The 72089-nt window shown below is 40.8% G+C and overlaps 2 long non-coding RNA genes across 2 annotated transcripts; both read right to left on the bottom strand.

Annotated features, from left to right (window-relative positions):
• Positions 1–30313: 30313 nt before the first annotated feature.
• Positions 30314–31509, bottom strand: LOC134620920 (uncharacterized). Its single transcript, XR_010092159.1, has 2 exons — positions 31208–31509; positions 30314–30678 (listed from the first exon to the last, which is right to left on the bottom strand). It is a non-coding gene; the product is annotated as an uncharacterized LOC134620920 (long non-coding RNA).
• Positions 31510–37900: 6391 nt separating this feature from the next.
• LOC134620921 (uncharacterized) lies at positions 37901–38629 on the bottom strand. The gene is made up of 5 exons (XR_010092160.1): positions 38466–38629; positions 38318–38368; positions 38185–38229; positions 38036–38100; positions 37901–37959 (listed from the first exon to the last, which is right to left on the bottom strand). It is a non-coding gene; the product is annotated as an uncharacterized LOC134620921 (long non-coding RNA).
• Between the last annotated feature and the right edge of the window lie 33460 nt (positions 38630–72089).

The following is a 72089-nucleotide window of genomic DNA, read 5'->3' as shown; positions in this document are numbered from 1 at the left end:
TATTGTTTTGAAAGTGTGCTAGAGAATTGTGTGGTGTGTGTGTGAGAATATCTGCTAAAGGAGCTGAGTGAATTGTGCTAAAATTGTGCTGAAATTATTGCATGAGGTGTGCTGCAGAGCTGAGTTAAACGTGTGCTGATGAACTGTGTCAAACTGTGCTGAAGTTGCTAGCTTTTGAAGAATTGTGTTAATTGTGCCAAAGAATTATGACAAAGGAATTCTGCTAAGCACGCTGAGGACTTTGATGTGAAGGATTTCTTTGTAAGTGTACACGTTGCAAGTGTAAAGAGCTTAATATATACTTGTATGAAGCTGTTCAGTTTGTCTGTGTGACTGAGGGTGCATTCTTTTTATATTAAAAGTGAGTAGAATTACAGAGGGTATAGTGTATATAGTGTGTGAACATTGTAACAAGAGTTCGATTAGGATGTAGAGACTGATGAAATGCAGTGAAGTGAAGAGTGTGTGTGTGAAAACCGCTGTGTGTGTGCCTGTGACAGAAAGTGAAAGTGTCTGCATGCAGTTTGGAGCAAATCGCATGATGTGTGTGCAACGAGTGAGAGAAAGACGTCTTAAAAGCTAGATACAAGAATTAGAGAATGAATGTGTTAAGAACTAGTGATGAAGATGATATTAAATAAATGTCTTAGTGTGTTAATACAGGTGCCCATGGACTTGGCTCAACCTCCTCCATGAGTACAGCAGCAAAATGATAGATTAACATAATTAGGGCGACAAACAGGCCGGGTTTTGGCTGAAAATTTCACAGCTTCATCTCTCATCCTGTCCTTATCCTGAGAAGAAGCTTAAAGGATGGCCAATCTCTTCCTGAAGACAAAAGACAGACAGAGCAACACCGTGGACTTGAAGAATTAACAGCAGGCAAAAAGACAGCAGGACTGACCTAAAACTCTGAAGGGTCCAGAAGCATGTACAGATACCATTGTGGGAAGCATGTGTTCTTAATCCCAAGCTGGGAGTTTACCAGTGACATCATTGTGTGGATGGACTTGGTGGGACCGTCTGAGTTTCACATTTGCCATGCTGGGAGTTAAGCGGCAAAAAGAGACTGAAAAGAGGAAAAGAGAACGAACAGAAAAGAAGAAACAGCTGATTTGGGTCTGTGTTTGCTGGAGATTCGGGAGGGCACACAGGCAACTGTGAGAAGAGGAAAGAGGACAGTTAAAGTGAGAGCATAGGAAAATTGGGTTGAAAATTGAGGCTGATGGACTTGTGAAGGTTGAGAAATGTCCAGAGCATCGCAACAGAAAGGTAAATAAAATAAATGAAGAAATAAAGAAATTAATAAACTAATAATTATATAAATGAAAAGCATACATACACAAACAGAAACATGTGAAATTGTTTTTGGAGAGAATCAGGAGCTGGGGGAGACCATTTGAATCCACAGCTCAGCGCAAATATGCATGCATTAATCTGAATACAAACCTATACATGCAATGAAGACCAGCTTACACTCATGAATGTTCATACATTACATAAATGCTAAATGGTGTAGATTTAACAGATACTTGCTATCAGATGCTGAGGTTATCCATTGCTGAGGAATAGCTCTAGAAGTTGCAGGGCAACAGGTGGGCTTTTGTGAAAAGGAAAATATAGGGGTGTTAACAAACGGTGATCAGATAATAAATTTTATTTTAAAATAGTAAATTGGAAGAGGTCTTGTGCTGATTGAGCAAAAGAAGTGATTACTGTAGGAAAAAAATAATAATTTTGTGGTAATGTTTTGAATATGAATTTCTGTTGTCATGGCAACTTGTTGAGTTATGACTCAATGTGCAAATTAGTTGAGTGTTCTTAGATTAGCGAAAGATGATTTGGTTTCACAAGTGAATAGATTAAAAGAGAGGGTTGAATGCATGGAGACAAAAAAAGAGAAAAAAACTTGAGTTTCCTGTTTGAATGTATGAGTGAAGCTTGCACTGAGAGAAACATACCTATGACTGGGTGAGAAGAATTGCTTGGTAAAAAATATGATAGCATGCCACAGGAAAATTAAATAAAGTGGTTGGGTCTGTGACTAAAATGTGTGCAGTAGTGCAGACCGGCAGAAGAAATTTATAATCTAGTGATGATAGATTGTCATTAAGTATTGAGGAAGTGGTTAATGGAGAATGTTAGTGTTGTGCGAACTGTGCGGCTGCTAACAAAATTCTCTGTGTATTTAGCAGGTGGAACTATGTCAGTGGACCCCAGACACTTCAGGATGCTGGAGCACTTGAGGGCAACCACTAAATATGATGTGAGGAAAATGAACAGAGGTAGTGATTTTTGAGTCTGATTTCAGATCATGTAGGTATCAGTTAAGCCAGGAGTAGTGCAGCACCTTTTATGGCGCCTGAAGTTCTAATCCCGATAACATATTGTATACTAGGAATCAAAACTTTTCTGTGATTAATCTGGCAGATTTTGGGGTTTTTGTTTTAGTGATAGGTTGATTCTGCCAGTTAGGTTTGGGTTGTTTTCCTCTTTTTAACAGAGAGAGTTTTTCTATGCATGGACATGTCCAGAACTGGGCCTAATATTTTTATAACAGTGCACTTAGAGAAAACCTGTCAGGTGTCACCCTTATGGTGATGATGTTTTGTGTTTTGATGATTTAATAATCAGCTCTCTCTCTTTCATTTTTGTTCTAAGCAGGCCTGCAAGATTGAACTAACAGCACTGTAAAACATTTCCTTGAGAGCAAATACAAGGTTACAAGATTACAATGGGCTGAGGAGAAGGCTACCTATGAGGACCCGATCAGAGTGTGAGTCCCTGTCTAAAAGGATTGCAGTGAGTCAATCCAGTCCAAAATCATAAAGAACTCTTTCTCTTTTATAAAAGAAAAAACAAAAAACAAATGAATGAGCTCATATTGCTGAAGGTAGAGAATCTGATAATTTGCGCGTGAGACTCCACTATCAGCAATATCTAGTGCGAATGCGGGTGAATAAGTATGTGTGACTGGACTGTGATGGACTGACGATCTGGATTAAAGTTTTGACTGACTTGATACTGAGACAAAGACTGGACCAACTTTAGAATTAGTAAATGTTGACAAACAATTACCCAAGCTGGTAAGAAAAGGGTGTTTCAAATGTGAAATTCAAGTTAACACACAGGTTCTGTTTCTAGGCAGTTCTGAGGATGAAGGCTCTGGGCGGAGCCAGGAGTTCAACAGACTTAACATGATAATTAAACTGATTTCCTTTCTTAACACAGGTTTGCATGCCCGGAGCAAATATACTCGAGAGGAGAATTGCTGAGGTTTTCTGAGAAATAATATGACTGACATGTTTCTTTTAATTTTGTAAATGTGGTGGAGCCTTTTCATTCTGTTTGACACATGAAAATGTGTCAAAAGGGGGAATTTTAGGTTTAATTTGAAAAAATAGATTCCATGATCAGTGTATGACTTTTTGTGTGTTTGATAACTTAGGTACGGTAAAACTTACGCATAAATCATTATTTTCATGTTTAAGCTTAACCGATCAAAATAAACTGAATCACATTTGGAAGATAAAATGCCTGTGTTCATGAGAAGCTGAGTACCACTGAAGTGGAAACTGTGGGACGGCAGGCTGAATGAAATATATGCTTTTATGAAAGAAGGGAAGATGTTAGGATTGAAAAGGTTTGATTTCTTTTTGATTTCTTATACTAAAATAAGCGGTTATAATCATTTTCATACACACATTGCAATTGTGAAGGTCATAGGCTTTGTTCAGCGCGACTGTCCGGACTGGTATATTGTGGGAAAATGATTTAGAGTGCAGAGGGGTAAATGCAAACATGCTTACACACATAAATAATAATTAGACTAATCCTGGAGATCAGAGAGTCCCAAACATGATATTCTGAACCAACTTTGAATAACTAAAAGAACAAGGGATGAACACATTAGATTATTGAGGCTTCGCAGAGAGGTGTTTTCCTTTTCTGCCCTTTACAGAAGAAGGAGCAGATTCCAGAACCACAGCAAAACTACGAAGGGGTTGGCGAGAATCCAGGAAGCACCAGACCGAACGAATCTGGCCAAGACACGGATCACGGGTCACATCCGTGTCCCAAAAAGAAGCATAGATCCCAGAGAATTGCCCGTCCCAGAAGATTAGTTGTTTAGATTGTAAAGCAGGTCAAAAGCTCCTTAGGCAGAGGTTCTAGTGTGAGCACAAAAGTAATGAAAAGTAATGGGAGGATCAGCTTTAATAATAGTCTGTAGGATTTTTATGTTATGTAAATTGCCCGAACACAGTGGTCATGCCTGATATGATCTACCCGTTAAAGGGAACTGAAAGTTGTGTGCTTAGAAACCAGAAGAGATTTTTAAAGAGGAAACGGGTTAACTCTGTCGAGACTGTTTCCACAGATTGGAAAAAATAAAAATAATCTAGGACCTTTTACTAGGAAAAAGTTAATTATACCTGTTTGGATTTTACAGTGAGCAGTGAGGGAAGTCAGAAGCGGTTTTGAACTATGATGTGGGGTGAAAAGGGGATGTTAGGAAGTAAGGTAGGATAGCTCACAGCCCGGCGTAGACGCGAGGTGCTGTCTAAGAGCTTCACTTATTTGTTTGATTTAGTTGTTGATAGAATTAATGATGCCACAGTAATTCCCCCTTTTGTCTCTCTAAAGAGAGACGAAAAGGGGGAATGTTAAAGAATAAATATATATTCTTAGGGCTTATTTTCTGTTTATATTGTTTTATGTAGGCCAGTGTATTAAAGACGCCACTTTTTAGACATAAAGTGTGTTAAAGGTCACAAGTGGTGAGCAAGACTGAAATACTGTGCAAAGACAGGAAACTGCAGAATAAGATGCTTTGTGCAGAGCTACAGAGTACAGGATGTAGACAGGAAGTGAAACTAGGCAGAGTGCAGCACAGGAGTTGTTTTTATCGAAACTGTGTGACGTATAACAGAACTGCAAATGGCTTAGGGCTGTGCACATCTCTCTCTTCCGGAAGATGATTGAATAAAATAATTATAAATACTTTGACCAACTGAGTCGTGTTCTCTCTGTCCAGTAGAAGAATAAAAGAATCGGGTTTAATATCAACCAGCAGTGCAAAGCTTACAGTGGCTTGCAAAAGTATTCGGCCCCCTTGAACTTTCCCACATTTTGTCACATTACAGCCACAAACATGAATCAATGTTATTGGAATTCTGTGTGAAAGACCAATACAAAGTGGTGTACACGTGAGAAGTGGAACGAAAATCATACATGATTCCAAATATTTTTTACAAATAAATAACTGAAAAGTGGGGTGTGTGTAATTATTCAGCCCCCTTTGGTCTGAGTGCAGTCAGTTGCCCATAGACATTGCCTGATGAGTGCTAATGACTAAATAGAGTGCACCTGTGTGTAATCTAATGTCAGTACAAATACAGCTGCTCTGTGATGGCCTCAGAGGTTGTCTAAGAGAATATTGGGAACAACAACACCATGAAGTCCAAAGAACACACCAGACAGGTCAGGGATAAAGTTATTGAGAAATTTAAAGCAGGCTTAGGCTACAAAAAGATTTCCCAAGCCTTGAACATCCCACGGAGCACTGTTCAAGCGATCGTTCAGAAATGGAAGGAGTATGGCACAACTGTAAACCTACCAAGACAAGGCCGTCCACCTAAACTCACAGGCCGAACAGGGAGAGCGCTGATCAGAAATGCAGCCAAGAGGCCCATGGTGACTCTGGACGAGCTGCAGAGATCTACAGCTCAGGTGGGGGAATCTGTCCACAGGACAACTATTAGTCGTGCACTGCACAAAGTTGGCCTTTATGGAAGAGTGGCAAGAAGAAAGCCATTGTTAACAGAAAACCATAAGAAGTCCCGTTTGCAGTTTGCCACGAGCAACAAGGGGGACATAGCAAACATGTGGAAGAAGGTGCTCTGGTCAGATGAGACCAAAATGGAACTTTTTGGCCAAAATACAAAACGCTATGTGTGGCGGAAAACTAACACTGCACATCACTCTGAACACACCATCCCCACTGTCAAATATTGTGGTGGCAGCATCATGCTCTGGGGGTGCTTCTCTTCAGCAGGGACAGGGAAGCTGGTCAGAGTTGATGGGAAGATGGATGGAGCCAAATACAGGGCAATCTTGGAAGAAAACCTCTCGGAGTCTGCAAAAGACTTGAGATTGGGGCGGAGGTTCACCTTCCAGCAGGACAGCGACCCTAAACATAAAGCCAGGGCAGCAATGGAATGGTTTAAAACAAAACATATCCATGTGTTAGAATGGCCCAGTCAAAGTCCAGATCTAAATCCAATCGAGAATCTGTGTCAAGATCTGAAAACTGCTGTTCACAAACGCTGTCCATCTAATCTGACTGAGCTGGAGCTGTTTTGCAAAGAAGAATGGGCAAGAATTTCAGTCTCTAGATGTGCAAAGCTGGTAGAGACATACCCTAAAAGACTGGCAGCTGTAATTGCAGCAAAAGGTGGTTCTACAAAGTATTGACTCAGGGGGCTGAATAATTACACACACCCCACTTTTCAGTTATTTATTTGTAAAAAAATGTTTGGAATCATGTATGATTTTCGTTCCACTTCTCACGTGTACACCACTTTGTATTGGTCTTTCACACGGAATTCCAATAAAATTGATTCATGTTTGTGGCTGTAATGTGACAAAATGTGGGAAAGTTCAAGGGGGCCGAATACTTTTGCAAGCCACTGTAGATGGACCCTGAGGGGACTCACCTAGTTTTAAGTCCAGGTGTCTTCCCTGCTACCTCTGTTACACTAGCTCCCCTCACGAGCTGCATTCAGAATACCTAGTTTAATTTAGGGGCCTGGACAGTAGGCCTCAAGGGTCAATTTGGACCTCCTTGGCTTTACTGCTGCTAAATTCCTTTAATAAAATTTCCTGCAATGAAAGTCTAAATTGTGGACATTCCCTTTTTAACCCTTTGTGAAATGGTAAAGGTAAAAATCTGAGTATTAACTCATTTTTTTGTAAATCACTCTTACGGGTTACTCCAGCCCTTTATCGTAACCGACCATTGCCAAAAAGATACAGAACCAATTTGTAAGTTTACAGTTTGGGCAACGGTTCAGCCTCTGGAATCTCTGCTGGAATATCCAACGGTGAACTTCTGAGATCCAATCTTCTGAACTGCTCATCTCACAGAAGACAAAGGGAAGAACAAAGGATGTACTCTGCACCTTGGGCACTCTGCCAAGTGCCCATTTTCCATCTCTCCTCGTATCTAAACATTCAGTCGTGTTGTTTACATAATATCATCCGAAGTATAGCCACACCCTTATCATCCTCCCATCTGACGTCTCCACATAAATTCAGAGATCAGTGACTTCTGTGTGTCACTCTCACTCATTTCCCCCCTTCCACAAACATAAATATAAGGCAAAACACAGCCTGTTTCTTTGACATGGGAAAATCAAGAGATATCAACGTCAAAGGAGTTTGCAAAGAAAAGCGCCTGGACTTCTTTAAGTTGCTTGAAGACGTTTCACCTCTCATCCGAGAAGCTTCTTCAGTTCTAAGGTCAAATAAGAGAACCTTCACAGACAAGAGTGTGTCCATTGTTCATCATATAAATGATATATAAGGAAAATGTAAGGAAAAAATACATATTTGGTTATATTAGCTCAATAATGTAATCCACATTAAAGACACTGGAAAACCAGTGTTTTTAACCAAACCTTACTATCATTTTAAAATATATCTTCTGTCATTTTTATAAGAATATTGGAATTCTTATGTCGACAGGTATCCTGGTAATTAATTAGCTGAGGTATTAAATTTAAAGAAAACATAAGAAAAATAAGCAATAGCATTGTAATATTTGACATTCATTTGCTCCACTTACTTGGTCAGCATAAACTTCATAAATCAATGGCTTACAAGAGTCATTAAAGATAGTCAGTGGATGGTATCGTCCAGTATAGTCAAGCTTTGAAAATCTGGACGTACTAGCCCCTGTAGCCAGCAGATGTCACTGTTGAGACATGGCAATATCAAATTCAATAATCTATTATTTCCAACAAGAGGGGGCATTTGGTTTATAAAATAAAGACCTTTAGACGCTGGATGTATAAAATCAGTGTCAATAATTAATAGATTTGCCTACTTTCCATCTCATTCACAATGACCACGTAATTTCACTGGATGAATTATTATTATTATTATTATTATTATTATTAGTAGTAGTAGTAGTAGTAGTAGTAGTAGTAGTAGTAGTAGTAGTAGTAGTAGTAGTAGTAGTAGTAGTAGTAGTAGTAGTAGTATAGAATTGAATAAACAAATCTGACAAATTTGACCACTTCACTTGGCAAAAAGTCCATTTGTGGCTCAAAACATGCAACTGTACTCTGTGATCATATTGAAAGTAAAGTCGAAATATGGAGATTACAGCTGTTGTTTCAAGACAAACTGCCATGGTTGCTTCAGCCTCAGAGTTAGTGAGGGTTAGGGTTAAAACAATCTTTGGTTACCAGAGCAAACCAAAGATGTCCACTGATGTCCATGCAAGAGAGAGAGGACGGGACATGATGGAAGGGAGTACGTAGTCAACAACATAAAAAGTTAACTAGGAATTGAACCATATTTAGAAAAACTAATTATGAAAGATGAATGTTTGATGCAATTATTTGCCACACACACACACACACACACACACACACACACACACACACACACACACACACACACACACACACACACACACACACACACACACACAATAAATTCCCCTCTCAACCCTCTGGGCAGTCTTTATCCTTCAATCTCAGGTCCTCTACCAGAGGCCTGGGAGCTTGAGGGTGGCTTGCTCAGTAGCTTAGCTGTTCCTAGGACTGCGCTCTTCTGGGCATAAATCTTTGATGTTGTTCCTGGGATCTGCTGGAGCCAATCGCCTTGCTTGGGGATCACTGCATCGAATACTCCGATTACCACTGGGACCACTGTTACCTTCACCTGCCACATCTTCTCAAGTTCTTCTCTCAGCCCTTGGTACTTCTCCAGGTTCTTGTGTTCCTTCTTCATGATATTGCTGTCACTCGGTATACAGGGGCGGATCTAGAAGGGTGGCATCGGGTGGCAAGTACCACCCTAAAATGATCTCTTGCCACCCCAAGTGCCACTCTAGTTTTGCATATGACAGTGTTGTTTATTAAAATAAGATAGCATTAACACTTTGAGGGTAGTTACAGTTAACAGTGAATATAAATACTAAAACAGAATATATTGCATAGTGTTACCACCCTCCGCCATTAACAAATGGTTCAGACTGGCTTTTTTCTTGTTTTCAGTAGCAACCGATACTTCTGATTGTGCAAGAGCACATTTTGAACAACACAACGGGAATTTCAGATTTCATACAGATGGTGGGTTGTTACACTCTGGAAATGGAATGAAGGTGAGTGTTATTAACCCTCTGGGGTCCACGTATGCTGCACCTCCAAATGATATGACTAATTTAAGCTGACACAGCAACAAGCTGCAGCCACACTGAGTTTTTTTTCTATTTCAGCCCATATTGAAAGTTCAGACTTCAAAGTATACACCGGAAGAATATATACAGACATGGACAAAATTGTTGGTACCCTTCTTACATATCCATCCAAGTCTTACATATCTACCTGCTCACTGTAATTAATGAACCTCTCTTGGCTCTTGACGGAGGCAGTCGCAATTTCTCCTTCTCCCTCTCCCCTCACCCTTATCTTTCTTGCTTGACTTCTCATGTCTTTTGTATAGTCTCGCTTATTCTCTAACCCTAAGAGGGTCTCTGCGCACAGAAAATCTGTGTTGCGCACAAAAAAAATTAACCTGAATTGAAATTAAAATTAATACTTTAACAATTCTGTTTTGCAGTGTTAGTCAGTAAGTGACTGGCTGCTCCCATATTGTATTAGAACGATGCCACCTTATCCCATAGTCCAGCCAATAATGCGATTTACATTCGTATATACGCAGCTAATCAACGTCGTTGACAGGCTATGACAGCGTCCTTATGTGCCGACACCGGAGTTTTAGCTAGCAAAGCGGCGTGGCTGATGTGGAGTGAAGCCACGTTAATGACAACGTGTACAACCATTGGAGATGTGAGCAGGACAGACGGAAGAATTGACGGAAAAAGTGTGGACTTTATACCAGTTTTTAAATTGTGTTGATAGGCCACGTAAAACCAGAGTTGTGATAAAAAAAAATATGCAATGTTTGGTTTTCTTCCTGAATACTGTCGTTGTTTATATTTACTGCGGGAAGAAACGGTAAAAACGGCGTTTTATAAGAAAAAAGGCTCGAAAGCGCTCTCCACCTGTCAGCAAAAACAAACTCCACCCCCTCTCCCTTTCCTATTCGTCCAAAAAAGTACCATGTCGACCAATCAAAAAATGATATGGCAACGTGGCATCTAGTTGTTAAGAAACGGGGGGAAGTTTTAGGAGTGACGGCGGTGCTTTGATATGTGAGAGATTTGCGACGTTTAGCGCAAATCTTGTGTAGTTAGTGTGTAGTGTAGTTTTGCTGTGTGTGTCAGAACAATGAGGCGAGTACTGAATGTTACAGGTGTTACAGGAGTGATACATCTCCTGTTGTCAGACCTGCAGGTATCAGGCTGTTGTTCTCCTATATCTCATAGGGGACAGAAATTATTTTTTGGAGTGGCACAAATAATTTGTGTGGCATCAGATTTGATGCAGAACAGCTGATTGTTCTGGGTAGTAGTTTGAAATGTAGTAATAGTTTGAAATGTTTATTTAAAAATTTAAAAAAAATAGCTGCAAAAATCTTTGTTGTTTGCCAAACTGAGTTACTTTTTTGAAGAAGTAACTATATAATTAATTGCCCAGCATTGGTCATTATATACTATATTTTGCAGACAGAGAGTTACAATACTCTCTCCCAGACCACAGACTCATCATACAAGTCAGAGCTTTTTTTTAAAAAAAAAAAGAAAGAAAGTTGTGTTTTCAAAATTGGAGTTCAAGTTCTTTTTACTTCCAACAGTGTTAACATACTGCACAGGTCAATGACTAGATTTTTTTTACATTTTCATTGTAAGTGGGCTAAAGCAGTTAATTAAAAGTAGTCTAACATAAATGTAAATGCTGTAATTTGATTATTTTAATAAACCATGTAACTTGGATGGATTAGATGCCGGCGCGACCACAGTGCACACGTCTGATGTCGCTCACAGTGGTCCAAGGGATCGCTCAGGGAGTTTGTGTGTTCGCTCAGACACGTGAAAAATTAGAGGGAACATTGTCTCCCAGACTTGTTCTCTAAAAACTTAAAGAAGAATTATGGATTTGATCAACTGGTCCCTTAACAAAATTGACAACTCCTGGGCTTGGGAGAGCCTGACTGTCCTGCAGAGACGTTTGCTACCGGATACGTGATGGTCGGTTGCGTCGTGTGTCTGGCGACACCCTCAATGGAGGACATTCAATGAGATCTACCAATTCGGAACCAATGATAACAGAGTTCTGGCTGATTGGAGCTGGCTCGGACCTGGCTTATCGAAGAACAAGAAGCGGCTACAGCTGTTCAAAATCCCACAAGGCTGGCCGACATGATAGATGGATGGGCAGGGCTGTGAGTACTCAAGACTGAGTTTTTTTGGAATACAATAGGGATAAGATCTTGGAAAAGCTCATTGCTCTGCAATATGGATAACGTCTTGAAGAAGAAGATTGGGAATTGAGAGACCTGGTGACCAGTGACGGACATTAGACTACTGTAAAATTGGATGCAGTTTGTTCGCACTAACCAAAACAACTACCATCTTCATCTCATGCAGCCCCCCTGGCGCCAGCTGGATGCACAAGGCAAAAGCTGATGGGAATAACAATTCTCTCCCTTAGATAACAAGACTGTGTTGTGACTCTCTTCCCCCTCCTTCAAGTCCACCCGAGTCGACCGAAGATTGTTGACTTTTGCTTAACCGGGTGAAGGGACACTTTCTTTCGGCTAAACACGGAACACACACACACACACACACACACACACACACACACACACACACACACTGACACAGACCTACACTCACCCCACCACCCCCTCCAAACGCCTTCGAAGCTTATGTCTTCCATGTTGTGAGATGTGATGATTCATGTGCTATGTGCTGAGGTGTTTTTTTTTTTCCTGTTCTCAAACTGATCTCCCTGTTGGAGCTCAGTCTGGGGGGAGTTCTTTTTTTCTCCTCATCTTTCCTCATGTTGTGCATTTTCCATTGTAATACCTCTCTGAACTGTCTTCCCCATGTGATGTTTGTGTAATGTATGTATGGTCGGAAGGGCGCTGGCAAAGGTCGGCAGCCTTAACCCAATTTCCTTCGGGGTCAACCTTCAGGATCAATAAAGTTTTATTGAATTGAATTGAATTGAGAACAATTCTGCATTTTTTAGGTTATTTATTTTGTTTAGCATCACCATTGTATGACCTGATGGTTTTTGCACCTTGTAAAGGGAAGCCTTAATAATGAGACTTAATAATGACTTAATTAAAGTGCCATTAGTTTCTATGCAGTCTGAATGTGACTCATTCCTTTCTTTCTTTTAATTTTTTTTTAATCCAACACATTTTGAGTGTTGCCTAAGGGGAATATTTTGGTTTGAAAAAGGACATTTACAGCTCACCGCCACGCTCACCACTACACCATTGCACCTAAATTAAGTTGCCTGCATTCTGCCTGAGAATAAACCGACCTGCCTTTGAAAACTTTTTTTTTGGGGGGGGGGGGTAAGCCAGTTTGATAAAGATAGATATGTTTATTTTTGAAAGATAAAATCTCTCTACTTTCTGAGCAGCTGCAGTGTCTTCACGCCCTGCTGGTGTTTTGCACTCCTTCTCTTATGTGGCCTTTTCGGAGGAGCTTCTGATGCTTCTTATAGCACGGGCTATAGCACAAAACTTCATGTTTTGGATGCCAGAGGAAATTTAAAAAAAAATGTTTATCCTCTGTTCAAGTGTGGTGATCATCATTTGATGATCACTGACTCAGACGGGTTATCGGGAACAGTTCTGTCTGAAGTCCACACTATCCTCAAATAACTTCAATTGCAGCTTCTTTACTCAGCACAGCATTTGCACAATCAATTATTCATGTGTGAAATACTACTTAAAGCTCTTGTATGAAGTTGAATCTGTATTTCAGTTTATAAGATGTCTTATAAAAATGAAAGCTGAGTGCTTTTTTTTCACCCTTTTTTCTGATTTTAAAAAATTGGATAGCAACGTAGATTTCATAAATTTTGTTCCTCAGACCACCTCAGAGAGACAGTTAAGGATAAAGTTCAGACTTGAAGCTTTCATTTAATATGTTGAACAAAAATGTAGGGATTTATGTAGCCCCAATTTTCAGTGGCTCATGTTTCATTAGACAAATTATCACATGAATTTCATCGAACCTTTCAGGTCTCGATGCTCTCTTAAGTGGACCTCAGGACTTTCATTGTTGCTAACCTCACCAGTGTGTTCTGTCTTTTGGATGTAAATTCACCAGACATTTTATTAGGTACACCAGTTCAACTGCTTGTTAATCGATATATGAAATTAGCCAATCACACCAAAGCAACTCATTGCATTTAGGCATGTAGATGTGAGACGACCTGCTGAAGTTCAAACCAAGCACTAGAAGAAAAGTGATTTAAGTGACTTTGAACATGGCATAGATGCTGGTGTATGTAACTGGGGTTTACTGAGAATGGCCTGAAAGACAGAAAATATCCAGTGAGTGGCATTTCTCTGGTTGCAAATGCCTCGTTGCTTTCAGAGGATAGAGAATGGTTGGACTGCTTCAACCTCACAGGAAGGCAACAGGAGCTCAAACAACCATTTACTGCAACCAAGGTATGCAGACGAGCAAGTCTGAATACATAACATGTCAAACCTTGAAGCAGATTGACTACGACTGCAGAAAACCACACCAGGAGTCACTTCTGTCAGCCTAGAACAGGAAGCCAAGGCTACAATTCACACATTCCCAGCAAAACTGGACAACAGTAGACCAGAAAAACATTGTCTGGTCTGATGAGCCTGACTCTTTTCTGGTATATATTTCAGACCATTCTCTGTAAACCCTAGACATGGTTATGTGTGGTCATGATATTATCTAATACTTAGAACAGCCCAACCTGGAACCAACAAGACTCTTAAATTAATTTTTTTAAACTCTTTGTGATGCTCAATTTGGACTTTGATAGGTCATGTCTGAATGGATTGCGTTAATGCCACATTATTGGCTGATTATCTGCATTGCTGAGCGGTTGTGTAAAGTACAGTGTACACAGAGCAGCCAAACATAGAATAGAATAGAATAGAATTCAACTTTATTGTCATTGCACATGTCACAGGTACAGGGCAACGAAATGCAGTTTGCATCCATCCAGAAGTGCTTTAGCCATGATATAGATATATTACAATATATATTAGCAATAATATAGATATGTAAGTATATTACAGGAATGGGTCTATTATGGTATGTTATAATGTACACAGTATGAAGTATGTTATGAATATTCTATAACTATAAGTATGTACAGGCTGTAGTGAGTACAAGCTATGTACAGGCTATGAACATGATATAAATATGAAAAACTATACAGAATATGAAATAAAAAACTATACAGAAATATGAGATATACAGCTATACAGAAATGTGAACTATGCAAGTTATGAACAGTTGTAGGATTAAAAATTATCGTATGTACAGAATGATTATTTACACAGAATTATACAGTAGTGCAGTTAAGATAAGTGAGATATGTGGATAATTTCTACAGAGGCTATATAAAGTGCTAGTGGTTGTGAGTGGTGGTTCAGTCCATGTTATTATTGTGTGTTTGAGGGTACAGTTGTCCATTGTGTGTGTAGGTGGTTGTGGGTGTGTGTATGTTCAGTCCATGAGTTTAACGTGGGTCAGATGTCAGGAGGCAGAGTTCAGGAGTCTGACAGCTGTGGGGAAGAAGCTGTTCCGGTACCTGGTGGTCTTAGTCCGGAGGCTCCTGTAGCGCCTCCCAGAGGGCAGGAGGGTGAAGAGTCCATGTGATGGGTGACTGGGGTCTTTGATGATTTTCCCAGCCCTTTTCAGACACCGCTTCCTGTAGATGTCCTTTATGGCAGGAAGTGGTGCTCCGGTGATGCGCTGGGCAGTTTTCACGACCCTCTGCAACGCCTTCCGGTCCGAGGCAGAGCAGTTCCCGTACCAGACTGTTATACAGTTGGTCAGGATGCTCTCGATGGTGCAGCGATAGAAGTTCACCAGGATGTCTGAGGACAGGTGGTTCTTCCTCAGAGTCCTCAAGAAGAAGAGGCGCTGGTGAGCCTTCTTGACCAGCTTGGAGCAGTTGGTCGTCCAGATGAGATCCTCGGAGATGTGGACTCCCAGGAACTTGAAGCTGCTCACACGCTCCACAGCCGTCCCCTTAATGTGGATGGGTGGATGTGGGTCAGCATTCCTCCTGTAGTCCACGATGAGCTCCTTAGTCTTCTCGGTGTTAAGCAGCAGGTTGTTTGTGTCGCACCACTCAGCCAGACGATCCACCTCCTCCCTGTAGGCGGTCTCATCGTTGTCACTGATGATGCCAATCACCGTGGTGTCATCTGCAAACTTAATGATGGTGTTGGAACCATCAGCAGGTCTGCAGTCGTGGGTGAAGAGGGAGTAGAGGAAAGGGCTCATCACACAGCCTTGTGGTACACCGGTGTTCATTTTGATTGTAGATGAGCAGCGGTTATCCAACTCAAACATCCGCTCAAATCCGGTTCTCGCCCTCACTCAGGTTATGTAGAGGTAAGAAAGTGAGTGAAGAGGCCAAGTCCAGTCACCATTATAGTCTTTTATTCTTCTTCCAAGGCATAGCAGATGTGTTGGCAGGGCTAGAAGCTATCAGAATACATTCGGGGTATGAATGAACACATCAAGTGCACACGCAGATCTACATTGTGTCGCTCTCAGTGAATAGCCAGTGCTGCTACATACTCAGTAGGCCCAAGTAAAAGTGAAAATGCAGTTAACATTCTGTGCTGCAATCCAGAGCTTTGTCCATTAGTGTCATTTGGACTGCTCACTACTACTGCTTAAATGAAAAGACTTCACATACAGGTAGAGATTCTCCACTGTTAATTTAAAGGAAATAAAAATATGCATTTGCTGACTGACTGCACGTAGTAATGTAAAAATATAATGTTTAATCCTTTATTCCCAGATGACAACAAACTCCTTTTAAATATATTTTAGTGTTAACCTAAAAAGAAAATCTAGGTTGCTAGGCTGACAATATTGCCCAATAAAAAGAGTTGTCTTGTTTTCAAACCACCGGGGTCATCTAAAAAAGAAAGAAAAATGGATTTTTTCTTTCTTTTTTAAGAGCATTTAGTGTTGGACTACTGAGCTCAAACAGTGGGATATCTAAAACACACACACAAAAACCCAAAACAATAAAATCATCAGCTTTGCTAAAATTTTCAAACAGTTCAACTGCTGCAAAGAGTGCAGTACAGTGCAGCACTACAAATAGATTACTAAAATGCAAAGCAGAGCAAAACATTCAAATAAACAGACCTTTAAAAAAAGCAAGTAGTAATGTAGCTGCAGCATTTCTAGTTTAGTTTGTCTAGTTAATTTCTAGGTTGCTGTTTAGTCCTTTGTTTCTTAGTTCTTTCTGTCATCTCCCCTGTACTCAGTCTCCCTGGTTTGTGTGTTTTCCTGTCATGCTTCATGTCTGTGTGGTTATGTTAAGTTCATGTCGTGTCTAATCTCCATGTTTCGTTTTACTTTGAAAGAGTCCGGTGTTCCTTGTTCATCGTATGTAGTTTCACTTTCCCTGTCCTTGCATTAGGTTCATGTGTATCAGCTGTTCCCCCTCATGTATTTCCACTTCCCCTAAGCATCCTTGTGGGTATTTAGTCTCTGTGTTTCATGCAGTCTGTGTCGCGTCGTCTGTGTTCCCACCCTCCATGTTTTCACGGCCAGTCTTTGTATTCATAGTCATGGTTTTCTGTGTCTTCATAGTTTATCATAGTATCAGTTTCCCAGTTTAGTTATAGTTTAGTTTCGTCACTGTGCTTCTGCCTTGTTTGAACTCCATGTCATCAGCCATAATAAAGGCTTGCTTTTCGTTCGAACTCAGTTTCGTGTCCTCGCCTGTGTCTACACCTGAGTCCTCCACACACTCTCCACATGGTCTGCCACTGCGGATCGTGACAGACAGAGTCTAGTAGTTTTTTTAAACAGAGTACCGCAAATAACATTCATTCCTTTAGAAATAAAACTGTCTTGTGATACTTCTAAAAAACACATATTTTCACCTAGTCACACTTGCCCTATATTGACCCCCCAATGTTACTTTAGTGGAACTACCCCTATAATTATCTACTAGTCACACAAGCGTTCTGCAACAGTAAGACTCAATGATTAGACACAGGGGTTACAGGTGGGGCCCCAACAGTGAGCAAAACAAGTCATAAAAAGAATACATGTTGTTTCTTTAACAAGAGCATCTGAGGACACAGGCCCTAATGTTCACATAGAAAGATACACTCCCCAACTGCACCTCTATAGTTTCTCCCTTTTTCTTTACAACCTGCTCTTTATCTCTGCAGGTCAAAGGCCAACTGAAACCAAGCCCACCTATATAAAAACACCCCATCAGACACACAGTATTTTCCTCAGTGCTTCACAACTGCCCACAACAAGACCCCCTGGTACCCAGTAGCGGTTTTAGATACGGGCGACACGGGCGGTTGCCCGGGGCGGCATCACGGGCATCGGCAAAAAAAAAAAAAAATGCTCGTACTCATGCTGCCCCGACATCATGCCAGCGCATATTGGGAATGGCATAGGCACCGATCGGTTTTCTATCGCCCATTTGCTGGGAGTAAGGGCGCCCTCCGTTTGCGAGGTGCGCCTGCTGCTTGCGGCACAGGGAGGAGAGGGCGGGGCGGCGGGGGATTCTCTGGGTGGCTGGAGCAGCGTCTAATAACCAACTTGCAAAATAAAACAAAATAAAAACAAACCAACAACACGAAAACAGCAGACATTGTGATACAGACTTATAATTTGCACCGATGTTTTTTCGAAATTCTATATGCGAAAAGTGAGCGCGAGAGCCCTCGGTGCGCCTGCTCGCTGCTGAAGTAAAGTAAACTTTATTGTCATCTCTGCTACATACAGTCCAGTATATAGAGAGACGAGACGACGAGGCTCCAGTTACAGCAGTGCAAGTAAACAAACAATAAATATAAGAAGAGTAAGAAAATAAATATACACTTTAGGACCAGGGGTAAAGGGATCAATAACAATTTAAAATGTATATTTTATATTTTGTTGATTTAAAGTCTCACACAACGTTTAAAGTTTAAAGTTTAAAAAAAAGAGAAAAGAAGAGGAGTGTAGCGACTTCCACAGTCGCTAGAGGCCGGGGATGGAGCCTGCCTATTTGCCTGACGCCCTGTCAACTGTACGCAATAATGGGAGAGGTGGAATTGCTTGCTTGTTTATTAAAATGCTTGAAAAGTTTACAGAGCAATGTGATCGGCTCGCGATTCAAACTCTTAAAACATCACAGCTCTAATGCAACAAGGGGAAACTCGTTGTGCTGCGGTCAACAAAAACTACGGCTACCCAGCCCTCCTCTCTGTCAAAATCAAACCAGTGAAAGACAGACTGACAACGCCCTCTTAATGTCACCGCTAGCACCCACGTGACTCCCGTTACACATCACCATAGCAACCAAACAAATGAAAACCCAGTGATCATTAAAATTCAATACATTTAATTATGGCTCGTAGAAGGAGAAACCAGCAAAAGATACAGGTAAGCAGATGTGTCATTGGATAATGGCAGGTCATGTATCCTAAAACATTAAGAATCAGAACACTTTCTTAATCCCTAAGGAAATTATGTGGGTTACAGTTCCTCCAAGAAGAAATGGTAAAAATAGTAACAGTAAGAGACTAAACTCCCAACAATATATACAGTAATATAATATTAATTAGTCAGTGTCAGTTGTTGATTTGTCCTGTTCTCATTGTATGACAGCTTTTTCCACCAGGCCATCAGACTGCTGAACACGTCATAGACACCTCACCCTCACTACTGGAACTTCAACATTATGCACTCCATACTGTACATTAATGCCACTGTTTTGCACATGTCAACTACCGACCTCTGTATATTTTATATATCTTATTTTATTGTTTACTCTATTTCATTTGTAAAATATGTATATACACACTCACATACACACACACACACACACACACACACACACACGAAGAGAAACATATTTAGTATACACATCCAGTAATGCATATACTCTTATATATTGTACATATATTTATTACTTTCAGATTTAGCCATTCTTATATTTTGCTTTTTTTACGTTATTGTATTTTTGCACAACTCTGTTGCTTGTGAAGCTCGCACACAAGAATTTCACTCTCATGTACTGTACCAGTGTACCTGCACATGTGACGTGACAATAAAAAGTGATTTGAATTATGATGTCTGTTTGGTAGCCGTTTGCATACTATGCATACTCTCTCTCTCTTCATATATAGGGTCATATATGTGTGTGTGTGTGTGTGGGGGGGGGGGGGGGGGGGGGGGGTTAGAGGGCGTGTTCGCCCGGGGCGCCAAACAGGCTAGGACCGCCACTGCTGGTACCAATAATCATACCTGGTCGCTGGCATGAATGATGCTCTTTCTTTAAAACTTTGCTTTGATAGCACAAACCTCGAGTAAAGTAGCAATGTGCACATGCACTAAACGTAAGCATGTGCACTTCAAGAGGAAGCTGCAGGATTTTAAGTCCATTCTCCACTGTAGTTTGGGTGTTTGCACCAGGAAGCAGTAGATCTGGTCCCATGCAGGTTTCTTTTATTGGCGTGAGCGGAATCACGCAGGTTTATCAGAGACAGCTTTTTAAAGTATATTTTTGGTATGTGGTGTTACAAGACTTTATTCAAAGTTCAGGTATATATTTTTTGCATGAAAATGTTTTCTATTTTCTAAAGGTGAACTATGACACTATACAGTGAGTTTCTTATTGTCTATTATATATACAATAATTGTTTGTTTTATGAAAGATTTTTAGCTTAATTCACTCAGTGTGACACTAAAGTCTGGAGTATTGGAGCGAGCTAATGAGCTCACCTTTCTTCCTGTGTACTTTTTAACAATAAAGGTTCTTTACTAAAGATCTAGACATTCAGAAGTTCTAGCATCATCACTTCAATGATTTTATACTTCAAGAACTTAAATGTGTTATGAATACAAATGAGACAGTTTTAAAGCAATTATTTGATTAGAATAAAATAAAATATATGGATGTCAGTAACTATGTTGTTTCTTGGAAGGTTGACGCTACAGCTCACTTGACAGCAGCAGTATGTGTGACACTGAAGTCATAGTCGAGCTTAACTGATATATTTTTAACGTGTGTTTTGAGTTCTGTGTTTTCATTTTTGTTTAACTTCCACAGTTATCAATGCCAAAGGATTTGTTTTACATTATTGCGAGCTTCTATAGACATTAGCTATATCTGGTTTGTTATAGTATCATGGAAAGAAACTATACCGACAGCTAACCCTTCAGACACCAGAAGGCCACTAGCTTCACCCTGTAAGGCTGAAGACATTTACATTTTCTATTAGCTTAAGATTTTTATCTTTGTTTACAGAAAATTGATTCACTCCACTGACAAAATGTACAGAAATGAACTGCCCGGGGTTTCCCCCATAAACTCTTTAAAAAACATCATAGTAAATGTCACATTTGAAGTCTTAAAGTAATATATTCTGACATAATAAATTTTCCTTTGACTTACTAATTGATCTTAGCTGTTGTTAATCCAACAGCTAATCCAGCAGCTAATCCAGAAGTTAATCCCTGAGCAAACAGGAAAGGGAAATGGATTTTGAAATGCAGTTTATTAAAGTGCAATTGGAAAAAGGATTTTGAAATGCAGTTTATTAAAGTGCAATTGGAAAAAGGATTTTGAAATGCAGTTTATTAAATTGGAATTCAAAAATGAATTTACAAATGCAGAATTTATTCTACAATTCATTATTTAAGCACAGAAATCTTTATTTCGATGCGCATGGCTCTTGTGGTCCTCCATATTTCAAAGCGTTTTTTTTGTGTGTGTGTGTGTTTTCACCCGTGAGATCGCTCACTTGTGTGCACATGCATGTACGTGAAGGCTCACAGCATGACGTCACACAAGCCAGTGCCTTGTTGCTTTGATCTTGGAGTACGTGCCTTCGATCCGAGGTCATAAATCGGAGTCAAACAACTATAGTCTGAATCTTGTATTCTGCATTTTTAGTTGTCGTATGTTAGATGTACAGACCGCGATCTTCGCATTCTGAAAGCTCAGAGAAAATGGATTTTCAAAGTAATCGTAGTGAAACTAAATCATTTGCAATGTCAGTATCCAATGTTAGAACCCATATCCACATTACTTCAGAGGATATTTTACCTGCTATCAGCAGCTGTTTCAATAGTCTCTCTGGATTACAGTGGCGCATGATAGAAAATGGGGTCTGTGACTCCAATGTCCAAGCAGCACTGGCCGATATGATTACTGATGTTATACAGTCAGTTAGTGCAAGCATCATAAAAACTTCACTTCTAGCAGTTCAGGACCAATTGACAGATGTATCATCCCAGACACACATTAGCATTGCCGTGGAAAAAATAAGCCCCATATTGGGAGACTCTCTCTCAATCAGCATTGCTGCTGCTCTTAATGTCACCCACGAGGAATGTGAGGAATCTGTGAAACTGACAGAAAGAGTTGAGGAGGAGATCTCAAGTAAAGTCAACTCGGGTCGGGTTCTAGTCCCAGAAAACCCTGATTCTGTTTATGTCAGCGGAAAAATAACAAACATAAAAAAACTGAGATGCATGGTTTCTCATGCTTTCTCGTGTATAAAGAGATATGCAGTAAAGCTCAACAAGAGGAACATGCAGAAGGGGACTTTACCCAGCTCCTTTAGTTCAAGTGATAAGAGCCTTGAATCCAAACTCTCTGAGATGGGAACAATTAAAGAAGTAAGTATGGCTCTCATGAGATGGAGTACAGACACAGAGAGAAGTAAAGATGACAAGGACTGTCACATAGAACTGCAACCCACGAAGGAAAAAGAAAGTGATAAATCTGCAGAAGCTGAGGAGAAAGCTCAAAGTGTCCATGCTCCCAGTACTCCAGTTGAAATCAGTGCAGCTAATGTTGACGACACAATGCTCAGCAATCTGCATTATTTACATCAAATCAAATCAAAATCAAATCACTTTTATTGTCACATCACATGTGCAGGTACACTGGTACAGTACATGTGATTGAAATTCTTGTGTGCGAGCTTCACAAGCAACAGAGTTGTGCAAAATACAATAATGTAAAACAAGCAAAATATAAAAATGGCTAATCTAAAAAGTAATAAATATATGTACAATATGTAAAGGTATATACATTACTGAATGATAATATACATTACTGAATGCATTACATGTTAAAGATGATGCGGAAAAAGTGGCAGCTGACATTGTAAATGCGATAATTTCTAACATTCAGTATCCTGATGCGGAAGATATTACATTAAGTGATAAGTGTAGCTCACCCAAGCCTGCTTTTAAAGTGAACATAATTATTGAAAGGGTGAAAGACGTTTTTGTATCATGTGCCCCAATTACAAAACCAGATGAAGCAAAACAACACTTCTCCAGGTTTGCCAAAAAAGAATTTGAAAAAATGAACAGTGAGCTGAAATATCAGGTGAAGAAAAGCAAAAGGTTTTTCACCTTTCAGAGAGAACAGGCAAACTCCCCTGAGAGTGAGAGAGCTGACTCCAGCGAAAGGTTACACTTAAATCGCTCAGGTTCAATCCCAGAAGTTCCCAGAAAATCATCAACCTTAGAAACCACAGTTAAAAGGTCTTCTCCACTCAAATTTAGGACAGTCATGCCAGTTATGAATAAACTGTTTAGTAAATTAACCCAGGCAGAACACCTTGATCTGACAAGTAAGGAAATCAAAATGTTTTCAACGGAGCTGACAGATAAAGTGTACAACCATGTCCAGTCAACATATCTAGCCCCCACAATGCAAATGGATAAAGATCTCTCAGAGTCTGAGATCTCTAATACTTGACAGCACGACTGTAAGGTACCCTCATCTTCTGAGGCGCTCTACATGCTCATAGAAGATTCAGTAGAAAGGTTCTTACACATATTCTTTTCTGGTTGGAGAATGAAACTTTAGCCCAAACGATTACAAATGACAACATTTCTGGTGCCGTGGAAGATGTAGTAAGAGTGCTGACCCCATCGGAGGAAGAAGATATGATTGGCTCAGATGCCAGTGAAACAAGCGATAGACTGTCTACATCACAGTCAAGTGCGGTTACTGATCTCACAAATCAAGCAGTCTTCTCTTTGAGTGCAGCAGAACTGGACCTAGTTTCAAAAACAGGCAATGAGCAGGCATCAGTCTCTCACATTCAACCCACAGAGGGTCAAAGTCAGCCGCCAACCTCTGAAAACTTAGAGGAAGAACTGTCAGAAACGTTAGTGTCCCCAGATGCTAGGGAAATTGCCAAAGATTTTAGTCGTATGCTATTAATGATAATCTATGGAAAAACCCACAGGAATACCAAAAAGCTTCTGGATCTAAAAAAAACAGATACCGCTATCAACTATCTGACAGAGTTGGTCCATTCTGAAGTGAGATGCCCTAAATCCCTGGAAATTCTTAAAAATAAGATGTTTAAAATAACCAAGGCCACAGCTAAAGACCTTATCAAGGAGTTTGGATCTCCGGACCATTTCTTCTCTGTACTGATATCAGAAGATTCCTCTTTTGACGACACTTTTCTGAAGTGCCTAACTATTAATCTTGGCGTCTCCAAGAAAGCCAAACTTGCCAGTTTATTTTTCAGCAGTGTTAAAAGCTTAAAAGAAGCCATGCAACTGCCATTTAAAGGCAGTAGTGATGACTAAATTGTCATCTTGATTTTTTTTCAAATCCTAAAGCAATCTAGTCTGGCCTCAGCATTAACATCTGATGTATATTCTTTTAAAAAACCATTTATTTGGACTTTAATTAGACTTAGAAATATTCTTCATCTTGTCTCTTCATATTATCTTTACCCTCACCCACCACCGGCCGCGGCAGATGGCCATCATTTCCTGAGCCTGGTTCTGCCGGAGGTTTCTTCCTGTTAAAGGTAGTTTTTCCTCTCCACTGTCGCCCAGTGCTTGCTCATAAGGGATTAATAATTTATCAGGGTTCTTTTTGCTGCTACTGTAGGGTCTTTATCTTACAGTATAAAGCAACTTGAGGAGACTGTTTGATGCTATATTAAAATTCAACTGAATCTTAAAAATAAGGATTATAGCATCACATCACCATAAAATCAACTACTGAAAAATAGAACAAAAGAAAAAGAAAGACCTAAATTAAAACAGTTTGTGATTTGTCTTGTGCTTTCAAAATATATTGTCAAATATAAAAAGTGCTGCATTTATATGCTCTGCTCATCAGTACTGGTATTTTAATGTAAGCAAACACAGGGAACATATGCCGATGGGTAAGTACTACAGATGAAATAAACTTGGGATGCAAAGAAACCATGAAATAATTAATGAAATAGTGAAGTTTAGAAATAAAATAAACAGCTATTTTAATTAATCCAGTGTCCAGTGGGACATGCAGCCTCCAACTACTCCCATGCTCACCGCCCTGCATTGTTACAAAGGCACTAGTGTATTTAAGAATAACCTTTTGATTAAGGTTTAACACATTTTTACACAGACACACACACAGACACACAGCTTTGCTTCCTCACAAAACCAAACATAAAATCCACCAAACGTCTTTGCTGGCAGAGCTAATGATTCTCCCAGCAGGGATCTGTAGAGTGTATTAATCTGTGATATAAGCAGCAGTCACTGAAATATTACTGTTTCAGATAAGAAATCAACCACGTAAAAGCCACGGTGGCAGGGTTTTTAAATCAATGTGGGCTGTCTGCATTTTGAGGCTTAAACTGGTTTTTAGAAGCTATGACTCACTGTCTTCTTACATGCCTTATAGATTTCTTAATTTACACACTCATTTTCACAATGGCAGCTACTTTTGAGGAATCATTGCAGTCCTTTGACTGTGTGCGGTTTAGTGTTGTCTCACAAACTGTAGCTAAAGGCCTGATTTTCTCTAAAAATACTTCTTGAAAGATCATATGCTACAAACTTAGTTTAGAGAGTCCACGATGTATATAGTGAAGTCTGCAAGTTTTTGAACATTGAAATTTGTTTTGTGCCTAAATTATTCTGCAGATCATAAGAATGAAAGGTTACTGGTCATTATTAAATAGCCCCTTTTAAAAAAAATAAGCTTTCCCGACATTATTGTTGGGTGGTGGTCAGGGCTATCCACACTGACAGGTGGGACATTGAATGTCACCTCTCCGGTGGGGAGGAAGCCTGGGATTGTCGAAATCGGGGCTTGTTTTATAGCAAATGCAGAAAACAATGTCTTAAGAAAGCAAATAAGATGGTGATCTAAAATATCTGATTGCTTGCTTGCAGGACACTAGGAGAGATGCGTCCTCTGTCACAGATGGTGTGGTCAGTGAAAATGGTCACTGCAGGTTCAAGCTCATTGCATCTCCAACCCACATCCACTGCCACTGTACTTAAGGGAAGTTAAAGACTTTCTTCTGCACTTGGATCACCTAAATCCATGATAGTCATTCAGGCAATAATGCCTGGACTGGAAACAAGTCATCCTTAAAATATTACAATATACAAAGCTTCTGTGTTTGAATGCAAAACAAAGGTGTTGTTTAATCTAAAGACTGCACTTGTGGCTACACAATAAATATATTTTCTTTTGATTATATAATTAATGTATCTCCAACCTACATCCACTGTCACTGTACTTAAGGGAAGTTAAAGACTTTCTTCTGCACTTGGATCACCTAAATCCATGACAGTCAATGTAACTTGCAAAACAAAGTTGTTGAAAGCCTAAACTTAGTTTCAGAATAACTAAATCTGAGACTTTGTTTCATTGTAAGATTATAACAATGATGGCAATATAATTGTCTATTGTTCAGCAGAACGGTGTCCAGTATGTTGGCTGATATACCTTTTTGCATTTGAAAATAAAAGTTGGGCTGATTTTAACACCATTACAAGAAGTGTTGTTAATTATTCTTAAATCATGCTTGCACACAGTGTTATATTAATATAAGTGTTGTACTAGAAATTTCTAGGATGATAAAGTCAGAAACATCAAGTTATTCTTAGTACTGTATACTTGCAATGAATAAGTTGTCTTAACATAGTTATCTTAAGTAAGCTTTACTTAGTTTGTTTGAGGCAACAAGTTTGCATAATTTAGGTTCTGGGAACTTCTGGGAAGTATTTGTGGCTCCCAGTGTTTTCTTTTCCTTAGAAACCAGGTCCAAATGGCTCTTTGGGTGTTAAAGGTTGCTGATCCCTTTAACACTGCGTTTCACCAGCATGCATCAGAAGAGGACTCTGAGGGAGGGATCCGTTTGTAGCAGGAGTGTGGAGAGCAGCGCTGCACAAGAAGCTGACTTTTAAATTTAATTTGTGTTCATTTTTAGGATTTGACAGGTGCATACTCATCTTGGATACAAAAAAAGCCACACATGTTCATGAATGCACATCTTTAAAGCAGTCTTCTAGTCAAACTGTGGTTGTTAATCCACACAGGGAGTTTTATTTTTGTTTGTTTTTTCTAAGCCCGTAGTCACAAACAAATATGTTATGGACAAACCATTTCTTCCACTCCCTATAAATTAGAAGTGTTTAGTTACTCTTTGTTACCAAGAAAGTAAATCTACACACAAATGATTGCTGCAAGGTCGAGTGACACATTTCCAGACAGTCACCAAGTTAGAGTACAACATCAGAGGAAAGTGTGTGTAGGCAAGTCATTGAGAAAGTAAGAATATAAAAATGATCCTTTTATGGAAAGGTTTCTGGTGTGTTATATGGACATGATGACTTATAGCAACAGAGGCCATACTATTTTTGTTGTTGTTGTTCGTTTCATTTCTCTTGCTCTTTATTGTGTCTTTTGTATCATGTTAACAAAGAAATCTTTCAGCTAGGCAGACTAACTGCTTTAGTCGGTGCTAAATTTATGTGACATGACAAATGACAAATGCCATTAGTAAGCATCACCTAGTTTACCAGTAAGCTGATGTTCCTGTCTTATCCAGGTCTCAAACCAGGGAGCAGACACAAATGTGTCAACTCTACACTATGAAGCCACGAGAAACGCCCCAGAAAACAATCTTCCTAAAAATAAAAATGTATATAAGTCATGATCGTAGGGGTGATCGTGACTGTGTCCTTGGGCAAGACACTTCACCCGTTGCCTACTGGTGGTGGTCAGAGGGCCCGGTGGCGCCAGTGTCCGGCAGCCTCACCTCTTTCAGTGCGCCCAGGGCATCTGTGGCTACAATGTAGCTTGCCATCACCAGTGTGTGAATGGGTGAATGACTGAATGTGGTATAAAGCGCTTTGGGGTCCTCAGGGACTAAGTAAAGCGCTATAAAAATACAGGCCATTTACCATTCACATAATTTAAAAATACATTATATTTCTATTACAATAAAGTAATTTAAGTAACAGGATTGATTCCTGTATGCAAGTATTGAGTAAGAACAGATGTACCTGCTCTAAAAATTATGAAATTCTTGTGTAACTTAAAAAAATACTTAAGACCAGTGTTGGGTAAGTTACTTTAAAAAAGTAATTAATTACTAATTACTTAATCAATATTGTATTTAAAATACTTATCTAATTACTGTGTCTGAAAAGTAACTTAATTACTCAATAAGTAATTTAACTAAATACTTCTTAAAATCCCTATAAACCTTGAGTGTACAAACAATAGAAATTAAACTCTTTAAATAATTATTTTTTTAATTTTTTAAAGACGGAGACTCTACAGTACGCAGCGGTAGCATCTCTTCCACAATGTTGCCTGCAATCATTTTTTTAAGCTCTCCTTTTTAAGCACCGTCTGTGCTGCTGAAGTAAAATCAAGTTTTGCCTGCTTAGCAGGAGTTGCCGCGGCGTTATCCATGGATGATGAACAAGGATCACTCAGAAGTGTTCGTCTATGCTCTCGTGTCAGGCGCTTCAGTAGATTACTCACGCTATTAACAGCGGCCGATAGTTTTTTCTCCCCAGGACATAGCTTACATATTACTGTAATGTTCTTGTCTGCTTGTTTCAGAAAAGTGAAGAGAATATGTCCATGTCATAAAACAGTCACTCGCTTCAGCCGAGTCCGACATCTTCCACTTTCGAATACGACTATGCAGCAAACTGGCGCGAAATGACGTGCACCTGCACTACAGCCATGTTAAAGCGGCAGAGTTTACTTTTACCTTTAGAAGATAAATTAATGAAATTAAATAATGATATTCAGCGAGTTTAATTATTTTACAATGTAACGCAAGTACATTGTAAGTAACTGTAATTAAAATACCTAAAAATGAACAGTAATCAGTTACTCTACATTTTCAGTGGAAAAGTAATTTAATTACAGTAACGCATTACACCCATTGACTGTAGAAAAGATGGACGACGCGACACCGCCTCCTCCAGTAGTGACTTGAGGTGGAGCGACTGTGTCACGCTCCCGCCCACACACCCGCTGGACATGACCGCAAACACGCCCCCCTACACTTTTTCCGTAGCCCGGCTGCTCAGTTTTTTTGCTGGTTTACGGCGACTGACGACTCGTTTAATTAAGGTAAATACAAACATGTCGCTGTTATAAAAAAAAGACAGCTTATCATCTTATAGTTCTAAAATCACTCTGTTGTTAATTCGTTTGCTAGATTAGCCGCTAGCATACGCACTGTGTTGGAGGCTTGTTGCTAGCTAGTTAGCGATGCTACACACCTGTTACTCTAATAGTCTGTATTATTGAAGGATTCAGCACTTCTTATGTTTTTTTTATCCATTTTCAGACAGCGATGAGATCATCTGCACACCCCACAGAGGCCCAGAGTTACTGTTAATATCAAAAATGTAATGCTGTCCTTTGAGATTTTAACATAAGACTGTGACTGTAATGGATCTAAAACTGTTTAAATCTTCAGAGCCCTCTACAGCCTGGTAACATGGAAACTTTAAAAACAGCAGCAGAAGGTTTCAGTAGTGTAGTCTAATTTGTTCTTTTCATTTAATAATAGAGTCCATATTATAGCAACTGCTACATTCACCCTGGAGAGAAACTAGTGAGGGAGACCATGAGGACTAAGCTGGGTTTCCTGGAGAAACTTCTTCCCTTTCTTTCACCGCAGCTGTCCTGTGCCAGATGTTCTGTTGATCATCGCATTGATCAAGCAGGACTCATGATCTTCACCAGCAGCTCCCTCACAGGGGAATCTTCAGCACTCCTCCGTAGGCCCACCCCAGGAGATGGATAAACCCAGCATTTCATGAACACTGTGATGGAGACCTTTGGTTTGTGTAATGTTATAAATACTCCAATTGATAGGTTTGTAGCATAAACCTATTCGCTGGAACGTTCAGGACAATTCGCTACACAGCAATGAACAAGACACAAGTAGGCAACGTCTTTGTGTTACTCATGCATGAGGAGGCCTGTCTGGAGCCAAGTGTCGTTCCACCCACTTGACCACCGTCAGACTCTCAGCCAGGTTCCCCATAGCACTCCTTTTATTGTGGTTACATGAATATGCATAGGTTCATCAACATATAACATCTTACATAGTGTGTGTGTGTGTGTGTGTGTGAGAATCCATTAATGACTTCCTAAACCTACTGGCCTGGAAGTCCAGCAGTTCATCTAAACAAAATGCACTTAGCCTAAAACAGACATAGATACGTTTATCCTACCATAAAACAATAAGACAAGGTATGACCTCTCCCATGCTCCCAGGATGTGGGTGTGAAAGCCAGAGTGCTCTGGAATGCACACAACGTGTGTCTGCAGACTACTGAGGATCAAACTTCTATTAATCTACAACTAATTATAAAACTCTAAGCATATATGAGTAGATATTTCTAAGCATAAATGACAATCAACAATACAAAACCTAACACCAATACTCCCCAGAGGCTCCAGACTTCTACATAAAGATATTATATTCAGTCCTGTAGAAATTTATATATTTAAAAATATATGATCCTCTCTGGTTACTCTGGTATGAATAACTGAATCACTTTATGGTAAATAACACACTATGTGCAAAAAACTGTGAAAGAATTCCAGATGACAAGTTTGTAGTTCAACATACAAGTGACGACCTTTGACCTTCAGGTTTTATTTAATTGTGTTACAGAAAATCTCATGTGCTCTTCATGCAGCTGAGTGCATCAAGTGTTTAAAACAGAAGCTGTGCAGGTCTGAGATCAGCAGCTTTGTGAAACACCAAACTGAGGTCCTGTTAATGCTGATATATAGTGACACAGTTACATGAGTGATTAATCCTTTTGTTTTTTGTCTTTAACTTTATCAATAAAACAGCTGCAGCTTTCACTACAGCACGTGTGGTACTTTAACCTTTGTACTGTTTTCACCAGTTCATTTTGCAGTTAACATGTGAACATGTTGGCTGATCTGTCTGCTGTCACTCGATGGGGCTGAGGTCTGAATCTGAGGGCAGCTCCTGTAATCACAAAGAGAACAGAACCATCAAACTCAGATATAAATTTTATCCCTCAAAATTGAAATAAAGCTAATTCTTCTGTCCTCACACACTCAGGATCTGAAGTTCTTCTCTTACATTTTTTCAGTATTACAGTACACTACAGTACTTTAATCCATAGTTCCTGATTAATGAGGAGTTACTGAAGTACAAGCTTTTAAAAAAGATGTTACTGTCTTTACAGATGTGGCAAGAGACTGAAAACATGTTGTTTGCACATATTTAATATTCAGCTCTGCACAGGAGCTGAAGCAGAGTGCAGCCTGTTGCTTTTACAGTATAACACTTGTAATAAAAGTACAGTAACGGTAATTAGTGACTGAGCAGCCCGGGGCGTTTCTCTTGATTTCTTTATTCGGGGTAAATTCATTCACCTGCACAGATTAGCTAAACGAACCCTGACAGCCGAGTGCTCATTTTAGCTAGCTAGGGCTCACGACCTAGCTAAGAACGGTAGTTACGGATTAGTTTACAAACACGTTTAACTTACCGAAAAAGAGCAGCGGGGCCTCGGGTCCTTCTGTCAGCTAGTGCAGTTTACTGAAGAACACCTCAGGCTGTCAGGTTAAAACACTCGGTCGTGTTTTCGTAACGTAAACGCTGTCCCTCCTCTCAGAGCCTCTCAGATGGATGACCAGATAGCACTTAATGAGGTTACGTCCAGCGGATGTGTGGCCGGGAGCGTACTGCACAGATTCTGGGTCACACAATGCAACATGACAGCCTCCACAAGCGGGATTTTTTTTTTTTTTTGCACAATGAGAGGAAGTGCTGTGGCGTCATCCATCCTTTATGCAGTCATTGGCCCGAACGCATTTGCCACATGCGCGTCAGCGGTTGCTAAGCAACACGTTTTTGTTCAATGGGCGGAGTTAAGATCAAAGGGTTTGAACATGAAAGGACAGAGTTCTTAAATAGACCCCCTCTCTCTATATCACTAAACGATTTTCAAAGCTATAGATATAGAGAGAAATTTTAAGCAAAGAAACACATATTCAAAAAGAATGCGTATTGAGTGCTGTAATAATTGTACTTGTATTTGCAATATCAACATTGAAACAACGTACATAATAAGACACAAACAAAGAAGCACCCACGAGCACAGAAACATAGAAAGAAACAAAACAAAATACAGATTTTGGTTGCAAGTGTTAATGGAAAAACTGGTTAATCGAACGGTAATAAAATCAGGCAAAGTCATCAGTGGGGAAGAAATTGAAGCCATCTACAAGAGGCTTACCAATAAAATCTGGGCTGAAGTCGAGGATAAATTTGATGAAATTCCCTTAAACAACATCCAAAAACTCCACAAGATGATTTTCAAATCCCTCTGCAAAAAGTGGAAAAGTGCAGAAGTAGTTCTGCTATTCATGCAATTAAATCAGTCAGCTGTAGACCACATAATTGGTCAAGTTTTCATAGCGGAAGCAGTCAGACTGTCCAAGGGACCAAGTCGTATATGTCGGGCTATAGGCCGACTGTTTTGCCCCTGTCTATGCTGCATACAGCATTCCAAGACAGTTGACATGGAAGCTCAAATCAGTGTACCAGCTTTTATTTCAGAGCCTAAAGAAAATGTAACAACAGAAACCGATGAACCTGGAACTCCAACAGAAAAGAAAGATAATAGAAAAAAATACAGATTTGCGTTGGAAATCTGTATGGAAGCCCTGGTTAAGCGAGTGGTAAAAAAATCAGGTAAAGTCATCAGTGAGGAAGAAGTTGAGGCCATTTACAAGAGGCTTACCAACAAAATCTGGGCTGAAATTGAAGATCGATTTGATGAAATTCTTTTAATGGAGTGCGACAACCTCTGCAACATGATTTTCAAATCCCTTTGTAAAAAGTGGAAAAATGCAGAAACAGTGTTGCTAAGGATGAGATTAAATCTCCCACTCATCGACAACAAAATTGTTGTAAGTTTCATAGAGGAAGCAGCCAAACTACCCAAGAAACCAAGTCCCATATGTCAGTTTTTCGCATCTGTAAGGCGACTGTTTTGCTGCAGCAGCAGACAATAAGGTTTCTGTAATGTAGGGAAATCGTTACATCGACTGAAAACATTCTTAAAAACTAACTGGAAATTTTAACCCTGGAGAACCCATGGGGTCAGGGCCGACCCCATTGGTTTTCTAGGGAAACCATGGGGTCAAATTTGACCCCATGGGTTCTCCAGGGTTAAATAAGCAAATTAAACATCATACTGGCTCTTTAATCGATGGAGTCATTTCTGAAGCCCCCATAAAAAAGAATAGAGAAGAAGATCAGGATGTTTCACCTCTTATTGCAAGAGGCTCCTTTGGAACTGAAGAAGCCTACCATTGATGATTTAGATCTACACAGACCATTCAGTTAAATATTAGGCAGAAACATTGTAACAAGCAACAGGCTGCAATGAAATTTAAACATGAGACAATTAAATTGAAAGTGTTTGTTCCTGTCAAGCACATATTATTATTCTTATACTGTAAAATGTGTAAATTATAATAATTTACACTGTAAATTATGTTGTTTCAATATAAAAATATGATGTAAAGTAATATTCTTCATCTTGTCTCCTCATATTATCTTTACCCTCACCCACCACCGGCCGCGGCAGATGGCCATCCCTTCCTGAGCCTGGTTCTGCCGGAGGTTTCTCCCTGTTAAAGGTAGTTTTTCCTCCCCACTGTCGCCCAGTGCTTGCTCATAAGGGATTAATAATTTATCAGGGTTTTTTTTGCTGCTACTGTAGGGTCTTTATCTTACAGTATAAAGCAACTTGAGGAGACTGTTTGATGCTATATTAAAATTCTTAAATTCAACTGAATCTTAAAAATATGTAATATAGCATCGCATCACCATAAAACCAACAACTGAAAAATAAAACAAAATAAAAAGAAAGACCTAAATTAAAAACAATTTAATTGTGATTTGTCTTGTGCTTTCAAGATATATTGTCAAATATGAAAAGTGCTGCATTTATATGTGTCACGGTTTGCGGGGCAAGCCATGTGTAAATTATTAAAGGGACTAGTGATGTGTCCTGTGTGTCGAAGCTTTGAAGCGTGTGTCGGGTAAATTCGGGCTAGTTTTTATGGAGCGCGTATCGAGGCTTGCTTTGATTACGTATGCAGTGATGTTCGAGGCCTCGCGGGCAGTCCGTACCACGTGACTGATTCAGGAACTGCCTCAAGAGCACCTGGCTGCAGCCACTAGCTGTGTCCCAAAACGTCGGCTGCATCCTTCGGAGGACCCGGCCTTCGCAGTCTACGTGGGCCAGGTCCTTCAAAGACCGAGAAGGCCGGAAGTGCGAGGCTGTGAAATGGGACGGTCTAGCCTTCAGATCAGCATCACCGCTGTCTCGGTGGAGTTTAACAAACTTGGCCGTCTGCTCCTTGCTATCTAAAATATAACAGGACACTGGCGTAAATTCTCGACCGTCTCACACTTCTGTTTAATCAGTTTTCTGTTTAACGTTTATTCAGCTGTGTGAAAATCCCGGAGGAACTCACCCGATGGATTAATAAAGTTTTATTTAATCTAACAATCTAATAACTTTGAGCTCAGCCAAACCGATTTACTCCGGAACAAATAAAACACCAAAAAAAGGCAAACAATTACATTTTTAAGTTATCCGAGTGACTTATATATCATGTTTAACCTGAGTAGCGAAAGAGCGGGGGTCTGAAAACGATGAAGCCGGGAGTCCGCTGCTCTCGCCGGCTGGAGTGACCATTGAACCCCCCGGCTTGCTATCAAGCGGGTGGGTAACAGACGTCTCCGAAAACGTCGGCACACTTTTGCAAATATACGATGTCTTGATAAACCAAACAGATATCTGTAATTTACACAGCTACTTCCTCGCCTGAAAATATGTTAAAAGTTTATTTTGTGACCCAGAAAGATTAATAAGACTAATTTTAAAACTTAGTAGCGGCCACCATTGTTGGCAGCTGAAATTTGGCTGGGCATATTTGTGTGGCAATGTCACTATGAATTCTGGGATATGGTGGGCCACGAAGGACACACCCGACCCATCCTTCAAATTCGGGGAAATGAAGGACGCATTTGTCGGCCGCATTTGAAGGAGTCAATGAATTGGGACAGCCTTCGTCGCCTGGCTGTGACGTAATCGGCTTTCAAATGTGGCCTCCAGAGGATGCAACCGATGTTTTCGGACACAGCTACTGGGGAGCTCCACAGTAACCGGATACACGTGACCTCCACACTAACCGGAAACACGTGACCTCCACAGTAACCGGAAACACGTAACTTCAGTTAAATCGACTTTGACAGCGAAAACTAAATTGCGTTTTTGTTACTATTGATGCTGCTGAGAAATAAAAATGGTTCTAAGTGGGGGTTTTTTTAACACTCTGGGTTTGTTCAAAAAAAATCACCATCCCCTAAATTGTTCATGGCCAAAAGTGTACAGTGGTCCCTTGCTATAACGTGGCGCACCTTCCGCGACACTCGCTGTTTCGCTGAATTTTATTTTCTTACAGCACATCGTGTTGTGCGTTCTGATAGCTGTAGACCATTGTCAATCAATCTAGTCCAGTGTCTCCTGTACAGGAGCGGTCCATAATAGGCCAACGGACCGGTCCGTGAGTCCTTTGGTACCGTTCCGCGAGAGTTGAGGCTCCGGTGTGAAATGTATGGTTGTAGTTGTGTGTCTTATTTTGAAAGAACTATTTACGCGTTACCATAGCGACCAGAGTGCATTAAGAAGCAGAGAGGAGGATGTCACTGTCATTGTTGTTGGCGCACAGCTCAATTCACGTTTATTATTATATTTACAAAATACCACAGTTTCTTTTTTAGTCTTTTGTTGTATTTATCCGCGACACCTTAAAGGTCGGTCCCTGAAAATATTGTCTGACATTAAAGTGGTTCATGGTGCAAAAAAGGTTGGGGAGCGCTGCTGTACAGTACAGAATGCGTTTAGCTTGTCGAATTTACATAAATCTTCGATCGCTAGCAGTGTAACCCTGAAGTGCTGTACTGTATGTTTCTAAGTTTTCTCCCAAACAAACACAACAATGCCGACGATACGTTTTGCACCGCCAAAGGCACCTTTTGGTTTCATTGCATAATACTGGACTTATGTTTCTACGAAGGTTTGAACTCTAAGAGTGTTTGAACAAAAGAGAAAAGTGTGAAAATGTTCATGCCTGTCTGAGAAAACTGTATAAAGCATGTAACGTCTTGATGCATTCTCAATCATCCAGGAAAGTCATCTCCAAAAGTTGAATCTCCAAAAGTTGAATCTGTTCATCTGGATGTAGCGTCCAGAAACATAAGAGATATAAAGCATGTAGTGAGGGGTTTTGCAGTCTTAACATCTATAATAATTGTAAAAAATAAAGTTGGCTACTTTATGGATTTCGCCAACCGCGGGGTATTTTTAGAACATAACTCCTGCGATAAACGAGGGACTGCTGTATTATTAATAGTAGAGTCTGGGACATCTAATTGATTAACATCAACACTGATTATTATGCACTGTTATTTTTGTTCAAGGAGAGTAAAAAATATATAACTCTCTAGCTTGTTTGTTGCCAAAAATGGCCACTTTTTGTGTATGTTCACAAAATGCTATAAAATGTATATTTCTTAAAACATTTATCTACTTTTACCGACGTGACTCTTTAAAATAGCACCAGTCCTTTTCATCAAAATCAAAATTGTATCTAAATTTTTTACTCTTCATAGCCAGTTAGATTATATATTACCATTAACTTTTCAGATAAAACGGTGATAAAGTCCTAATGTTTTCATGAAACTTCCTTTTTTTCCCATCTGAGCATCGGGGACAAGGCTGTCTTGCAATTGTTGAGGTCACTAGTGTGTGCCCCATTTCTTCCAGGATCACTCTCTTTATAGGTTTTAGTGGACTCCTAGTACTGTGAAGTGGTTTCATGGGACAAAGGCATTGTATTCCAAGATCTGGGAGATTGTAGAAATGAGCAGTAATGCCCTTCCTACCATCTTTCCAGAAAAATAAGTGATCTGGAAGCTGTTAGGCTTACTTACAGCAGCAGCACTTTCTGCACCTGCATAAACTCCAGGACACATTTACTAACAGTGTTTGTTGCTGTATGTGCTGCAGCTTTGAATTTTTTATTAATATATATTTTGGCTATGGTGTCTTGTTATGAAATGTACAAGAGTAAAAGTGTTTTTAGCATGTGCTTCAAAGCTAAGTTTGACTGGGAAACTCAAAGCTCAATAGTCTGTATCAACAGAAATTCACTGCAGCCTGTGTAATATTTGATGCGTCATAATTTATTCGACTCTATCTCGCAAATACATATTTGTGTGGCAATGTCATGCACAACACACACAACTATTAGATCCTTAAGATCAAACCTGAGTCATTCTTTTGGTCCACTGCAGTGCAGTAGTCAAAAAAAAAAAAAAAAAAAAGAATAAGTGAAGTGGCCACAAATGGCCAGGATAGATCCCAGAGCGTTAATGTTTAAAATGTATAAAAATATTATTGATTACAATTCTTTACTGTTAATATCAACAATAAGCTTTTTATTTTGAAATTACAAGTATAAAAAAATACTGTTACATTTACATTTAATGCTGTTACACTGTAATCCTTTATTATAAGTATGGACAAAGAATCAAGTGAACAACATTTTGAAATAAGTTTAATTGGAATTTTGTACTATGCAAAACAAAACAAAAAACAACAACAACAACAACGACATATTAAACAAACAAACAAAGAAACACAGCCAGTGCCTTCATTTGTCCATTACATGTCAAACATAGCACTGACCCTTAGTCCCTGCTCATCAGCACATGCTTTCAAAAAGAGCTCCATGTCCTCTGCAAACTGAAAAACAAAGAGGAACAAGTCCCTTGCTCCAGTGTCTTCTTCCTCTGACATGTCTCTTAAGACCCTCTGCTGGTCCCCTTGATTTAAGGACAGATATTTTGGCATTGTTACATGTCCACGGAAAAGTGCCTTATTTTGGACAACCCACTGCACAGCAGGATGCAGATCTTCAACAACTGCTGGCTCCTGTGTCAGGCAAATGGGGATAAAAACATAGCTATTTCTCTGTTGCAGAACAGTTTTTTAACAGTTATTCAAATGTCACTAACCATGTAATTACACTACTGTTTAAAGTGAATACTGACCTGACTGACTTCCTGGAACTTGCGCTTTTTCAGTCTGAAAATGGTTGTCCTTCAAGCACAGCTTTGGCTTCCTCTCTCCAGTGTGCAAATAGCTTGCCAGAGCTTAACAGAAAATTTTGATATTATTAAGGTGTGCAAACTTTGACACAACATGGAACAGAAGTCAAAATATAAATACCTCCTGAGATCAAAGTTCTCCATCAACAGCAAGCACCACCATTTACGCAAGTAGGGCATGTCTGACTGTAAAATATTAATATGAAACATATTTAACAACTTTCAAAAGATTCAAGACTCCATTGCTGTGAAAGTAAATAGAATACTTACTATAGTATAGTCAAATGGTGCATCCAGTGCCACGTACAGAGCAGACTATTTGGAAGAAAAAATAAAAATGTCATTTTTTTAGAAGCTTAAATTAGCTTCTGTATGAATCTCAAGAAGAGAAGAGAAAAATTACCATCAGCATGAAGATCCCACAGTCAACTCCATAGTCTTGGCTTGGAAAACCCTGTATTACATTGAAAATAAAGGCTCGTTAATAAAATCCCTTAAAAAAAGACTAGCGTAATTCATATTATTCACCATATACTTAAACTAGCACATACCTTCAAGTCAAAACTCTTTTTTTCTGACCACTGCCCGGGAATGATCTTCACTGCAAGATTCCTTTTTTTCAAGACAGTTACATTCACAAGTTAACAGACATCATCATGATGGGTGTGAAATGTTTATTGCTAATAACACCAACTGTAACTACAGGCCTTAGGAACATGACCTGTTGTCCTACAAGGCAGCCTGCACCGGCATATCATTTTATCTGTAAGAGATAAAAACAAACAAACAACAACAACTACATGTAATTTAAATGTAGTTGTATAGAATGCAATTTATCTAACAATCAGATTGTACATGTTAACAAACACATCCAAGCCAACCTCAATAATGAAAGCAAAATGGTGTGGATCACAAAAGTTATGTCAAGAAAAGTGGTGAAAAGCAAATAAAAATATATTTTATAAAAACACTATTTTTGTTGCAGATGAATGCACTGAACTGTACAATGTCAACAGCAACTTTTAATTCAACAAAGATACTGCAGTAGTGCTTAAAAAAGTGCATATTTATAACTATAAAGTATATTTAATACAAACATACCGTTGAAATGCAAAGCATTTTTTTATATGCACACTTAGATACTCCTCAATCTTTGCCCTGGCAGTAGGGCTGAAAGTGGGGCACAGAGGGCAGTGAAAGAGTCCTCTGCAACACGTGTTGCATTGCTGCAATTCTGGCTTTAAACCCGAATTCCAGATTGATATGTGCATCTAAAACAGAGAGAAAAACAGATAAACACCATATACACATTTAAGTTAAGGTTTTTGCAGAAATGACAATTTACAGTTGGCATGTAATAGATTTGGGAAGCAAATTCTTGAAAAAAAAACCAAATATTTTACAAGACACTTTAATTTTAGAGATATGTTTCTATTGACATATAACAGTCAATTGAACAGGGGCTAACTAAAATCTGGGCAGTAAAAAAACTGTACAGAATAGAATAATGAATAGAAGTATTGATAAATACATAAATCTGTTTGTGACGAAATTTATAGTGTTGACGCTAACCAAAGGTGTCAAAAGTACACACGTTCCTTACTACAGTTTAGATACCTCTGTTTAAAAATAATCAAATAAAAGTATAAGCATTGACTCGACTTTGTAGTCAAGTGGAAGTAAGAAGTACAGGGTCTAAAATATAATTTATGTACAAAATTTTGAAGTAATCTTGCGTCCAAAGCACGCGTGCGGAGGGCTGATTTACAAATGTACGGATCACAAAGTACAGATACGCGTGCTAAAATGTGAGAAGTAGAAGTATAAAGAAGTATACAGTAGGCACAAAAAAGTACAGCAGTAAAGTAAAGATACCAGAAAATTCTACTTAAGTACAGTATTGAAGTATTCATTATTTTGCATCTCTGACGCCAACAATAAATCATATTCTAATGCAAAATGTGTTTTTTTTTGATATTTAATCCAGCTCTCTTACTTAAACCAGGCCCAGGAAAAAGCATATCTGTGTGTTTCTCTACCATGGAGCACGATGAAAAAAAAATTAAAATAAGAACGAATGTTGTTGTAACGCAAAAAAGTGGCAACATGATCATTGTAAGAAAACTAGACGATTCCTGGAATTATGAAATTACTAACGGCAAATTTATTTAATAAAGACTCTGTCCCAACCTTTGCGATCCACTTGCAAGAATTCCACGGTATCCATGCGTGTTTCACGTGCTTCCGGCTACTGTGGAGGTCAAGTGTTTCCGGTTACTGTGGAGCTCCACAGTGGCTGCAGCCAGACCCTTCTCAACTGGCTCGCCGGTTCGCACCAGGTTCGAAATAAATTTGGCAGCAAAACACAGCTGATTCCCCCATCACATTGTGTTGTGGAATTGGATTACGTCCCAGTTACATACGTGAACATTTCTTCGATGGAACCAGCAAGGAAGAGAAGATTTTCCCTTGTCTGGCAACATTTAGATCTCACCTCTCCTAATAAAGTATGCACACAGTCATAAATATCACAAATGATAAGTACCATAATATAAATAAATAACACCACCGATCTTATAATTAATTTCTGTCTTTTAGTTTATTAAAAAGTGAAGCACCGGTACTGCTAACATACAAGATTGTGTAGTATGTGGGAGGTGTCACGTGGGACCGCCGAGGAAGATGGCCGCACACTAGAGGCGCTCCTAAAGCCTGTTGATTAATGTTCTAACTTTGGAAATATACACTCCAGTTGTAGTTATAAATTGGACACCCCTTTGTCGACTTTGAAGTTTTTCAAGAGTTATCGTGCTCGGAAAATGGCAGGTAATAACAAAGCAAACTTTTTTAAGGGAGCTACCACGAGGAAGAAGCAAGCTAGCATTAGCCTTGCTCTGGAGTCACCGGAAAATACACCTGCATCTGATGCCTCCTCTGTAGCAGCAGTGGAGGAATATATGGGGAGCGAGAGCAAAAAGGACATTTTTGAGGAAATTAAGAAAATGAATGCTACTCTTCAGGTCGTAGCAAAAGATGTCACCACTATTAAAGAAGCGACTAAAGAACTAAAAGATTCCATGGAAGATATAAAAGTGAGGTTAGGAGAGGCGGAACAACGTATATCAGTCATGGAAGATGCCAGCGTGCTTACCGAGGCAAAAGTGGACAAATTCCAGAAAAAGTTGGAGACGTGGTCACGAGTGGAGGACCTTGAAAACCGTAGTAGGAGAAACAATGTACGGATTATTGGACTCAAAGAAGGTGTGGAGGAACCCGGGAACGTGGACAAATATGTGACGGAGATTCTGGCCAAAGCACTTGAGCTTTCTGGAAGTGAATTTGAAATTGAACGTGCGCATCGTTCTCCTGTACCAATGCCGGAATCTAACGAGCCTCCCAGGGCGATACATGTCCGCTTTTTACGTTCATCTGCTAGGGAGAAAGTACTACGGGTGGCCAGAGAGAAGCGTGGAGTCGACTGGCAAGGCGCCAAGCTTTCCTTCTTTGAAGATGTTACAAGAGAGCTGGCGGAGAAGAGGAAGGCATTCAACCCGGTGAAGAAGCGTCTCTGAGAGCTACAAGTGAAGCATAGGCTGGTGTATCCTGCAACGCTTATTTTTACGTGGAACGGTCAAAAGAAAGCATTCAAAGACGGGAAGGAGGCCGAGAAGTTTCTGCAGGAGTCGACTTAGAGGAGTGCGGGACATAATGTAACAGATCGGAGAAGTGTGTGTGAACTTTAAAATGAGGTAACAAATAAACAATGGGCATAATGGGGTTGCTGTGGCTGTGCTGCTGTCGGATGATTAGCGTGTCTCACGGACCAAGGACTGTTTAGTGTTAGGATTGGGGGAGGGAGGGGGCGCTTAGATAAAGGTGTTTATTTTGTTCAGGTTTGTTTTGTTTTTTTCTTTTTTTTTTCTTTTTTTCAAGACAGCTAGTATGATAGGACCATATGGGTTTTGTAATACTGAGTACCTATGTATATATTTGTGTTGTGTTGTAAAGCGCACAAGGTGTGTCCTTATCCTATTTCTATTAGAAAGCGATGAACAGGTATACTAAAATAATATCGTGGAACATAAAAGGATGTGGGGACCCAATTAAAAGGAGGAAGGTTCTAACATACTTAAAATCTAAAAACACAGATATAGCGTTTATTCAGGAATCCCACATTGCTGGGGAAGAAGAGGCAAAAAAGTTAAAACGAGACTGGGTGGGCTCCGTTTTTCATAGTTCATATTCAAGTAAACGAAATGGTGTTTTGATCCTTATTAATAAAAAACTAAGCTTTGTGTTGCTGAAAAAATATAATGATAAAGAAGGGCGCATTATATGCTTGGAAGCCTTAATCAATGGGGTTCGAACAGTTTTGTGTAATATTTATGCACCTAATAAAGAAGAGCCAGATTTTTTTCACAGAATTAATAAGATAATAGGGGATCATGAGGGGCAGGTAGTACTGGCCGGAGATTTCAACCAGGTGATGGATGGGATAATTGATAAGAGCAAACCCAGGGGTAGGTCTACACCCAGGGACAGAGAAGCTGTTCATTTACTGACAGAGGATCTTTGCCTAGTAGACATTTGGAGGTTAGTTAATCCTAGTTCAAGGGAATATACATTTTACTCCAATTGTCATAAAACATATTCAAGGATAGATTTAGTCTTAATATCAAAGTCTTTGGTCGATTCAGTTGTAGACTGTGAGATTGGTGTCATTGCCATTAGTGATCATGCCACAGTAGAGTTGCAAATTGATTTAAACACAGATAGAACAAAGAGGGGTCGCTGGAGGCTTAACACGATGTTGTTGCAGAACAAAGGTTTTAGTGAGGAGTTAACAAAGGATCTTAAAATTTTCTTCGAAATCAATATAGGTTCCACAGATAAAGTAGCCACAGTTTGGGAAGCGTCTAAAGTATATATAAGAGGAAAGATAATTGCATATGCAACAAAAGTTAAGAAAAGTGACTTAGAACGGGAAAAAACCTTAGATAAAGAAATACGAGAATTGGAGAAGGATTTAGCAAGACATTACTCAAATTATAAATACCAGACTATATGTAAATTAAAATACCAGCTGAATGACATTTATAACAAAAAGGCAGAATATGCCTTATTTAGGCTTAAAACAACATTTTATGAAGGTGGCGAAAAGAATGGTAGATTATTGGCAAGGCAATTGAAGAAGCAAGATAATTTAAATAATATATCTATGATTAAGAAAGACAGCCAAGTGGTAACCTCATCAAATCAAATAAACTCAATTTTCAAATCTTTCTATCAAGATTTGTATACTTCTGCTGGTGCAGTTAATGAGGGGGAGGTGAAGACTTTTTTTTTCAGGTCTACAATTACCTACTCTTTCTGAGGAACAGAAAACAAGACTGGATGCACCTATAACTGAAGAAGAGGTCAGAGCTGCGATCTCATCAATGAAAAATGGAAAATCGCCAGGCTTGGATGGCTTCCCAATTGAGTATTATAAGAATTATATTGATATTTTAGCTCCAGTCTTGCATAAAGTTTATCTTGAGGCACTAGAAATAGGCTCCTTACCGAGTACATTTAATGAGGCACTAATCTCCATTATTCCTAAAAAGGATAGGGATCTATCGGACCCATCAAATTATCGGCCAGTAAGCCTTTTAGGCGTCGATTGCAAAATTTTGACAAAGGTTTTGGCCTTTCGCTTGGATCAAATATTACCAGATATCATCAATGGTGATCAGGTTGGTTTTATTAAGAATAGGTCTTCAGGTGATAACATTAGAAGACTTATTCATCTCATGCACAAAAGCAAATCTAGTCTAGCTCCGGTTGCGGCCTTCTCGCTGGATGCTGAGAAGGCTTTTGATCGGGTAGAATGGGGCTTCCTTATGACAACCCTTGCAAGGTTCGGGTTTGGGCCTGGATTTTGTAACTGGGTCAAAACTATATATGCAAGTCCAAGGGCAGCAGTTTTGACAAATGGATTGGTGTCAGAGTTTTTCCATCTCACTCGTGGGACCCGGCAGGGGTGTTCTTTGTCCCCGCTGCTTTTCACAATATTTTTAGAACCACTGGCCTTAACTATTCGAGCTAACAGGGACATCAGAGGTGTTCATGCAGGGGGTATGGAGCACAAGTTATTTTTTATATGCTGATGACATCTTAGCAGTATTAACGGATCCCATGCAGTCTCTTCCAGCGCTACTCACATGTGTTGAGTCATTTTCAAGGTTGTCAGGTTATAAGATAAACTGGGACAAATCGGAAGGCATGCCACTATCAGCATCATGTCATTCTAGATGCATTACTCCATTCAATTTTAAGTATTTACCTTCAGGTATGAAGTATTTAGGAATATTATTAAACCCCAAACTGGAGGATATTATGCTTTCAAATATGGAACCTCTTCTCCTAAAGATAAAAACAAATCTGGATAAATGGGGTAAATTGAATCTTACACTATGGGGTAAAATTAATGTGATTAAAATGATGGTGGCCCCACAGTTCAATTATGTTTCCATGATGTTACCTGTAAGAATTTATTTACACATATTTAGTCAATTTGAGAAACTAATTAAGGATTTTTTGTGGAATAACAAGAAGCCAAGAGTGAATATAAAGAAAATGTGGGCCGCTAAAGACATTGGGGGAATGGCCCTCCCAAATGTGAAGTTGTATAATTTAGCTTTTGAAATGTCAAGACTGGCCAAGCACTGGACAGGTTCGGACTCTGAGCTGAGCTGGATGAAGATCGAACAGGAACTAGTGAGCCCTTTCACACCCTTGGATGTCCTCTCACAGGGCTCAGCAATTAATGGACAAGACTTTCATAATAACCCAGTGCTCGCGTACTCTAAAGCTGTCTGGGTAGAGGTGCACAAGATGTGTGGAGCCTCTCATTTAAGACAACCTTATACCTCGCTATGGAACAACACTGCTGTACAGATTGGGAGAAAAATGGTGTTCTGGAAGGAATGGCTTGTCAAAGGCATACACAAGATAAGTGATCTTTACTCAGGGGGAGTGTTTATGTCATTCGCTGAAATAACCGAAAAATATGGTTTGATAGGAGAAAATAATTTTTGGAAATATTTACAAATAAGGGATTGTATTACCAAAGGAAAATTTACTCAAAACACAAATATGGTGGTGGAGTTTTTAGAATTGTCCAGTACAGCACATAGAGCAGCTGTTTTCTACAAACTGTTTAACAATCAAAAAAAAGAGATATGTGAAAACTTGCGGATTATATGGCAGAGAGATTTGAGTTGTGCAATTTCTAAAGAAGATTGGTGCAGAATTTTGTCATTATCTGATAAATATATAAGAGAGGCCAGGGGTAAATTTACTCAGTACAAATTAATACACAGATGGTACTTCACTCCGTCCAAACTTTATAGAATGGGAATCAGTCCCAGTAATATATGCTGGAAATGTAATTCAGATCCAGGGACATTTATGCATGCTATTTGGGAATGTGGGAAAGTTTATCCCTTCTGGCAAAAAGTATTGGACAAAATAGGAAGGTGGATTGGTTTAATAATACCCTTGTCACCAAGACTGTGCTTATTAGGGGATCGGTCGGTGTTGCCGGGGGTTTCAAAATATGATTTTGTGGTTATAAAGGTGGGGGCGATTGCAGCGGCCCGAGTTATTCTCAGTGTATGGAAGGAACCATCTCCTCCAGAATATAATAGGTGGAAAGAAAATATGCTGAAAATGGTGTCGTATGAAAAATTCCTGGCGAGGATTAATGACGATAGGGAGGGTTTTGACAAATCATGGGGACGTGTTTTTGGCGGAGATGGTTGAAATTTATTTGGTCAGGACAATTATCTTTAGTTAAATTTTATGCTTGCTGTGTTGCATGTTTGTGTAGGCACTCAGTAACGGAATAACGTAAGAATTTGATTGTATTGTCCTTCTTTTGTGTGTGTACTGATAGTAAGTATTGAAAGTAGATCCAAAATGCAAAGTTGAATTAACCATGGGATTGGAAGCTGTCTTTTTGTTTTTGTTTTGTTTTTTTTTGCTTTTGTTTCTTTTTCTGTTGTCGTTTGGTTTGCTGTTTTGTTTTTGTTTGTATAAATGTTAAAAACAAATAAAGACTAATTACAAAAAATAAAAGTGAAGCACCACACACTAGTTTGTGTCATTATTCAGATGTACATAACCATTATTACACAGTTACACAATCATACCAAAACTGTCCTGATAGTTTCCACTTTCTCTTTTGTATCAGGACATAGTGAGACAATATTCGGGATAAATAACCATAAAAAAAAAAAATTTATTTATTAAGTTTAAAGATTTACACATCACGTCATTATAATCATTGAACCTATTTGACTTCAATCGTCCATTTGATGGCGCAGTAGAGCCAATGAATCATCACAATGCTTCAAACCATGAGTCGACCAGTTGGATGGAAAGCTTCAGTTCATCACAAGGCTTGATCTCACTATCACTAAAAGGACCCTTTAAGCAGGCAGCTCAGATGCAAGTGAGTTTATTCATCAGATGATGATACAAACAGAAATGGCGAGGGTGAGCATGAAAACTAAGCAAAACCTAAACTGGGAAAACTAACAGAAACAAACCAGATGCAGGGAGCGACAACCAGAGACAACGGAGGCAGATATGCAGACGAACCAGCAACTAACAGAGGCAGAAACAAGGTATAAATACACAGAAGGATAACGAGGGAATGAGACACAGAAGGAGGGCACAGCTGGGAGTAATCAGACATGATGGGACAGGGGAAACGTAAACAGAACACACTGAGATCAGACAGGGACCTTCAAAGTAAAACAGGAAACACACACACACGCAAAGACAGACTCAGAGACTTGGACTAAACACAGAGACTACACAAGAGGGGATATACAGGCAGGGATGACACCAAACAGAGAGAGCACAAACTAAACCCTGGGAAACCAAAACACAACAATTATAATACATAACAATATCAAAAGTAAAAATACAAAACCAAAAACACTGGGTCACCGACCCAGGACCATGACAATATGCTCTGGTCATCAGTACTGGTATTTTTAATGTAAGCAAACACAGAGAACATATACCGATGGGTGAGTACTACAGATGAATCAAACTTGGGATGCAAAGAAACCATGAAATAATTAATGAAATAGTGAAGTTTATAAATAAAATAAACAACTATTTTAATTAATCCAGTGTCCAATGGGACATGCAGCCTCCAACTACTCCCATCCTCACTGCCCTGCATTGTTACAAAGGCACTAGTGTATTTAAAAATAACCTTTTTATTAAGGTTTAACACATTTTTACACACACACACGGTCCCTTTCCAAAAGCAGGTCCGAGAGTTCATTATTTTTCTTCAGCACTGCATATTTCTCTGCTAGTGCCCTTTTCTGTTTAATCTTCCTTGGCTTGTTTTTTCCATTTTTGAAGTTCACAGCACGAAATTTGCCTTTTCTTATTAAACAACAAGTGAGTTTATTCATCAGATGATGATACAAACAGAAATGGCGAGGGTGAGCATGAAAACTAAGCAAAACCTAAACTGGGAAAACTAATAGAAACAAACCAGATGCAGGGAGCGACAACCAGAGACGACGGAGGGAGATATGCAGACGAACCAGCAACTAACAGAGGCAGAAACAAGGTATAAATACACAGAAGGATAACGAGGGAATGAGACACAGAAGGAGGGCACAGCTGGGAGTAATCAGACATGATGGGACAGGGGAAACGTAAACAGAACACACTGAGATCAGACAGGGACCTTCAAAGTAAAACAGGAAACACACACATACGCAAAGACAGACTCAGAGACTTGGACTAAACACAGAGACTACACAAGAGGGGATATACAGGCAGGGATGACACCAAACAGAGAGAGCACAAACTAAACCCTGGGAAACCAAAACACAACAATTATAATACATAACAATATCAAAAGTAAAAATACAAAACCAAAAACACTGGGTCACCCACCCAGGACCATGACAATATGCTCTGGTCATCAGTACTGGTATTTTTAATGTAAGCAAACACAGAGAACATATACCGATGGGTGAGTACTACAGATGAATCAAACTTGGGATGCAAAGAAACCATGAAATAATTAATGAAATAGTGAAGTTTAGAAATAAAATAAACAACTATTTTAATTAATCCAGTGTCCAATGGGACATGCAGCCTCCAACTACTCCCATCCTCACTGCCCTGCATTGTTACAAAGGCACTAGTGTATTTAAAAATAACTTTTTTATTAAGGTTTAACACATTTTTACACACACACACGGTCCCTTTCCAAAAGCAGGTCCGAGAGTTCATTATTTTTCTTCAGCACTGCATATTTCTCTGCTAGTGCCCTTTTCTGTTTAATCTTCCTTGGCTTGTTTTTTCCATTTTTGAAGTTCACAGCACGAAATTTGCCTTTTCTTATTAAACAACTTTAAGTTTCTCTCGACAGTAAAGAAATGTGTCAGCCTCAACTACATATTCTGTTATTCTTTATTCATAGTTTATCCTCTCTTCCCTTAGTTTCTCTTGGCCCATGAATTCGTGTTTTTTTCGGTTGTCTTTTTGCTTCAGTTCTTTCAGGGTTTGATTTTTTGTTTTTTCCATCTATTGCCTGGCTTAGTTTGTGCTTCAGGGCCTGTTTCTTGTTTCAGTTTCCTATTTTCCGCTTGAAGGGGAGTCAGGAGTTCCACGTGTTTATTTTTCTGCTCCCGTATCATTCTGTCAATCGCAAATTTGTTTTCAGATCTTTGCATTTCTTTTCCAGAACCAGAATTTTAAAAAGTGAGAATTATAGGGAAGAAATTCTCTTTTTCTTCCGTTTAAGTTCATGCCCCAGCTGTCTCAGTCCTATGGTGTTCTGCAACTTTGACTAACCTGAGGAGGCTTGGATTGCTGCAGGTATCCCTGTTCATCCTTCTCACACGTCGGTACAATATAACAGCTCAGCCACACTTCTTCCTGAGCTTTGCTTCCTCACAAAACCAAATGGCAAATGCAGAAAACAACGTTTTAAGAAAGCAAATAAGTTGGTGATCTAAAAAATTGGATTGTTCGCTTGCAGGACACCAGGAGAGATGCGTCCTCTGTCACAGATGGTGTGGTCAGTGAAGATGGTCACTGCAGGTTCAAGCTCATTGCATCTCCAACCCACATCCTTTGGCACCATACTTGAGGGAAGTTAAAGACTTCTTCTGCACTTGGATCACCTTAATCCATGACAGTCATTAAGGCAATAATGCCTGGACTGGAAACAAGTCATCCTTAAAATATTACAATATACCAAGCTTCTGTGTTTGAATGCAAAACAATTCAATTCAATTTTATTTATATAGCGCCAAATCACAACAGCAGTCCCCTCAAGGCGCTTTGTATTGTACAGTAGATACAGAGAAAAACCCAAGAATCATATGACCCCCTATGAGCAAGCACTTTGGCGACAGTGGGAAGGAAAAACTCCCTTTTAACAGGAAGAAACCTCCGGCAGAACCAGGCTCAGGGAGGGGCGGCCATCTGCTGCAACCGGTTGGGGTGACAGAAGGAAAACAGGATAAAGACATGCTGTGGAAGAGAGACCGAGATTAATAACAGGTATGATTCAATGCAGAGAGGTCTATTAACACATAGTGAGTGAGAAAGGTGACTGGAAAGGAAAAACTCAATGCATCATGGGAATTCCCCCGGCAGAATCACCCACAATAATTATTTTATCTGAGCACTAAATCAGATAAAAAGTCTGAGAAATCAGACAGAAACTCTGTTTAAGGCCCAGGTGGACGATAGATGATAACAAATAAGACTGGTTTTTGAGTTTTACATCTGGGGTGGGCAAGGCTAAGCATCAGGCTTTCAAATGAATTAAAAGTCTGTCTTGGTCTTTGGTTGATGAATAGGTTGGTGTGAAAAATTGCAATTGGGAACCCACCTGCATATTGATTGCAGGGTGGCGTTAGCCCGTATAAAGCTAAGCCGGTGTTTTTCTGGATCATTCCTCCCGTGCATTCGGCGCAAAGCAGCAGTAAATGCTGGCACACTGCGACGGACTGATCAGCAAGAATAGATCATATGACAGCTACAGCGCGGCAGTTTGTTTTATTCCGGCGTTGCGGAGAGAGGTGCTCATGTTATCCCCACCAGTGAGAATATAGCGCCTCCGGTCCTGGGGGTTTGATTGCTGTATTCACCTCTCCGTGGCAAATCGCCCAACCTAAATCGGAAGAGTGAAACGCCTTCCCAGCCGCTGTTGTGAGGACTCCTCGGTGGAGCCTGCTGTCTTGTCTTGTCTATCTTGTCTTATCTTGTCGTGAGACCTTTATTAAGTAGGCCTACCTTTTCCTGGTTCGCCTGGTTTTATTCTATTTTATTCTGGACTGTTGCTTGTACCCAGAGGCGGAGCCAGACATTGTATACACCCAGGGCTTAGCCCTAAAGGGTAATACGCGGGGGGGGGGGGGGGGGGGGGGGGGGGGGGGGGGGGGGTAGGAAATGACAAAAAAAACTGCTGTGAAGTTGAAGATTTATTAGGATGTGTTGTAAGCTTTAAAAAAAAACTTAATATGAGAAAAAAATATCACATATGCAGCTTAAAAATAGTTTTTTACTTAAACAGCAAGGCAGAACAAAATTAGGGCTGTTTCAAGATACGGGGACTAAACCCCATTTCAACCACACCCAGAACTGATCCGGAATGAAAACAGTAGATTAACAGTTCAAAATCAGGACTACTTTAGGACTTAACCAACAAAGAACCAAAATCAAAACTAGATGACAGTAGCACTGAAAATCATCACAGATCTGCACTACACTGACAACACCTCTTTATTGTGGTAACATTAGATTGTATCTTCAAGGCTTGAGTTTTGCAAACCTATCAATGACATTTTCAGGGTCAACATTATCCAGGTACTCCTTTTCAATAGATAATATGGCCAAATCATTCAGCCTCTCTTGTCCCATGGTTCTCCTTAGCCACATGTGGAGACAACGCAAGGCACTAAAAGAGCGCTCACAGCTGCAGCTACTGACAGGAATGGTTAGTGCAATTCTAAAGATGACCTTCAGAGTTGGGAACATGTCCTCGTCAAGCAAGTGGAAGGCAGTTGTGATGTCGCAAATGTCCTCTTTTTCCATTTTTCTTTTCATGAAGTTTTTTGCCACAACAAGTTCTTCAGGCTTTATCGTCGCATGGTAGTGTGCCGCAATGGGTTTTAAGGCATCTTCGGAAAGGAATGTTGGGGAGGATGGATTGCATGCCTTAATGCCCTCCATTATTTTCTGTCCTGCCCCAGAAAATCTGTCTGCTAGCTCCTGCAACATTCGGTCCAAACAAGGAAAGAATATCTCGTACCTAAACTCTGCTGAGCTTGTGAGATTTGGTGTTGCACCACAGCTGGACTCAAGTACAAATCCTTCGAGTCTTTTCTGTTTGTGTCGTGCCCCCTGAGGAATCTGGATGTTGTAGCTTCCACAAATGTCCATGGCCTTCTCAAATATTTCCTCAGCAGCAGCCTCTGTGCGCAGTGTACATAGTGTATCAACTACCGACATCTTGTACTCCACAGCTTTGCCCATGTCTAGCCTTTCTCCCTGCAGGTAGCGGTGCAGGCCTTCAGTGATGCCAAGCAGCTGTGAGAACATGATTAACATGTACACAGTCTTGGGTTTTGACAGCTTGGACAAGATCCCTTTAGCAATAGGAGTGTTTGTGGCTTCGAGAGTTGCTAAAACTGCAGAAATGTTGTTGAGAAGGGCTTTGATGGAATTTACTTGACCAGGCCCATCTTGTGTTAGAGAGCTGAACAAGCTCAGATGCAAACAGTCCAAGGTCCTTTTGCAGTTCCTTAAACTTTGTGTGGTTTACCAGGGAGGTGTTAAAAAATGTGTAGACATTTTCCAAAAGTCCAAAGAAGTCAGAAGCAGCTGGAATAGCCTTGCATGTATGGCAAAGGACAAGGTTGAGCTCATGTGCATAGCAGTGCACATATACTGCTTCAGGGTGTCTCTGTCTAAAACGGGCCTGCACACCACCCACAGGACCACTCATGACAGATGCCCCATCATAGGATTGAGCAACACAAAGTAAGTCACTGAGCGTGTGATACTGCAACAGCTCCTCAATAGTGTCTGTAATGCACTGTGCATCAAACCTTTCTAGTTTCCGTAGACCAAGAAAACATTCTTTGACATGGCCTTTACATGACACAAAACGTACACACACTGCAAGCTGCTCCGTCTGCCCATCTCTAGCCTCATCAGCCATAACAGAGTACATCTTAGCTTCCTTCATCTCTTTAACTATATTTCCAGTTATTTCATGTGAAATACTGGTTATCATCTCATTTTGTGAAAAATAAGACAGATAGGTAGTATGTGAGACAGGACTGTAATTTTTCAAAAATGGATCAAATGTTTTCAGCAGCTTCATGCACTCAAGGAAGTTCCCTTGATTATGACTGGTGGATTCCTGCTCATCGTGGCCACGGAATGGTATTCCTTGTTTTCCAAGGAAACTTGTTACAGCTAAGATCCTGTGGAGATACTGTCGTCTCTCTGAAATCTCTGCTGCGCTTGCTGATCTAAGTTGCTCAACAACGTCACCTTGGTTTTTTGTGGTCTTAAAGCTGTGCCAGCAGATCATAGAAGACGAATGGCTGGAACTCTTTTCGTGCTCCCTAAAGGCATTTAAAGCCCTCTTCCAATTGCAGAACCCTGAATGACTGAGGCCATCATTTGTTAAAGTATTCTGCTTCCCAAAAATGCGACATGAAAAACAGAAAGCCAAGTTCCTCACAACAGAATACTCCAGCCATGTAAACTGTTCAAACCAACTCTTATTGAACGCCCTCTGCTGCCCTCCAAACTGGCTCAGCGGATATTGTGGGAGGACATTTTGTCTTGGACCACTTTCTAGAGTTCCTAAATCATCTCCTGCTGCTCCTTCCAGTAAACCTCCTTCAGCTGTCCTTAGCGATTCACCTGCTGCTTCCTGCTGTGATGCTGTTGTGTTTTGGTTTTCTCTTGCTTTCCTGATTTCCCCTGGCCTCTCTGAATGATCAGAAAGAGAATCATTACTAATTAATGATCCCTCTGTATTTGTCTTTGTGAGTTACAAGTTTGTGCCATATTATTTTTAATTCTACCAAAGTACTCTATTTAGATTCAGAAATGTTTATATAACTAATTAGCCTTGTTGTGCAAATAAGTCTGCATAACTTAATAAATATAGAATTTGAAAAATAACAAACCTAAAAAGATACACTAGGTACGAGATACGTGTTCTGATGTTTTGGCAAACAACCATTTGACTAACATGTCTGTCTCACCTGGTTCTTGTTCCATTTCTCTTCTGTCCTCATTCTCCTCTCCATCTCCCTCTCTCACCCTCTCTCTCCCTCTTTGTGCTGACAATCAAACCAAACACCAACATCATCAAATATACAGTTGAAACCAGATATTTACATGCTCTTCAGATAAAAAAAACAAACACTTATTTAAGATAAAACCTCAAATTAGACTAAATGTTTAATTTATATTTGTTAAATTTAAGAGTAAAGAGAGAAATTTTCTGTATTTCTTAATTGCAAATGACACCCAAAATGTATTCAAACTTGAGCCACACTTATGGAGCTCCACAATTCTTTTCCTGGTGTTTTGGTTGACATCTCTTGATTTTTCCCATGTCAAAGAAACAGGCTCTGTGTTTTTACTCACATGGACTCTACTAACCTATCAGAAGCTTCTTCAGGTCAGAATGGAATCGTCTGCAGTTTTCTTATTAATTAACAATAAACTTAGTGTATATGTACTCCTACATTTGATGAAAGTGATAATAAATAGACAGATCTCTCTCTCTCTTTATTCTGACATTTAACTAATTCAAAAGATATTTCAAGTTTACTCTAAATTGATGTTGTACAGTAAAAATGTTTTATGTTTTCTCCCTAAAGTGTATGTAAATATCTGGTTACAAATGTGAATATACTGCTTTGTATTGAAATCCCTCGTTTTGCATAGAAATATACTGAACAACATACAAAGCATAATATATAAAATAACATTTACCTGAGTTTTTTTTCTTTGAAAGAACCCTCTAATGTCCATTCTTATATTTTAGTACATAACTGAAACCGATTCAGTTGGGGAGGCTAAGAACGGAAAATACGAAATAAACACACATGTAAGCTAAGACTCTCTAAAGAAACAGCATTGTTGTTGATCGGCTTTTCATTTCGCCATTTGTTGATTCACTTGAAGAGCGAGTAACGTAATATTGGTCAAGTGATCAGTTTGATATCAATCTTTCGTGATATACCGTCATATTTACATTATCTGTGCAGTACGAATGATTTGCTTTGGTACCTGGTCAAACATAAGCTCTCCTCTGTCTGCCTCGCTCCGTTTCTCCAACAGCGCACTCGCAGGCAGCAGCTGCCCCGCCCCCTCGCTCAGTCGCTTAGTGCCTGAGCTCGGATCATACCAATATTAGGGGGGATTCACGCACAGTCGTAAATTCCCACAGTGTACACTATGTGCTTCAAATATTGTGTGTAGTTTTTGTTTCATACAGTTGTCAGCCAGGCATCTAACTATGAAAAAATTACACTCCAAAAGACCCCGGGCTTCTGAAAGAACAACCCGGGCTTAAGCCCAGTAAGCCACCCCCCCTGCTCCGCCCCTGCTTGTACCCACGCTTCTGTGATCGGGCTGAAGTGATTCTCTGCCCGAGTGTTGTGCCGGGAATTTTAAATTGCCTCCGTTGCTGGTCTCAGCCTGTGGGGAGCCAGACCAGCTTGCGATTGAGGCTTGGACAACTACTAGAATAGAATAGAATAGAATAGAATAGAATAGAATAGAATAGCATAGCCTTTATTGTCATTGTACAGGGTACAACGAAATTGGAGTGCCACTCCCTTGGTGCAAAATGCAATAATAAATATAATAAAAAAAATAGTAAGATATAAAAGGTACAATAAAACAAACATAAGTACTCAAACAAAAGTAAGTATGATATTTACAGGATAGCAGCATTAATATAATGACAGTATGACAGTATGAATAGCAGCATAATAATAATAGCATAATATAATGGCAGTGACAATATGGTATGGCTAAGCAGGTTCAATTGTTTTTGTGCTTATTTGCAATGGTGATAGCTCTGGGAAAGAAGCTATCCCTGAATCTGTTTGTTCTGGTTTTATGTGACCTGTACCGTCTGCCTGACGGTAATAGTTCAAACAGTTGATTGCTGGGGTGAGAATGGTCCTTGATGATATTGCCAGCTCTGCTGAGGTATCGAGAGTTTGCAATGACCTCCAGGCTGGGCAGAGAGCAGCCAGTGATCTTCTGGGCTGTGTTGATGACCCTCTGCAGTGCTTTCCTGTCTGCAGCTGAGCACCCTGCATACCATGTTGTTATGCTGTACGTTAGGATGCTCTCTATGGTGGCTCTGTAGAATGTCACCAGCAGCCTCTCCTCCAGGTTGTTCCTCCTGAGCACTCTCAGAAAGTGGAGACGCTGCTGGGCCTTTTTTACCACCGCCATGGTATTTGCAGTCCAGGTGAGATCATCAGAGATCTGCACGCCCAGAAACCTCATGGAGTGTACCCTCTCCACACAGTTCCCGTGAATGTAAAGTGGGGCCGGGTCTGCTCTTCCCTGCCTAAAGTCCAAGATGAGTTCTTTAGTTTTTGTGGTGTTCAGTTGGAGGTTGTTAACTGAACACCACTCAGTCAGTCTGTTGACCTAATCTCTGTAGTCTGACTCATCCCCCCTTGAGATGAGTCCAACCACAGTGGTGTCATCCGCAAACTTTATGATGGTGTTTGAGAGATGGGTAGGGGAGCAGTCGGATGTGTAGAGCGTAAACAGGAGGGGACTCAGAACACATCCTTGTGGAGACCCGGTGCTGAGTGTGATGGTGCTGGACAGGTGGGGGCCGAGTCTGACAGACTGAGGTCTGTTTGTCAGGAAGTCCTTGATCCAGAGGCAGATGGGGGTGGAGAGTCCCAGGTGAGACAGTTTCTGGACCAGGATCTCCGGGATGATATGATTGAATGCTGAGCTGAAGTCCAGAAAGAGCATTCTTACATAGCTTCCTCTGTGCTCCAGGTGACTTAGCGCAGTGTGGAGCGCTATGGTGATAGCGTCCTCGGTGGATCGATTAGTCCTGTAGGCAAATTGGTGGGGGTCCAAAGTGGGAGGCAGACTGGCCCTGATGTGCTGACAGATCAGTCTCTCAAAGCACTTCATCACTACAGGCGTAAGTGCAACAGGCCTGTAGTCATTTGGGCTGTCCACAGCTGTCTTCTTGGCGATGGGGATGATGGTGGAGGTTTTGAGGCAGGGCGGGACGGTGTTTAATGACAAGGAAAGGTTGAAGATTTTAGTGAAGACTCCGGTCAGTTCGTCAGCACATGCTCTGAGAACCTTTCCATGTATTCCATCAGGACCTGCCGCCTTCCTGGGATTCACTGACCTTAGAACACACCTCACTTGATGTTCCCTAAGTGTTAGTGTGCCGGTGCTGGGGGCGGGTGGAAGTGGTGTGACAGCTGAGGGCCTGGTCGTCTCAAAGCGGGCGAAGAAACGATTTAGATCCTCAGCCAGCGAGGCATCAGTCCTAGCTGTCGCCTGGTTATTGCTTCTGTAGTTGGTAATGTGATTGATCCCCTGCCACATTTTTCTGGGGTCGTTGTCAGCAAAGTGATCTTCAATCCTCCTTCTATAGGCAGCCTTAGCTTTCCTGATCCCTCTGCTCAGGTCTGCCCTGGCCGCCCTGTACGCAGCCCTGTCCCCTGACTTGAAGGCAGTGTTGCGGCTTTTTAGGAGGGATTGCACTTCGCTGTTCATCCAGGGTTTTTGGTTTGGAAACACCCTGACCCTTTTGTTGACGGTGACATTATCAACACAGTTCCTGATGTAGGAGAGTACAGTGTCCGTGTACTCCTGGAGGTTGTGGCTGGAGAATAAATCCCATACAGTAGATGAGAAGCAGTCCTGCAGTTGAGAGAGGGCTCCTTCAGGCCAGGTTTTTATTGTCTTTGTCTGGGGCTTTGTTTTTCTCAGCGGGGGGGTGTAGGTGGGGGTGAGGGACATGCAGAGGTGGTCAGATCCAGCCAGGTGGGGGAGGGGTGTCGCTCTGAAAGCATGCCTGATGTTTGAATAGACACGGTCCAAAGTGTGTTCACCTCTCGTAGCAAAGTCCACAAACTGGACAAATTTAGGAAGCACAGTCTTTAGGCACGCTTTGTTAAAGTCGCCGGCGACAATAAAAACCCCATCGGGGTGGGCAAGCTGTTGTTTGTTAATGGTGTTAAGCAAGAGGCTGAGAGCCGTGCTAACGTTAGCATCCGGCGGTATGTAAACAGCTATCACAATCACTACAGTAAACTCCCTCGGGATATAAAAAGGTCTGCACGAGACTGCCAGAACCTCCAAATCAGGAGAACAGTGTGTGTGAATGATCCTGCTGTTACAACACCACTCGTTATGCACGTAAACACATAGCCCCCCTCCTCTGCTTTTACCTGAGTTGCTGGTTCTGTCGTGCCGGTGTAGCGTGCGGCCTGCTAACTCGACTGCAGCGTCGGGAATCAGCGGGTGAAGCCACGACTCCGTGATAAGAATAATGCTGCAGTTGCGTGCAAAGCTCGTGGTGGCTATCTGTAGCTCCAATTCGTCCAATTTGTGGGTGATGGATCTGGCGTTCGATACGAAAAGGCTCGGAAGTGCTGGCCGGTGTGGTTGTTTGCGTAGCCTAGCATCTGAGCCCGACCGGCATCCCCTCTTCTGCTTTCTCTCCCTCCGTCGCCTCCTACGCTTGCTGGGCGGGCAGACCATCCACGGTGACCCTGGCGGTCTCGCTATCTCTTCCAGGATGTTGTGTGTTCGCTGATAATCGCCAGAAACAGACAAACTATATTTGAAACCTAGGTCAATTAGGTTCTGGCGACTGTAAGAGATGGCGGCGTTGCAAACATTTAAAAATACACACAGTAAAAGTAAAAGTAAAAACGAGCACCAACCTGGAGAGCTAAGAGCCGCTGCACCCGTGCGCGCCGCCATCTTAACCATACTACCAGCACGAGTGGTAGTTTGACCTGTGGGGCATAAGCCTTCCTGTGTGTGTGTGTGTGTGTGTGTGTGTGTGTGTGTGTGTGTGTGTGCGCGCGCGCGCACGCAATTTCTTTTATTAAAGTTATTGAAGTGTGTTTTAGTTTTTTTATGATCTGTAGCGAGCCAGACGCTCAGTGTCCTTTTATTCTTTTAACGTATTTTTCTGTGTTTTATTTCAGTGAACGGAGGACGTGCCAGTGGCCCTGGGACCTAAGGCGGTGGGTCGTTTTCACACTTTCTTTTGTACAGCACCGGGTGGGCTGCAGTGATTTTTCTTTTTGTGATTTTTCTTTTGGGTCCACGACTGCTGGTAAGTCCAAGTTCCATCCTTGTTTTTTTTTGTTTTTTTTTCCCCCCTGTCCCGTTTGGATCTTTAGCCATCAGAATTGCTGTCTTAAGGCCAAGAGAGATGCCAAGCAGATTTACTTTACCAAGTGGATCATCATGGCCTTGCCATATTGGTCCATTTGATTGACCTTTATTATAATTATGTATTGATTTTATTTTCGGTTGTTACATTCGGGACAGACATGACTGGGGGATAGGACAGGGAGAAAGAATGAAAGAAAGAGGGAGAGAAAGAAAAATAGAGGGGAGAAGAGATGGTGAGAAAGGGGAGAAGAAAGAAAGAAAAAACAAACAAAACACCTGGATCACCTGTATGGAGGGAAAAAAACAGAAGAGAAAACAAACAAACAAAAAAGAGCAACATAATAAATACAACACCATCACAATAAACTAGCTAGCAGTAGATAACAGTAGATACTAAATATTAAATGTTATTGTGCAACACGCAAGATAGACAGCGCACAGTGTGCTTTGAGGTAGCAGCCAAGAAAGGTGTAGTTTGTGTCTGTGAACACCCGTGTGGATAAGCATGCTTGTATTCCAAAGGTTTCTCCATGTAACGGTCTGCTAGGCAGTGTGGGGAGCCATAGCCCCGTCCCCCAGGGCATGAAGCAGGTATGGAGGAGATCTAGGCCCCAGACATCCAGAGGCCCCAGAGTATGAGGACCCAAGGAGGACCACCAAAGTGGGGCAACCATGCCACCCTCCTGGGAAGAGCTGAGTAGGGCCCCAAACGAGAGGTCACCCAGCAGCCACGGAGCAGAGGCCAGAGGGGGTTGCAGTGGCGTGCCTGCGGGCTCTGCCGGCAGCCAGCTGCGCCAGAGAGGACCGAGCTTCAGGCCCAGAGGCCTGAGGGCAACCCACCCCCCGGAAGGGGCCCAGCTGGGCCACAGGTGCCAGGCCCCGCCAATCGGCCACCAGGAGTGAGCCGGTACATACATGAGCACCCAGCCCCAGTCGACAAGAACCACCAGTACACAAATGTCTGAGGGCATCAGCCACTGGCAGGGAGTGTGGTGAGGGGAGATAGGCCGTAATTTGGAGGGCCTGAGATGTTCCCAGAGAGGTCGAGTCTAAGACCCAACTTGACATATAGACACAGACAAACAGGCGCACGCAGACTCAAACGTGCATTCCCACCCCCATATACACAACCAAATACTCGGCACTTACCCAACGTGTAGACAGACACAAATAGACACTGCACACACAATCACACTCCCCAAACAATCACACTCCCCAAACATACTCTATATCCCAGGTACCCCCGCCCCCAGAGGGGCAAGCCGCACCTAGACCCAGGAGGTGTAACCCTTCTCTCTGGGGTGGAGGCAAGCAGACCGCCTCCTTATCTGCAGTAGCAGGGAGGCCCCGCATCCCAGACCCCAATCTGACGGCCATCACCTCCTCCCAGCCCCCCAGCCCTGACAGCTAACAGAACCGGGGTGAGTGAAGACCCCAAACCTCCCTCCGCCCGCTCATATGTAGTGTTGCTGTGTGCTGTTCTAAAGTGCATTTAAAACACAGGAGGGCATGGTGCTTCCTGCCAGAGAGCAGCACGGCTCCTCCCGAAAACCCTCAGTGTCTATATGCATTAAAATTGAGGGTAGGGCACCAGCGCCAGAGGTGGGTTGGAATACACCGACCAGCCTCTGGATGCTGTAAAACGTGCCCACCCCCAAGGCCCTATATGTATGTGTTATGTGAGAGTGTGAGTAATGTGGATGTCTAGGTTGCAGAATAAAATTGAGCCACAGGCGGCCAGAAGGGGACAGAGGGGGAGTGCCTCCCCTGCACCCTGGTGACATATCAGCACCCCAAGCCCTGCGTGCGTGGGTGGGTGTGGTAGAGCGGGAAGAGGGAGGTAGCTGAGGATGGGGAGGGAAGAAAGGGAGGGGCAAGCGGCCCCTCCCTGGGGCCAGCTCCCCCGCTGACCCCAGTAGGCACCCCCACACTCTGGAACCCACCAGGGCAAGGGGGCCCAGGCCCATCCAGACTGGGGCCCACAGCAGCAGCACCGCCCAGCCCTACAGAGTCCGGGGCAGCCCACCCGACTCCACCGCAGAGAAAACTGCACCCACCCCATCATCCAATCATCTCCCAAACTACACAAGACAATAGACACCCAGGTTGAGTTCATTCTCTACCTCTCCTATATCTCTCCCCCACCTGCAAAGTGAGCTCCTGTAGAGAGGAGACCACCTGCAAAGATATAACAGCCTCCCCACCAGTTAGAGAGCCCCCTAGTTGGGCCGATGCACCAGAGGTCCCCTGCACTGGGGCTGAGCCCCCCTGCACCCACCCGCCCACAGCCAAGTTCCATCCTTGTTTTATTCTACTTTTAGGACACTGTCAACAAAGACGCTACATTTTGTTCTCCTAATATTTTATCCTTTATTTCTTTTACTATAAATAAAACTGTTTTAATATTGGAGCCAACCTGCCTCAGTGTGCATCCTTGAATCTGTGCAGCCTCTTTTTATTCCTTTTATCTATTTTTCTTAAATATATTTCCTGGGGGTGAAATTCCCCTAGGTGGCGTTGTCATTTTATTATTATTATTTCTTTTATAGCCCCGCCGACCACTTGGTCACATTAAGTAAGCTTTACTTAGTTTGAGGCAACAAGTTTGCATAATTTAGGTTCTGGGAACTAATGAGGTTGTACAGTGTAGTGATCATTTTAAAGCAATTGGTCATACTGATGTTCAAGAGCCTTATGCAGGTCATTTTGAATCTCTGGGGAGCCCCTGAACCTCCTCAGTTCGGAGGTAATACAAGCGCTGCCTAGCTTTTTTGGTCTGGACCTGAATGTGGGCAGACCATGTCAGGTCTGAAGGGATGTGGACACCGAGATACTTGAAGGACTGCACTCTCTCCACTGGAGCTCCACTGATGATAATGGGCTTGTATTCTCTGTGCTGACTCCTTCTGAAGTCCACCACCAGCTCATTGGTCTTGCCAACGTTCAGCTGGAGCTGGTTGTCCCGGCACCATGATGCCAGATTCTTCACTTCGTCCATGTAGGCCGCCTCAGTGTGTGTTGGAGATGGCACCCAACACCACTGTGTCGTCAGCAAACTTCACAATGGTCTTGGAGCCGTTGGTGGCCACACAGTCTGAAGTGTAGAAGGAGTAGAGCAGTGGCGACAGGACAAATCCCTGTGGTTCTCCTGTGTTGATGGTGATGCTGTTAAAGACGCATCTACCCACCCTCACCACCTGAGTTCTGCCAGTGAGGAAGTCCAACACCCATGCACATAGACGGCTGTTGAGTCCTAGATCCCTCAGCTTTGTGAACAGTCTTCTGGGCACTATAGTGGCGCTGGCATTTAATCATGTTGCTCACACTCTCGCTCGAAAGACTGTGAGACAAAATTCAACATTTCTAAAATACGAGGACACTACTATCAAAATCTTTTAGTGGATATCTATGTGATATTTCTAATGTTTGATAGGGTTCATTATAAAACTTGAAACATTCCAGTGCTTCCCACTGTTCCACTGATTGTTGAAGTTTTCTTGTATTATTGTAGAGTCTTCAGTGGAGAATATAAAGCACCTGAAGGCAACTGTTACTGAGATTTGGTGCTACATAAATAAAACTGAATTGAATTAATTTGAATTGAAGATCTGATGAATCCAAAGATTCTGAAACTTATTTTTTAGGGACAGAAAGAACCCCCAAGAGGAGGAATAGTTCCAAGAAACCCCCCATCATAATCCACTTATTTAAACTTTTATTAAAAAACAAACACACAAAAAACTGTTACAGCATAATTCTTAGTACCATTTTTAGTTCTAACTAACACTAGAACCATTAGTACTGCATGTCTTTTCAAACAAAATATGTTTTAGACACGTGATGAAGCAGGTCATAATTAAATCATGGTTAAAATATGTTATTCAATATGCACACTCATGCACGCGCGTCCACTCATCCGAAAAGTCACACCTCCGGCCATCAGCACCCCACAGCGCACCTGTGTCTCCTACTGGGCGCTCAGGTTTATCTCTTAATAAAGTGATATTTCAGTGCGGATTTTATACAAGCGTGGAATCACTTTATCTTTTCATCCTAACACTAAACAGTCGACCTGAAACGGCAAATTGCGTGTGTGTTTTTTACAAGCAGATTTTATAGGGTTAGTTAAGCCGAATTTGCGGCTTTGTTGACTGTTTCAGACTTTAAGACGCCGTGTATCTCGAGAAATGGGGAGATGAAGTGTTTTTTTGTCTGTCTCTGAGGGTGAGGGAAGAGGTATAAAGGTTGAGAAGAGCCAGCGAACTCTTTCCTTGGGGTTAAGCCTGACACCTACGCACATTTTCGTTAGTTTGTGTATTTGACCGTCTAAATTTCAAATTGTTTAGACAAAATACGCATTGACTTTTGATGCCATCTTTAAAACATAGATGCGCAATACATTATTTAATTTTGTTTATCAACCGCTGTGTGCGTTTTGGTTTTCAGTGTGAATTTATACAAACAGGAGTGACTTTTGTAAATGCAGGATCAAATTTTTAATGGTGCTTTTTAGACACTGATCTGAAAGATAAATGTTTGTGTTAGAAGCAGCTTTGCTGGATTTGTTTTTAACTTGGTGAAACATAATGTGAAACTTTTTCTCTTAATTCAGTGTTTTTACAGGTTTTAACTGTGTGGTCTTTCTGGAAAATTTAGGCCAACTTGTGAAATGAGAGCGTGCTGCTCTTCAGAACTGCCAGCTTTGCTTGTTTCATGTGTCCTCTGTGGATAAAAAATTTTTTTATGGATCTTAATGTTTAGAGACAATAGCGAGGATACTGACCTGTGTGTCTCTTTAAACTGTAGATGTTAAATTCTAAGGCTATTTATCTCCCACTGAGTCTGCTTGGCATATGCTATATATAAAGGCTCTGGACCTTCCCAAAATGACTTAGAGGCAGCTTTGGCGTGATAAATCTATTACAATTTCAGTTTTTGGGAAGTTTTCAGTTTTCCCTCCTGTCTATGAACAGTATGGCTGCTGCAAGTTTTTTGTTTATTTGTGAAACTGGGCGTGGTTGTGGACAATTCCGACTGCACTGTTTGATTTGAGTTTCGTGTTGGATCACCTTCTTTAATTGTTAATTCTCTGCGAGCAGTGAAGACCCAAACTAGGACTTACAAGTTTTTACCGACTTTGCTACCCGCACAGAGCGTTTCTGACAATCGGGTGTCTTATGCATAAGAGAAAAGCAACAATACAGCGTGTTTCTCTGCTCCAAGACATCCGCGGTCCTTTCACACGGTAAGCACGTCTGTTATAGCCTGCGCTTCATAAATGTCTGTCTGTAAGCGCTTAAACCATGTTTAAAGCGTGACTCATTTGATGTCCAAAATTCATTTCCTCTAAATTTACAAAGTTACTGATTTAAAAATATATATTTTCGATTTTTTAGCTGGATGTCAAACATATGATAGACTCGAGCATATTTATATAGCAAAATTCACAATGGTATAACCATGCTAAATAAAAGATGCCCAAGTGTGCACCAATGCACTTTAATGCAAGCCTTTGAACTGTATGTTGATAAGTACATGAAGCGTATCTCTACCTCTATAGGTAGAGTCTGTATCCATAATTTGTGGATTTGCTGATTTGTTTTAAAGTGGCACTTTTCTTTCACGAACTGCAGATGATGAAATTGAGAAAGTGTCCCTAAGCTATCGCTGCTCATACTTACTGAGTTCCCTAGCTACTTCTTTACTATGTCAGTAAACTTTTTGAACAAGAAAGGTATCGTAGATTTAAAGACACATCTTAATTGAAGCAAAGGCAAAAAATTGGAATGAAATTTGGAATGAATTTTATGTGGCTGTTCATAACAAAGAGTGAAAATCCAAAAGCTGCTGCAATCCTTTGTATTAATGATCTCTCTCTCTGTGTGCGTGTGTGTGTTCACAGAAGGAAGGTCATGGCAGGAGCTTTTTTTTTTTTTTTTAAATGCATTTCCAATCAGCTATTTTTATTTATTTATTTACTTACAAGAAGTGTAGCTCATACATTGGAATAAATGTATTCTTTTCGATACTTTATAAGTATGAAACTAAAGATTTTGAGTTCACATTAAGTGCACATTGTGAAACAAGAATCTAAATCTCTGTGTCACAATGATTTCTATGAAAACACGTTGTTTATGGGGATAATGTGACAAATCAATGGTAATTGAAGAGGAAGCTTGAACTCTGGCTCTGCACATTTTCATGACATTCACAGCACAGACATCTGCTAACAAGAGAACGTGTTTTTCATCATAAAGACTGTGATATGAAGCATCGTTAAAGTGTCACTTCAGTAATGCTGTTGGAAGAAAGAAGTGTTGACTCAAAACACTGAACTCTAATTTCAGGGGTTTATTTTAAGTTTAAAGAATATAACAGCTGGTAAGATGATGAGTTTTACTTCTCACTGTCCGTGTTATGTTGTAGTATCCATTTATAATGTATCCTACTTTGCTCTGTGGACTGTAAAGCGTTTCATTGTATTTGTGAAATAAACCAGAATTTCAATGTCTGAATCTTTTACTGTTTTTCTGCTTTTGTTCATCCCAAGTTGACAAAACCCACAGACATCCAGACTTAACCCACTACCAATGTGGAGAAATCTCAGTGTATTTATGTTTATGTCCACAGCATAAAGCACAAACATGACATGCATTTACCTGTTGATTCCAGTGAGCAAACATTTCCACAACAGGCGTTGGCATGTTTCAATTAGCGATCCAATTATGCACCAATTTAGTACAGCTCAGTTCATCAGACTTTGTAGTGAAATAATGTCTTTAAACTCCAATAGCTTCACCGTTTTCCTTTACGGCTCAAACAATATTATCACTCACCAGTTTTGATGAACGATTGACATGTTGATCCAGGCCTCAAGCACCAAATCCGTCTGGATGACTCCAAAGACGATCCAGGTAACTTTTGTTCGAGTTCAACAGTGATCCCTGAAATCCATATATCCAACATATCCATTAATTAAGGATTATTCCTTTGGTCCACAGGGCAGGTTTTTTACTTTGTGTAGTGGTAATCCCTTTTGTTTGACAAACCAAACATCCCACAATTACAAATCCACAAGTCACCGCTGCACTGAGATAATATTTTGTATGCAGGCAAAAGAAGTCCACTGTCCAAACTTGAAAGTTGCGTTTTTATGGTTTATTCATCCAGTTTTTGTTACTTCCTGCTGCTTCTCCTGCTCTGGTAAAAAAAAAAGGCCCACCCCAGTGCATGCTGGTCCTATACCAGTCTCTTTATTTATACAAAAAATGGCACTACAGCTCTTACTGACTAACTTAACAAGGTAAACACCAAAATAAAACAAAACATTGAAACAAATATTAACCTACAAATAAACTTGTAAATAAACCCAAAAATATAAGTAAACTAACAACAAACTTTAACAAATTTCAAAATAATAAAAATAAAGAACAAATAGCTCCAACACTCACCTTGAGGAGCATGCTATTATTTATGTGCCCATCATAGCCTGGATGCGGAAAAGATTTGACCACAAGGAACTGCTGCTTCGTTGGCTCAGTACCTGTTAGGGAATCAACTCCCAGCACGACTGTGGGTGTTCTACAAATTGCAGCAACATTTATTATGTTATCAAGAATCCAAAGTTAATTTTTCTTCCATAACGAAGAAACCTATTATGATATGGAGAAAAACTGATAGAGAGGTTTTTTGTCAGTTCTGCAAATGCTGCTGATTAAAGCAAACACTGAATGCGTACCCACGTGTCTCACAATATGCTGCTGTGAGTACAAAGTCCTCTCTCACTAGTGCTCCTCCCAGTGGCGGTCCTAGCCTGTTTGGCGCCCCGGGCGAACACGCCCTCTAAGTTTAGTCTCTTACTGTTACTATTTTTACCATTTCTTCTTGGAGGAACTGTAACCCACATAATTTCCTTAGGGATTAAGAAAGTGTTCTGATTCTTAATGTTTTAGGATACATGACCTGCCATTATCCAATGACACATCTGCTTACCTGTATCTTTTGCTCGTTTCTCCTTGTAGGAGCCATAATTAAATGTATTGAATTTTAATGATCACTGGGTTTTCATTTGTTTGGTTGCTATGGTGATGTGTAACGGGAGTCACATGGGTGCTAGCGGCGACATTAAGAGGGCGTTGTCAGTCTGTCTTTCACTGGTTTGATTTTGACAGAGAGGAGGACTGGGTAGCCGTAGTTTTTGTTGACAGCAGCACAACGAGTTTCCCCTTGTTGCATTAGAGCTGTGATGTTTTAAGAGTTTGAATCGCGAGCCGATCACATTGCTCTGTAAACTTTTCAAGCACTTTAATAAACAAGCAAGCAATTCCACCTCTCGCATTATTGCGTACAGTTGACAGCGCGTCAGGCAAATAGGCAGGCTCAGTCCCCGGCCTCTAGCGACTGTGGAAGTCGCTACACTCCTCCTCTTCTTTTCTCTTTTTTTTAAACTTTAAACTTTAAACGTTGTGTGAGACTTTAAATCAACAAAATATAAAATATACATTTTAAATTGTTATTGATCCCTTTACCCCTGGTCCTAAAGTGTATATTTATTTTCTTACTCTTCTTATATTTATTGTTTGTTTACTTGCACTGCTGTAACTGGAGCCTCGTCGTCTCGTCTCTCTATATACTGGACTGTATGTAGCAGAGATGACAATAAAGTTTACTTTACTTCAGCAGCGAGCAGGCGCACCGAGGGCTCTCGCGCTCACTTTTCGCATATAGAATTTCGAAAAAACATCGGTGCAAATTATAAGTCTGTATCACAATGTCTGGTGTTTTCGTGTTGTTGGTTTGTTTTTATTTTGTTTTATTTTGCAAGTTGGTTATTAGATGCTGCTCCAGCCACCCAGAGAATCCCCCACCGCCCCGCCCTCTCCTCCCTGTGCCGCAAGCAGCAGGCGCACCTCGCAAACGGAGGGCGCCCTTACTCCCAGCAAATGGGCGATAGAAAACCGATCGGTGCCTATGCCATTCCCAATATGCGCTGGCATGATGTCGGGGCAGCATGAGTACGAGCATTTTTTTTTTTTTTTGCCGATGCCCGTGATGCCGCCCCGGGCAACCGCCCGTGTCGCCCGTATCTAAAACCGCTACTGGCTCCTCCACACAAATGGCGACCTTGAAGTTGCACTGAGGCCATGTAGGGGAGTGAGTGGGGGGCAGCATCTTGGCCTCCAATAATCCGAGAACTGTCAGCTCCTGAAACACAAACTACGACGTCATTTGCAATCCAGAACAATATGTAATTAGTAGTAGGATAGGTAGCAAATAAAAATATGCACAGTGTTTGTCATATTTTAGATAATTTTTTTATGATAAAGACACGAAAGCTTACCACTGAGGACAAACAGCAGAAGGAAGTATCTGGCTACCATGGTCACTGGTGAAATCCGCACTAAAGTTTAGTGAAGCAAATGTCTCTTTTTATGTTCTTTTGAATTGCTTAAGTGTGTTTGCTAACATGCTGTAAGGTGTCTTGTAAAGGTCTTGGTAAAAATTATAAAACAAGGTTTCATAATTGATGTTAAAGGGCAGTAGTATTTAAGCTTTAACGGCTCACTAGAAGCACACAATGCTCAGGAAGTTTAGTTGTTCATAATTGTTCCTCCCTAGTTCTAGTTTGCAGTTAACTACAAGTACTAGAGGTGGACGGATCGATTCAAATATCGACAGCATCGATACCAACACTAGTATTGGTATCGAAATTCAGTGTGTAGCACCGCTGAACTCTGTTAATTATTCCTTTGGAAAAATAAACCTCAAACGTGCACTTTGAAAAATGTCCGAATCTTTTTGTGTGCTTTAGAGAAAGAAAAATTTACATTCCAGGTCTCCAAAAACCCAGTTTTAAAACACATGAAAAGCTCAAAGGTGTGTTTTGTTGTGTTAACTAGTTATTGTGGAAAGTAAAAAAAAAAAAAAAAAAATCACAGTGATATAGTGATGATTAAAATATGTTCAGGATTTGCAAATTGAGAATTCATCTCATTAATCATCTTTGGCAATACTGGCCCTGTATTTACTTGTTATCAGATCGATACTAAAATGTGTAGTGTGGCACAGCACTACTGTGAATGAGGGAAAGTGTGAATGTTGAACATTTTTGTTGGAATGTCCAGGCAATTATATACATGTTAAATGAAAAGATATGTGTTCAAATAGCGTCAATTAACACACAACTTCAGATTTTTTTTTTATTTCTATATGATAATTCTTCATAATTAAACAATAAGAACAAGTAACCTGATAATAAATAAATAAATAAATAAATAAATAAATAAATAAAAAATTGCATTTATATAGCGCTTTTCAATTCTACTATTCATTCACACACACTGGTGGAGGCAAGCTACAGCCTCGCCGGCTCTCTGAGCTCCAGCTCGGGCGGCGCGAGCTCCTCCGGCTCAGGCTGAGCTCCTCCGGGTGGCGCCGTAGCAGCAGGTGGTGGAGCAAAGAGTGGTGTGGAGACCTCTGACTGAGGTGATGCCAGCTGCACTGAGGCTGGCTTACAGCAGCGTCTGCGGTGTCACCGTCCACTGTAAACAAAGAAACAGATGGTGTGAGAAATGAAAAAGTGTCCCCATTACTCACCACAGCCGGCAGTTGAGATGTCCTGGGATCCGGCTGCGGTGAGGTGCGTCGGCGGCGTGAACGTCGTTTCCGTGTAGAGGACGGGGCCGGCGTGTCAGGCTGTGATTCTACCGGGTGTCCGGGACGGTGAGCAGCCTGAGTCGGAGAGTGGAGGTGGACGGTTGAGAGCAGGAAGTCCATGACGACTGGGTTGAGACAGTCAACCAGCCAGGGAAATTTAAAAAGCGTTTCCTGCAGCCGCCTCTCCACGGCGCGACGCAACACTTCCCCGGGCTTCTCCCACCACAAATCACATAGTCTGTAAACTTTGTCCATCACCTCCCTCCTGAGCCTCTCCTCAGAGTCCGCTGGGCCCATGTTTGGCTGGATCATTCTGTCACGGTTGACGCTGGCCAACCGTGGGGATGTGAGGAAGGAGGACCCAGGCGCGGAGCTCTGAATGCAAGCAGTGCGTTTATTTACAGTGAGTGAAAAAATAACAATAAATCCTCAGTGCGTTCCCGACTCTCGTGACATGTCCTCTTCCCAGTGTTAGTGTTTCTTGTCCCTGCTTCTCAGTGTCTGAGCATCCCGTGCTCGCTGCCCTCTCGTCTCCACACTTCTCCTGGGGAAATAACAAAGAGGCAGCCGTCAGACACACCACAGCGCAGCAGACTAAATTTACTAACGGGCGAAGAGACTAACGTTAAGCCACGCAATGATCCAGCGTCGGAAAGAGCTCCACCACACTCTTAAGTAGCTCCTTCGACGAGGCTTGATCAGCTGTGTGATGTCTTCAGGTGTGGCCAACCACCTGGCAGCGCCACACCCACCAGGCCTGAAGGCGCCTGGAAACAGGTGCTCCCAGACACACACACACGCACATACACACACACACATACCTGCAAGCAGGGAGAACGAGGGACAGCAACACCAAAAACACATATAGTAAAATACAAGTCCATAACTGCTCAGGGACCCAGGGTCGCTCAGATTTTCTTTATATTCATGACTATTTACATTGTAGATTCTTACTGAAGGCATAAAAACTATGAATGAACACATGTGAAATTGTGTGATAATGAAAAAACAGTTTGAAATAACTCAAAACATTATTTTTTTTTATTTTATATTCTTCAAAATAGCCCCCCTTTGCTTTGATTACTGCTTTGCACACTCTTGGCATTCTCTCGATAAGCTTCATGAGGTGGTCGTCTTGATTGGGTTTAGGTCAGGTGACTGTGGAGGCCAGGCCATTTAGCGCAGCACTCCATCCCTCTCCTTCTTGGTCAAATAGCCCTTAAACAGCCTGGAGGTGTGTTTGGGCTCATTGTCCTGTTGAAAAATAAATGATGGTCCAACCAAACCGGATGGGATGGCATGTTGCTTCAGGATGCTGTGGTAGCCATGCTGGTTCAGTGTGCCTTCAGTTTTGAATAAATCCCCAACAGTGTCACCAGCAAAGCACCCCCACACCATCTCACCTCCTCCTCCATGCTTCAAGGTGGGAACCATGCATGTAGAGACCATGCGTTCAACTTTTCTGCATCACACAAAGACACAAAGGGTGGAACCAAAGATCTCAAATTTGGACTCATCAGACCAAAGCACAGATTTCCACTGGTCTAATGTCCATTCCTTGTGTTTCTTGGCAAAAACAAATCTCCTCTGCTTGTTGCTTTTCCTTAGTTGTGGTTTGACCATAAAGACCTGATTGTCACAGTCTCCTCTGAACAGTTGATGTAGAGATGTGTCTGCTACTGGATCTCTGTGTGTCATTTATCTGGGCTCTAATCTGAGGTGCTGTTAACTTGGGATTTCTGAGGCTGGTGACTTGGATGAATTTATCCACAGCAGCAGCGGTGACTCTTGGTCTTCCTTTCCTGGGGCGGTCCTCACTTGAGACAGTTTTGTTGTAACGCTTGATGGTTTTTGCGACTGTACTTGGGGACGCATTGAAAGTTTTAGCAATTTTTCGGACTTTTTAAAGTAATGATGAACTGTCGTTTCTCTTTACTTAGCTGATTGGTTCTTGCCATAATATGAATTCTAACAGTTGTCAAAGAGGGCTGTCAGTTGTGTATCAACCTGACTTCCAAGCATATGTGTCAACAAAGCCAAGGGTAGCTACTTTGAGGAATCTAAACTATAAGATATATTTAGAGTTATTTATTTATTTAAAGAACTAACGCCAACAGCTAATCCTTTACACACCAGAGGACCACCAGAATCACCATGTATGATGTCACCACCATGCACTGAAAAAAGTACAATAAAAAAAAAGAAATATAAGCTGTTGCCTCATTAAATGGTTGAAGAATAATTGTGAGGCAGGTCAGAACACAGAGGAGATGAAACCATGCATGATGTCAGCAAAATGGTTAACTTTTCTTTGTACTGGTGTCAGGGGGGATCCTTTTATGGAGTGGTTTGCTTTGTTGGCAAGTATGATTATCATCTATCTTATTTTGACTTTCAACCACATCCTTTATTCAAGGTAAGTTTGTCTGTTTGACACTTAACTTTGCATCTTTATCTTTATCTTGTTTATCACAATTACAGTTCCTCATTAGACTGAAATACATTCACTACTGTATGATTATTCATCATTAATTTAGCGCCACTTGCTGCTCAATTTTAGTTTGACCATTGTAATTAAAGACTCTTTTAGTTTTAGGCTTGTTTCATTTAGTATCCTTTTTGACTTCCTGACCTTTTGTAATGATAAATCAAGCTATGTGAAAATTCAGATGTAACACTAAAATTCATCACTATGGAAATCAAACTTTGTCAGTATTTTTAAGAGGCTGTTGTAGCTCACTGTCATTTATCAACTTCTTCTTTGGTCTAAATGTTCTTATTTGCACCTACTTCTCAATTTTTGTGAAGTTAAATAGGGTACATTTTTAAACTTAAACCTTTGTATGTATGATTTCCAGCTGTTATCTTTTACTTATTTGGGGTTTTATGAAAAAAAAAATGTAATCCTTCTACTAAACACAATATGAGTAATTTGACTTTTCACTTATATCCAGCAGGCGACACAGAGTTGATAGTTAGGACTTTTTCACCATATTTCAAGCCAAATGTTCCCTGCAGTATTTTTTATC

Source organism: Pelmatolapia mariae, linkage group LG23 (assembly GCF_036321145.2).
Source record: "Pelmatolapia mariae isolate MD_Pm_ZW linkage group LG23, Pm_UMD_F_2, whole genome shotgun sequence".
In the NCBI taxonomy this organism is placed as follows: domain Eukaryota; kingdom Metazoa; phylum Chordata; class Actinopteri; order Cichliformes; family Cichlidae; genus Pelmatolapia; species Pelmatolapia mariae.
The sequence above is the reverse complement of the archived record's forward strand: the minus strand, read 5'-3'. Positions and strand labels throughout refer to the sequence as shown.